Raw genomic sequence first — 72,089 nt, forward strand, 5'->3', positions numbered from 1 at the left:
TTTCTCAATACCCTTAATAACTACTTAACTTTTCTGTCCTAAGTAGGCTTTAGGAAAAAAAAAAACAAAAAAAAAACAGGAAAGACTAGCCTATTTTCTCATGAGACTCCATTTATCTCTCCTGATATCCAAGTTCCAGAACACAGCTACTCTAAACTTTGGTTTTGACTGCCTCCTCCCCAGTCCAGAGAACTCTGAAGGAGGCCCAGAAGTAACCAATGGAATTTCTCTACCTCCTGAGGTGGGGTTCTGTGGCACTTCAGGGGGAGAAAGACACAGGAAATAGGCCAGTAATTCATCTCACATATCACTTAGTTGTTGTTTTTTAATGTCCCCAGAGATGCTGAACGTATTTTCTAAATCTAATATCCAACTCATATTTTAACATCAACTCCTATTTAGGTTGGTTCTCATTTGGCATTATTTTGTTAAAGAAGTCTCTCAATCGAGTCTGTCAGTGGATTAATTTATTGGGATCATAATTAGTGCTAAGTCAAGGAATGAGAACATCAGAAATATAATATATAGCTTCCTCCTCCCCTGTTAACCCTAGCCTCATTAAAAGCTGTGTTTCTACAATACAAGACACTGCTTTGGATTTTTCTTTTAGAAATTATGCAAACTAAACAATCTGAGGGCCAATGAAACTTCTTAGGGAGAACAAAAAGACACAGAATCCTAGTGGTGCCGGAAAGACTCAAGGCCACATAAACCTTGAGGTCAATACTGCCTAAAAGCTAAAAGAAATCATAATAAGACTTAGTTTCTTTTCATCTTCAAAGTCCTTCATAAGCTCTAAATCATTCATCCTACCACACTACTGTAATCATGCGATTTGGCAGAAACAGGAGACCTTTCATCTCTGGATCACAAAGCGCTCTATAAATGCCAATTAATCCTTACAACTGCCCTGGGAGGTGATGGAATATCAACTAACCTACTTTGTGTATAGAGAGGTTAGGTGATTTGGTCCAACTCACACAGCAAATTGGCAGCAGAGCAAAACTGGAAACTTGGTCTTGAAGTTCTGTGTCTAGGCTGAAAATCTATATCTCTACTTAAAACACCCACATGGTGGCTAGCTCATCGTAGGTGCTTAAGTAACAATTTGTCCACAAATGAATAAATGAGATATCTATGTTTCTAATTGCCTGCTGAATGCATTTGAGTTGTGCCAATGTTCTCAATTCAGGTTCCAATTTACTCTCCAAACTGGCTTGAATTCTTAGACTTTCACCCATTTGTTCTCTACCCAGAGCCCACAGGAGAGCAGGCCTGTAGACACACTGGTGAGTAACATGGGCAGCAGCCTTCTCCTGTGTATAGAGAAAACAAGGCAGAGGATAATCAAGACCAGAAATAATGTCAGAGAATCAGAAGGTAACATAATGTAACAGTTAAAAAAATTAAAAAAGAACCAGTTGCTATAAGCCAAAGGGTCATCCAGTTGACACTAGCAGATACAAAAGAGCAATATATGCTAGAGCCTCAAGCACTAAAAACTGTTTAATATTCCAGGAACTTGAAGCACAAAATTCTCATTTGTTTCTGCCCCATACAATAGACAGAAAACTCCTTTGGTCCAAAAAGGCTTGGTCAATTGCCTTCAGAGATAATAAGAAAGAGGCAAGGTGGCAGATGGTGTTGTAAAGAGTCCACCAGTATGGTGATAGCGGCTTTCTCTCTGCGCATGGGCTGATCTGCAGATGCAGCCTGCAACTGAGCACTGCCCCAAGGCATGGACTTGGGTCCCAACAAAGACTGCTTACCTTCTTTGCTCATTGATCTGTGTAGCCATTCATTATAGACTTACTGAGTATCTATTCTGTATCAGGCTCTCAGTTCATTTCTGCTCACAGTGGGGCATCAGCAGCCACACCAACAATGACCCATCATTCTACTCTTTTTTTTCTTTTTAATACAACTTGTTCTTCTGCTTCTGAAGTGATTTTTGGACCAGTATTAATTAAAAGGCATAAAAAATTTGTTTTGTTTTTTCTTTTTGGTTTTGGTTTCACTGTTAGCTTTTTTTTTTTTTAATGGTGGCTGTTTTTGTTTTCTTTTAAAACCAAGAGTCACCATGTAGTTCAGGTTGGCCTGCAACTTGCTGTGGGATCCAGCTAGCCTCAGACTCACAATCCTTCTAACTCAGCCTCCCAAATGCGGGGATTATAAATGTGCACCACCACATCTGGCTTTTAGAGTGAACTATTATTATAAATTATATTTTTCACCATTATTTTAAGGAAGTTTTAGGATTGCAGAAACATTATTCAGAAAGTACATACTTCCTTGCCTCCTACAACTCTCCATCCTTGATTACTCCTAGAAAGAATGTATTTGCTTCCATAAAGAAGCTAAAAAGACCACTGAATACAGTAACCTTATAGTTTAGGGGTTTTCAAACTTCACCAAAATACTGAATAGAAGAATCAGGGATACAGAAATTCTGGCCTGTCTGTGAACCAGCTGTGCCCTTGTGCATGCTTCCTGAAGGTGGCATTACCATAGGAGCAATCTCCTGTAATCTCTCCAGGGCTCATTTCTCTCCTATCCTGAGTTGAATTCAGTGAGGTTGAAGGAGGACTGGAGAAGTTGGGCCTTCTGGCAATGACATCAACAATATCTGGAGATTCACATTGCTAGTAGATGAGAGTGTGAAAATGTGTTCACTTTTCTCAGGGCACCTGGGATGATTTCAAGGCTCCTGAGCACTGGTTTGGGGAGGATCTGCCTCTGTAAAGATGAATTCTTCAGTCATGTGTTCTCTCTTCTTACTGCTTTTTCAGGTTGTTGTCATCTCCTCTCTGAATATAACTGAGTTCAAATTCCATAAATTGCATCATGCATCATGGATGAGCTCAACTTTTGTTACTATGAGAATAAATGTCAAACAAGGTAGCAATATACAGAAAAAAATGCATGTATTTGGCTGCTGAAAGTTTGGAAGCTGAAAGTCCAAAGTTGGTTAACATCATTGGATTGGCCTCTGATGAGGGTCTAGAGCTAATGTCAGAGGGTATCATGGTGGAGCAAATGCATGAGCAAGAGATTATATCATAAGTAGGATGTCAGAGAGGGATTCAGGGGTCAATTTTGCTCTTAACTTGCTCTCTCACAAGGACAAATTTAGCAACCCATGATAACTGTCTGAATATGTTCTTAAGGGCATGTCCTCAATGACCCAAACAACTTCCACTACATCCCACCCCCTAATCATCCCACCACCTCCCATACCACCACCCTGGAGACCAAACTTCCAGCATAGAAATCTTTAGGGGTAAACAACATCCAAACCACAGCCCATCCTAACTGTCATTTAGCCCATGATGGCAGAGATTTTCCTCCCAGGTGTCCATACCCTATTTCCATTTTATCAAGAAAATATCAACAAAAAGACATGAGAAGATGCTGAGCTGATCCTCAAATTAGAAATTTGTTCCCTAGAAATGACAATTCACAGAACAGATTTCTACTGAACCCATCTTTCCAAGGATATAGTGATTACATTCAAGATGTTAAAAAAAAATCAAAAGCACCCAGCGCATTGGAAATCTATTCAAAGAAAATGATAGGCGCAAGCTGGACTCTGATGGCTCGTACCTATAATCCTAGCTATCAGGAGGCTGAGATATGAGGATCATGGTGCAAAGCTAGCTGGGATAGAAAGTTCATGAGATTCTTATCCCAATTAACCACCAGAAAACTGGAAGTGGAGCTGTGGCACCAAGTGGTAGAGTGGTAGCCTTAAGCAAAAGAGCTCAAGGGCAGCACATAGGCCCTGAGTTCAAGCCCTATGTCTGACGGAAAAAGAGGAAGGAAAGAAGGAAAAGGAAGGAAGGAAGGAAGGAAGGAAGGAAGGAAGGAAGGAAGGAAGGAAGGAAGGAAGGAGGAAGGAAGGAAGGAAATGCTGGATATGTTCTTCCTTGAAGCACGTGCACTTAATCCCATCTCCTAAGGAATTTTTTGAAGAAAATGAGGCTCCAAACAGTGAAAAGGTCAGCCCTACATCAAAGAGTCAGGATAAGCTAGAAAGTAAATGTCCTGGCTCTTCTTGCATTCATTATACACACCTGGTGTAGGTGATTTTCTTTTGACCTCACAATTATCCCTGTTTTCCCAATGAGAAAACTCAGACTCAATTAGGTTAATCCATTGGTCTCCCTCCAAAACCTGCTGCTGCCCTCTGGCCATGTTTCAGTCAACTAGGAGTCTGCTCTTCTCTGTGTTCTCTCCAAGAGTGGAGGAGCATTAGGACTCCTGAGAAGAGCAGGAACAGAAGCTGAGCCAAATGTATCTCCTGTGGTTTCTGCTCCAAGGGTTAGCGATGTGACTAAGCTCAAGGAATCAAGGCTCACATTATTGTACACCAGGCTGGGAAGGCACAGCAGAAACTTTAAAACTAGTTATCCCCAAATCACAAAGCCTCAGCTCCAATACATACATACATACATACATACATACATACAATTGATTGTATTGTATGTTTTATGCAATCAATTCCATTCTTTTCTATGAGTTTCAGATAGGGCATTGTGTCACTCCTTCCACCCCCCAAAAAATATCTACCACTTCTGGGGCTGGGGATATAGCCTAGTGGCAAGAGTGCCTGCCTCGGATACACGAGGCCCTAGGTTCGATTCCCCAGCACCACATATACGGAAAACGGCCAGAAGCGGCGCTGTGGCTCAAGTGGCAGAGTGCTAGCCTTGAGCGGGAAGAAGCCAGGGACAGTACTCAGGCCCTGAGTCCAAGGCCCAGGACTGGCCAAAAAAAAAAAATATATATATATATATATATATCTACCACTTCTAAACCCAGATAAGTAACTAGTTCTAGTTGATTCTGTGTTCATGTTAGAAGTCTTTGCTTCACAATAGCAATTAGGGTGATGGCATCATGACTATAGCCATCTAAGTCCAGAGTACCACTGCTACCATAAACTTTGGCTCAATTAAACCAAGTGTTGAAAATCCACTCAGTTTGCCCATATGTTGGGCTCTCTTCAAGAAGGGATGTGTGTATTTAGAGTAGACAAGTCCATGCCTGCAAAGCAGACAGGGTGAGGATTTCACAGGAATGCATCTCTACCCACATGCCTGTGGTGGCAGGTGGCTCAAAGATCACAGCTCAGTGGTCTCTGAGCCCAACTTAGTCTGACTCACACATCTCATCACTACCTGATACTGCCTTCTATTTTTCACACATTCTCTTTCAGGTTTTCCTTTTATTTCCCAGCATGCGCCTTCACATATCCCCACCATCTCTACTTCGGTAGTATTTATTATAGCTCTGTCTTTCTCAAATTTAAGAAACATATGGGGGACAGGCAGGGATCTTACCCCAGTTTGAGGGAAAGCTTAAAGCTATCACTGTCTGTGATCACATAGTATCAACAGGGTTATCAACCTAAAAGCCTAAAATAAACCTAAAATAACTCATTAAAGGCAGTCATAAATGATCCCATGTTGGATTAAAATTAGATCGATTTTTGTTTTTTTCTATGCTGAAGATGGAACCTAAGACTCGGAGCAGGCATCAAGTGATCTACTACTGACAAACATCATTAACGTTAGGTCTTTTTTTTTTCTATATTCAATCTTTTTTCTATATTCAATATTTTATATTTTAAAATTAGTAAAATATCAAAAATGTTAAAGTTTATCACTGAATTCATGGATCTCTTTTTAAAAATCACAGCCATGAGTTCCTTGAAAATATCTATAGAAATAGGCACTGGTGGCTCACACCTATAACCTGAGCTACACAAGAGGCTAAGATCTTAAGATCAAGGTTCAAAGCCAGCACAGACAAGAAAGCCCATGCAACTCTGATCTCCACTTGACTATTTAAAAAAAAAAAAAAAGCCAGAAATGGAGCTGTGGCTCAAATGGTAGAACAGTAATCTTTAGCAACATTTTTTTTTAAAAGCTCAAGGACAGTGCCCAGGTCTGAGTTCAAGCCCAGGACCAGCACACACACACACACACACACACACACACACACACACACACACATACACACACACGTGTATCTGGAGAGGTGAAGATGTCTTTGTGTCTTTCACAGATAGTCACAGGAGGCCCCAAGTATCTTTGAGATAGAAGTTACTCTTTACTGTCTGTGTGTCTGTGTGTGTATATGTATGTATGTGCCTGCAGCTCAAGCACACACACACACACACACACACGAAGAGGAAGAAATATTACAGTTAAGATTTATTGTGTGCTTTGTATATAGCTTGTTAAGCACATAGTACATTTTATTATCCCTCCAGCAGCCCTATAAGCTAGGGTCTGTTTTATCTGTGCTTTTATTGATGAAGAAATTAAGCCTTAGAGAAATTAATTTGTTCAGGCTCACTACAGTCAGAAAGCCGAGAAGGCCTTGTGTATGGCCAAAGTCCACGCTCCTAACTGAGCATTCCTATGAGCTGTGTGCATGTCTCATATACACACTTAATGTGGGATGTCCATGCAGTCAGCCTTGCGTCTCCCCACTTCTTTCTTACCACAGCTAGTCACCCAGCATACACACAAAGAGAATCACACAGAGACCTGCTCGGGCATTCCTCACAGTACCAAACCAGTATCAGGCCCATGATAACTCCTAATTAAACTCGGTTTCCTGGTTCTGAAGGCGCAAAAGGCTTTAAACAATAGATCCATGTGTGTTGTTATTTGTTTCAATTATCCTTGTTGTTCTGTTCTCCATTTTATGGATAATTGAATACCGGCTGGAGCCAATCCAAGCAAATTAAATTTCTGTTACTGACAGTAGACTGAGGAGATGAAAATCAGGACCATATTCCCAAATGGCTCAAATAGGCTCTCAAATGCCTTCTCCTGGGACCTACTACCTGGATGAATTGGAGGGGTGGGGGAACCAAAGCTCCCATATTTTGTGATGGGGTTAAATCTGAGAACCTTTCCTTGGGGAAGGTGGATCTATGCCTGACCATTTGGCTTTTTTTTTTAACTGTCCTTCTTCATGACTTCAACAGGGACTAAAGGGCACCAGGGCTACCTCCATCGTCTACCTTAACAAAAGCACTGGTCCCCAACCTCTGTTGTTATGACCACCTGGAAGAGACCTGATTGGAAAAGCATATGTTGCAACCTGATTAAACTTGCTCACTTACAGAGGTCTTAAAGTCAGGAAATGAAAAAGAGATGAGTCATATTACTTTACATTGGGGATCCTAGATAGTATATTTGTATGGTCACCCATGAGGTAAAAACATGGAAGGGTTCCAAAGTTTGGCATGATCTAACCTGTGAGTCTATTTTCTTGTTTTCCGGTCTGTAATCCTCTCCTTGGGGGGATGAGGGTGGGGGTGCGTGGAAGTGCTGTCTGATTCTAAATGTTTCCAGTCAGAAAATTTGTTGTAACTTCTCTCCAAAAATTCTCCCAGGTAAATTAGTAAGTCTGATTTTTCCTTTTGTTTCTCTTTGTTTTTTGTTTGTTTGTTGCTTTCATTTCTCCTCCTTCTATTGCTATGTTTTTGGTACTAAACTAAATAAAATTTTTGATTTGGTGGTTTACACCTCTCAAATACTTGCTGTTTGTTATCATATTCCCTGAAGTCATTACTGGGTGCTGGCTCTGTGCTTTCAGTTACTTTCATCTCTCCTCATAAATCAATTCCCTCCATTCCTATCCTCATTTTTATTGCCTTTCTCTAAACTCTGTCCAATTTGTCTACATAGCTCTAGTGCTGAGTGTCTAAATATAAGTTGCTGGACCAAACTCCATATTTGAAAGGACCTCATCAATTAATCCACTGCCTGAATATTTTCAAAGAGCCTTTGGTATGGTTCTAAATCTGACTTCTTTCCTCCATTACTGCATCATAAACATCCCCAGGAGAACCAGTGACCTCATGAGACCACATGTCACAAGACTCCCTTAAAAAGGAGACGACTTTTTCTTCCCAATGGTCCAACTTGCAGGACTCCATCTCATGACTTAGCATATTTTCTAATGAATGATGTTAAAGAAAGATTTCCAGGCATTTTTCATAGGCAACTGCATATTTAATGGAGGAAGGCTACTTCTAAGTTGACTTTAGATAGAATATACTTTTCAAGTAAAACTACTTCACGAATTATACTGTGACACCAGGCTGTAAAATACTCTCAATCAAGTTTGAAAATATTAGCAAACCCTAAATTGTCTAAGAGTAAGATTAAAGAGAAATCCTCACATGTTGGCAACAGCTTTACAAATTTGCCCAACCTTTCTGTAAAGTAGTTTGCAGATCTGTGTCTAAGATCTGCAAGCCTTCTGACCACCATAACTGGTGGAATTACTTCTAGGAAACTCTTCTAAGAAAATAATTGGAAAGGAGGCAAAAATATATGCACAATGATGTTTATCCAAGGACTATTTGGTCATGGAAAATATTGGGGGAAAAAACTTTAAAATCTTTTGAGATTGATGGAGTAAATATAACTTTAAAAAGCACACAAATGGTACAGACACTATTTTGTCCAGTATTCTTTATAGTTATGGGAAACATGAAAATAAATCCAACATAGGAAGATTGGTTAAATAAACAATGATCTTTCTCTATATTGCTCACAGAAACATATCTGTTGCTTGTTAATATACTTGAAAAAGAATTTTATGAGGAAGAAATGATAGCATGATCTTAGTTGTACTTAGAAAAATCTCTACCTCTATGTTTGTATGTACTTAGGAAAGAACTCGAGATAAATATCCCAAAACACTCACAGTGTTTATAAGTGGTGGGATAAGACAGGATTTCACTTTTGACTGTATTATCTGGCTGCATACCAGTAAGTCTGGCTACTTACAAAATTAAAATTAGCAAAAAACCAAAAAAAAAAAAAAGCTTCATTTTCCTTTACTCTGACTTAAATTATAACCTAATCCAAATTTGTTGTATTTCTGTCATCAGGGCACAAAAATAAACCAAGGTTGTTCTCCTTGCCATGTGCAGTGCCCTGGGACACATACACATCTGTGGCTTTAGAAGGGAGCTGACACCTCATTCAGACTTGAAGCATGACCAACCAAAGGGAAGGAAAATCTAAGTTCACCACATTGCCTGTTGAGCATCAAATGTACTTCTTACTTTAAAAATGATGAGTGGGGCACAGGAATTCAGGGAGGAAGGATGAGCAAAGGTAGTAATTATATTCAATGTACACTATGTAAAAAATGAACTATGTTACTTGAGCGTATGGACAGAAAGGAAAATGGAGAAGAACAAAAAAAGCAGGTGACATTAACCAAGAAACTTTGTACTCATAACCTGGCTGATAGAATTGTAACCCCTTTATACAAACTACTTAATAATAATAAAAAAATAATAAACCCTGAGATCTGGTGATTGAAGTTTGAAGCCAGCCAAGGGAGAAAAGTCCATGAGACATTTATTTCCAACTGCCAGCAGAAAGCCAGATGTAGAAGCATGTCTCAAGTGGTAGAGTTACAGCCATGAGCAAAAAAAAAAAAAAAAAAGGCAAGTGAAAGGGCCTGAGTTCACATAGCAGTACCAGCACCAAAAAACAAGGCCAAGAACAAAAACTTCCTTTACAACTTATTTCTATTCCTGTGCTATACCTCTAGCATAAAATATTATCTCTATAGCATGTAGTACTTAACACTTGTTTTCATGACCAATGAAACAGTGACCCAATGTATATGACAAGCATTTGATTGACTTTGCTAATAACCCACTACCAGTAAGGAAATTACAAGATCTAATACAATTAACAGTTCATTGAAAACTAGGCCTAGTCAGACTCCCAATAAAGAAATATCCAACCAGGGGCTGGAAATATGGCCTAGTGGCAAGAGTGCTTGCCTCGCATACATGAAGCCCTAGGTTCAATTCTTCAGCACCACATATATAAAAAATGGCCAGAAGTGTCACTGTGGCTCAAGTGATAGAGTGCTAGCCTTGAGCAAAAAGAAGCCAGGGACAGTGCTCAGGCCCTGAGTCCAAGCCCCAGGATTGGCAAAAAAGAAAAAAAGAAATATCCACCTAAGTTACAAGTTGTGTACAAGGTACACAACTAGGAATTAAAATATCTTCCTAAAATTCTCCAGCATTCACTGTCATCCTCACACCTACCAGAAATGCCACCTTCATCCTCACCAACTAAGCAGGTGCCCATTAAACTGAGTGTTGATAAATTCTCTTTGGTGCCATTGTGAAACACTGAATCATGTCTGTTGTTTCCACCCACTTTCCAAATCCATGGATCTCAGGCAGAGAATAGTGCCTTGATTCCAGATGCCAGGATCACTTGTCATCAAACAGAGGAATAGTTCTGTGAGAGATAGTTTGTCTTTTTCTGCCAGTGGTGTGTGGAGATTCACTCACACCAAGTCTTCTCTAGTATGGCCCAGACCAACAGATCTGCCTCTGGTCCAGGAAGCCAATACCTCAAAATATCCCTGGGCCTTTGCCTCACTGTTGACCTGTTCCCTAAATCATTTCAAATGAATCATGTCAAGGGCCTTGATCTTGATCTGGGGCCCAACATGACAGATAATTTCACTTCTTGCTCAAAACTGTTCAGTCTCTGTAGTAGACAGATTTTTGTCCTTATGACAAAACACCTGGTAGAAAGAAAAAGAAAACATTTAAAGAACGAAGGATTGATGTCAGATTAGTTTCAGAGGTTCAAGCCCCAGCCTCACTGCTGTAGACTTGTGGTAATGCCAAACTTCATGGTAGTGAAAGGACATTATAGCAGAACTGATCACCTCATAGTGGCCAGGAAACAGTGAAAGAGAGAAAGACAGAGGGAGACATTGGGAGATACAGAGACCTACAACAAAATATGCCTCCAATTACCTGCTTCTTCTAACTAGGCCCTGCCAAAAGTTTCCATCGCCTCCCAATGACACCATCAAATTAGGAATCCACTGGTGCATTCATTCATAAATGTAGTCAGAGCCCTCACCGAAGAATCACCTCCCCAAAGCCTCACTTCTAAACACACTGCATTGGAAACCCAACCTTCAACACCTTTGCCTTTCAGACACTTCTTATCCAAACTATAATAATGTCTTCTTCCTACTTAAAGGAAACTCTAAGTCCATACAAGAACCTAAAAGTCCCTACATGAGCTTCCTCCTGTTACTTTTCCAACCTTATAAACTGCTACTATCAGTCCTCATCCACTGAGATGAGAAAGCTAAGGGCCATAGGTTTGGAAGGGAAGTCAAGAATTCTTGTTTGGATGTTCTTATATATCCCCTGGAAACATTGTCACACCTTCAATCAGCAAATCTGCAACTCAATTGTTTCCAGGAAGCAAACACTTAGAGGAATGAACATAAATGCAGTGTTTGAAACACAAGCTTGGAACTGATCAATGAAGTAGATACAGATAAGGGTTTAAGCACATAATAGAATAAACTGTGGGGTACCCAATATTAGGTGATAGAACTAGCAACAAAGACTGAAAATAGTGGTTAACAATGGGAGTAAAACCAACAAAATATCATAGCAAGGAAAAATATCCTGTCAGTGAATCAAGATCCATGAATCTAAAGTTTTTCTCTAACATAGGTTCATTTTAGGGACCTCTCCAGGAAATGGGTGATAAGAACAATTGCATCCCAAAGTACAATATAAGCATTCCTTTCATCACTGTGCTCTTCATTTATCCTGTATTGTTTTTGTAGTTCACATTATCACTATCTAATATCTATTTTCTTTTTCATGATATTCCACAGTTTAATTACATAACCTAGAAGCTTAGGTAGTAAATGAATAGATGTAGAAATATCAAAGCAACACTCATGACTGAAATTTTAAATGTTAACTGCAATATTATATTATTACTAAACTTGTCATTTAGCAAGATGAATAGCTAAGAACAAAAACTTGGGAGGAAGCTAAGATTACAGATGTGAACCACAATACCCAGCCATTTGAAGTTTTGTTAAGGACTATTTTGACAAAATGATAAGTAGAATCTCAAACCCAAGCAAAGATTCACTCAAATTCCTTGATATTAAATCAGATCCTGTAAAAAAAAAAAAATTAGTTCAGGGGCTGAGAATATGGCCTAGTGGCAAGAGTGCTTGCCTGGTATACATGAAGCCCTGGGTTCGAATCCTCAGCACCACATATATAGAAAAGGCTGGAAGTGGCACTGTGGCTCAAGTGGTAGAGTGCTGACCTTGAGCAAAAAGGAAGCCAGGGACAGTGCTCAGGCCCTGAGTCCAAGCCCCAGGACTGGCAAAAAAAAAAAAAAAGGAAAAAAATTAATTCAATCCATCTAAAATTTCTATAAAACAAACAAACAGAAGCAGATTTAACAATCTGCAAATGATACAACCCTGGGAGAAGTTAAACACTAAAGGTGTTAAGGACACTCAATGAGCAAAAGGTAAACTCTTTGCCCTATCTCCTAAGTGGCACACACTACTGTGACTTAATCAATAGCCACTAATGGATGGGTACATGGATGGAGGAATGAATAAAGACTTTGGTTTATGGTAACGTTTTTCCATTAAAAAAAATACAAGGTGAGGAAAACAAATGTACTTGGTAGTAGTAATCAGGAGAAAAAAGATCTCAAACTCAAATGAATAAACAATTTACTACTGTCTTATTTGATGGAAGTTTCCAGTTGCCCTATTGTTGGGGTAACAATAGGACCATCCCTGTTCCCTTCACACACAGCACAGTGCAGTAAACTTTCGCCTTAGCACTATAATAGCAGGCAGCATCTGACAATGTTTGATATGAAACAACAGTGGCATCTAGCGGTCACATAAACCAATCACAGTACACTAAGAACAAGTGAGAAAACAAAACAAAACTCAGGCTTTCTTGTCCTTCTGTTGTACCTCTTATTCAGCCTTACTTGATGGGAAAGTGGTTGGAAAATCAAAAAAATAACTAAGACAGAAAACCATTCGAATCCTCTACAGAACTCACTAAACAATTTATCCCAGAACGTATATCTAGCTCCACATTTGATATCCATCTAGGATCCTGGATACAGATGCAATAAGTGCTTGCTAGTTTCTGTTGCATAAATCAAACAGCTATATAACAACTACAGTCTTTGGGAGAGGGAAGGGTTATGGGGTTTTTGTTTGGTTTGGGGGCAGTTTCTTACTAAGTGGGAAAGTATCTTAAGACATTTTTGAGACAAAATTCCCTCCCTGAATGTTTTTTCTCTTACATTTGTCTATCACCTTTTATTCAAAAGCATTTTTAGTAATTCAGTTTTATTGCATCTTTCCAAAGCTTTCATCTTAAACTCTATAGAAACTAAATTCTCTTTATACTCACATTTCATCTATCTCTGAGGTATCTGATCAAACAGAAATGCTCTCAATATAAACTGGAAGTGAGCAGAGAGACAGTTACTGAAATAAAGCCCACCTCTGCTCAAGTTCTTCACAACTGGATTGGGTGGGAATGTCTCCATTTAAATTTTATTTATTATGTATGTTTGCTAGGAAAATGGAGAATGGAAAAGGAATAGGCCAGACTCGTTAAAACAGGACTACTTAATGAGGAACAGGGAGAGGCACAAAGTCTGTGTTATTATTTATTTGTTACATTTTAACTTTATTTTCTACATCTCACAGCATTCATTTTCTTTCACCAGTCATTCTCCTCTAAATCATCTTTCTGTCACTTCCCTCCCTTCCAACACAGGCTGATTTACCTGGAGATAAGATCCCTTCACACCCTCCCTTCTCTCAACATGTCTATTTCCTCATCCTTTCCCAGGCAAGTTTTACCATATTGGGTGAGTCTCCTGCTTGTCATCTCTAGGTCCCTGATACACCTTAAGCTCCTTAAGAGAAGGAATCTAGCTTAACTGATGCTTGTGAAGATCCAGCCTGCCTGCCTGGCTTCAGGATGTCCAGAGAGCCTTATCCCAGGATCTCCTCTGTTCCATGATGAGGCCCTTGCTCACATCTGAGAAACCTTGTTAATCTTGTGTTATCTACCCTCCACAGGAGTGGGAGCTGCTGAATCCAACCCCTCTTGCTTTAACTCTGCTGTAACTAAGATTTCAGGTTCCCACAGATCTCCATTCCACCACCTCTAACAAGTAGCAGAGACCACATCCACAGGAGAAAACCTTGAGGGCCTCTTACTCTTTCTCTGAAGGTCCTGGTATTCAACTGACTATCTGCACATCTGATCAGTTCACACAGCCTAACAGCTTTAAAGAACTTAAGCTAATGAATTTTGCTTTCACTTAGGGGAATCAAGTGCCTTTCAGAGGGCCATCAAGAGCTGCTGGCAAGAAAGATAAGGCAATTAAAGATAAAGCAATTAGTTAAAACAACAGAAGAAATGCAAAGGGTGGAGGTGACTTTATGCAAATTGAGGATCCTTCAAGATAATCTGCCTTATCAGATAAAGTCTGCAACCCATTTGAGACAGAAGGGAACATTTGAAACTTCCTTACCACGAACTAAAAACCTAATATGTATGAATACTGTTTCTCTGTCACCCACTTATTAATGTTCATCAACATGAAATCACTTTTTTCTTCATATTAAAACATTTTTTCCTCTTTGGACTAAGAGATGTCATTATTCCTTTCAGCTTTACTCAAGAGTGGAAGTCGGGGCAGGTGACCGTCAGCCCTTTCCTATTCCAGGTATGTGACTCCAGTTAGCTATGTCCAGGTTTTAGGATTTCTTCATTTTCGTTTTCTGCAGAACTAAGGTTTCCAAAAATGGGAAAACCTTGACATTGAATAGTGGGGGTAGGGAGAAGGGTTCTCTTCCATCCAGTTTTGCCAAATGCTAGTAACCCTCCATAATGACCAACCTCCCAGTGACTAAAAGACTGGTATAAAATATCTTATCACCTATTGTAATCACAGCTGAGGCTTCGTGATATTTATATAAATGCATATGATGTACTCCATCTGTATTACTCTCTTATCCTTCCTCCTCTATGCCAGTTCTAATGGGCTTCATTATGCTATTTTCATACATATGTAATACACTGGCATTCTGTCATACTACTTCCCTTACCCACTCTTTTACCTTCCTCCCCGCTTTTTTTTTGGGGGGGGGGGTCCTGCATCTTGAATTTAGTGCCTGGGTGCCATCCCTAAGCTTTTTTTGAGCCAGTCTAATGCTCTACCACTTGAGCCACAGCTCTGCTTCTGGCTTTTTGTGTGTGTGTGGTTAATTAGAGGTAAGACTCAAGCACATTCCTGCACAGGCTAGCTTTGAACCATAATCCTCATATTTCAGCCTCCTGAGTAGCTGGATTACAAGTTTGAGTCACCAGGACTGGGCCCCAACTGCTTTTACAAATTTTCTTTTTTTTTTAATCACTCTTATCTGCATAGGAGTGTAAATACCCAGTATTTGTCTCTCTGAGCTTAAGCTTATCTCACTTAACAAGATGATCCCTGGTTACATCCATTTTCGTGTGTGTGTGTGTGTGTGTGTGTGTGTGTGTGTGCGTGTGTGGTGTATGTGTATGCCAGTCCTGGGGCTTGAACTCAGGTTCTGAGGGCTATCCCTGAGCTTTGTTTGCTCAAGGTTAGTGGCTACCACTTAAGCCACAGCCCCACTTCCAGCTGTTTTTGGTGCTTAATTGGAGAAGAACTTTCCCATGAACTTTCTTGCCCAGTCTGCCTTTCAACCACAATCCTCAGATCTCAGCCTCCTGAGTAGCTAGAATTACAGGCCTGAGCCACCAGCACCTAGTTCCAGCTATATTTTTTTAATCCCCTCTAGTTCGAATTGGACAGTTTGTAGGACAGCCAGGAGCACTCTTGTCTTCTGAGTGCAGGTGACTTAAGGTCATAAAACTTATACACAAACCTTAGTCTTTTAAATGATCCCAAGATACATACATACATGAGAAACCACTGTTGCATTTTAACAAAACAAAGAAATGAACTAGTTAGTTCTGAGATGGCTCCACAATGTAGGGAAGATAGTCACCTACACAGTGTCAACCTCATCAGGGAGGACATAACTTGTTCAGCCCAACTCTGACTCAGAGATGGAGAGACTCTAGAAGTGTCTGTGAAGTACACAATGTAATAGTGCCTTCTGCATTGTTCCTGCCCCCTTTTGTTACACTGTTACTCATTGCTAGACAATGTGCTTCCATTTCCATATTGAACTTCCAAATTTCCACTAGTAAATTTAACATATTCATAATGAATGTTCTACACTAAACATTTTTACTAATATCATTTGCAGCTCTAAAATACTTAGCTTTTTTTGTGTGTGTGATGTGGTGGTCATAAAGCTTGAACTCAGAGCCTGGGCACTGTCCCAGAGCTCTTTTCACTTTGAGCCACAGTTTCACTTTTGGTTTTCTAGTGGTTAATTGGAGATGAGTCTCAAGGACTTTCCTTCCCAGGCTGGCTTTGAATCACGATCCTCAAATCTCAAGCTGAGTCCTGATGAGTTAAGCTAGGACTGCACAGGCATGAGCCACCAGCGTCTGGCTAACATTTTTAATATTTTTCCAGTGAAACCTGGTAATGATCATTTTCTTGATTACAAAAAAAAAACAGGTCTTAAAAGATGAAATCAGAATTCATTTGATAAAACTCAACACCTGCTTTTGAGGAAACACTTTTAGCAAACAAAAAAATAAAAGGTGATTTCCTTAACCTGATAACAGACACTCAGGAGAAACCTCAGCAAACATCTTACTCAACAATTACCTGAAACATCAGGAATTAGATATGACTCATGAATTTTCCTTCTCCAGTGTTACCCACCAGCAGCAAGGGCTTGTGAGGGCTAAGCAGATGTTCAACTACTGACCTACATCACCAGAGAAAATGAGGTCTCAAAGATAGCAATGTTTCTATCAAAGCTTCAACACTAGGGCTGGGGATATAGCCTAGTGGCAAGAGTGCCTGCCTCGGATACACGAGGCCCTAGGTTCGATTCCCCAGCACCACATATACAGAAAACGGCCAGAAGCGGCGCTGTGGCTCAAGTGGCAGAGTGCTAGCCTTGAGCGGGAAGAAGCCAGGGACAGTGCTCCCTGAGTCCAAGGCCCGGACTGGCCAAAAAAAAGCTTCAACACTAGAAGTCAAGAAAGAAATGTAAAAGGAGATAAAGGAAGGAGGGAGGGAAGGACAATCGCTGATTGGTTGTGGGAACTCTGACAAGTGATAGGATTCTAAAGGGAATGAGGTTGCAGAAGAATGTTCACTGGAAAGAATCTACACTTTGTATTGAGCACACCTTGTAGGTAATTGTTGCATGCCATGTGTGCATGTGCACACACACAATCTAGGCCAGAATACTGACATCTAAATTTTCTAAAGCATGTATTAGTTTTCTAATTAGGAAAAACAGTTTAAATATTGCCTCAAATAACTACTCTGGGCAGCAAAGAAAATCATTTTGCAGAGAGATTTTATGAGGAGGATGATAGCAACTGTTCACTTGACTGCAGCTCTTGATTCATGAAGACTTCTTGAGACATTATTTTTCTTTTGGTGATATTGTGGTTTGAACTCAGAGCCTCTAACTTGCTAGACAGGGGCTTTATCATTTGCGCCACTTCCCCAGTCCTTGATTTTTTTTTTGTTTTGATTTTAATTGTGGTGGAGGTTTGTTTGGGTATCATTTTTCTTTTATTTTTTTCTTTTATTTTATTTTTCTATTATTTTCTATTATTTTATTTTATTTATTTTTCTATTATTTTATCATTCAGGTAGGGTCTCCCATTTTTGTCCAGGACTAACTTCAGGCCCAATTCCTCCATCTATGGTCTCCTGCATTGCTATAATAAAAGACTTGTGCTGCCACACTTGGCTTACTGGTTGAGAGAGTATTTCTACCTTCTCTCCCTAGGCTGTCTTTGAACCATGATCCTCCTGATAGCAGCCATCTCCTGATAGGAGATGAAACTGGGATTTTAGGCATGAGTCACAGTACCCAGCTATATTTTTACTCTATTTTATTAAAACAAAAGAAAATGTTAGAAAGTCCACATACACACCTACATTCTCATCCTCTCTCCCCCTCCCTTCCTCCCTCTCATCCTCCTTCCCTCACATTCAAGAACCTGGTATTCTGCTTGTCAGAGGGACATGAGACCAGGGATCAGGGAAATGAAGATTAATGGGTTGGTTCCTTAGTTCACATGAACAAGTGTGGTAAGAGGAGGAAGAGAAGCGAGAAGGGTGTGTCATGACAGTAATTTCACACATGCACTCAGAAAAGAGCACAAATACTACAACAATGAGAATCTTTATGCATGTATCTTTGTAATCAGTACAATTCTTAAGAACAAGAAAGAAAAAAAATCCAGGAATACAATATTCCAAACAGTAACAAGCCCATTGGTCCACATTACAAACTAGATTTAAATCGTCTAGAGGCTTTTTAAAGAGGAGTGAGGTGCAGAGTTGGTGCTGAGAAAAAGTGCTGAGAATGTAGACACACCTAGACAGACACGGCTACCGGCTACCGTAAGTACTTCTGGCGTTTGCATATGTAGGGGAATGAGCAGGTCCATACTGGCCTTTGCACATGCTGTGAAAGAGGCTACTGTGGATTTCTTTATTTTCTAAAGTAGGCAAGGCTCATAAATTGATTCACATTGTGATTACTTAGTACAATGCATGCACATATTACTGGTACAGAATGCTTTGACAGAAATCTGTCTGACCTTTAAAATTCTGACAAGGTCATTTTTACCTCAGAAGACGGTTGGCCTTTTGATGATTCATTCAGCCAGTCTTTACCACCCCATGCCACTTTATCCACCTGCTTCTCAGAAAAGGAATGGCTGAGAAGGGATGCCGATAAAGCACAGCATGTGCTGCTCACACTAAGACAGCCAGCTGGACTCCAGCTTCCCCTTGCTCACCCACCTCCCCAGCCCCAGGCCCTCAAGGAGCCAGGGAGCTAAATCCACAGAGGAGAGAACAATTCTCTCTTGGAGTCGGTCATCCCTAGAGGAGCATGACCATTCTGACTCATTTGAGGTGCGAGAGAGCAAAGATTCTGAGTGGAATCATTCTTATCTGTAAAGGTTAGCAGATGGAGGGGGAATAATCATGTCGTTTTGCTTAACTTTGGGAAAGGCAAGTATGCCTGTCTCCTGGGGGTGGTATGCAAAGTAAATCCAACTCTCCACCCCCATCCTTCCCCAAAACAGGCTGTGGGGTGTGCCTGCTTGTAAAGAAGCTGCTGCTAGGCTTCAGATGGCTCAGAACTAAAGACCAGAACTGCACCGATTTATGCGTCACCCTTTCCATCTTCCACTTCTTTGGAGATAAAAATACCACAAAGGGAATAACATGGCTTTTCTCACTGCCTATGTCATTCGTATGTGTTCTAAGAAACCCACACAACCAGATTTTTATTTGATTATACAAAACAGTGCCTCTCATCGTAAAAACTTTTGCAACAACTATTGCTATAGCAAAGTTGCTTAAATTTATATTGATTGCTCCAAAACTATTTATACAAGCACTGCTTAGATCTTGAAGAGAAAGATGTGCATCTGTTCTTCTAACGATGGTGGGATGGTGCAGTGTGCCTGCGTTTAGCCAAACCAAATGTACATCACACATGTGGTAAATGAACTAAATGTGCAGGATAAGGAGGTCAGAGCTAATATGGGGAATATGCTATGACAGGTTGCTGTACTATCTGGAGAAGAGTCACTTGAGTCAGGAAGGGATGTTCTGCATAGCTTCCCAATCTTGGATGGTAAAAGCCCTGTAGCCAATCATCAGTTGCACAGAGAGCAGTGAGCCAATGAACCAGCTTACTGCATTGGAGGAACTATGGCCAAGTCCCATGGGACACCAGGAGGATTTGCCTCAAATAACTGAATAAGTAGGGGGCATTCCTACAACACTCTGGGTGACTCAGAGTTCTCAACTGCATAGTGAAGACAAGAAGTACTACCTCTGACCCACTGGGACAAGGGCAGAAGAAATAAAGAGTGGGTGAAAGGGAACTAGAAAGCACTAAGGCCTTCTTCATAGAAAGGCAATATTCAAGTAACCAAGTACTCCAATTCCCCCCACACACACACCCAAGAAAAAAGCACAAAATTCAAGTAACAGTCCTAAGTACTGTGTTCTGGCTTTTGAGCAGAGGCCATGTGCATCTGGTACAGAGAGCTGGTGGGTAAGTGAGCTGCAATGAGGACTCCAAACAAGCTCCAGACTGAGCCCAGCAAGTCCTCAGTACCACTGAGTACCAGTGCTCTCCTCAAGAGAAGAAAAGGAACCTGGGAACATCTTAGTGGAATTAGCAGACAGTTCAGAGCAATTGCTTAATGTATACCCCAACAGTGCTCTCTGCAGACCATCTTCAATTTGGTTTTCCACCTTTACTTCCAACAGATTAAAAGTTTTCTTCATTTCATAGGTAGAAATAGAACATTAAAGAAAGTCTCTTTGATTTTTTTTTCTGCTACGTTTTAGCATGAGAATAAAAAACAATTTAGACACAAGTACTGAGGGACAACTCACAAATATAAAAAATCCCCCAAAAAGAACAAGAAAAGGAAAATCAAGAAGTTGGAGGGGGTGCAACTAAGAAACTTTTCCTTTTTTCCTTCTTTCTTTCTTTTTTCACAGTTTCTATTCTAAAAAGCTGGTGTGTGCATGCTTGAGTATTAGTAACACCCAGAGAACTGGAAGGTTTGGAGGGTACTGCCACAGGGATCCTCAAAGGGCCCTCAGAACAGAAACACAGAAGAGGGCTTAGTAGCCAAAGTACAGTCTTTTCTAAACAGTTCACAAGGAAAGTTGGGGGAAACTTCACACTTCCACAAGATTTATTTTGCCACAAGAATCCACTTTACCCATGACCCAGGGTATGGAGAAACTTCCCAACTCCAGCTCCCATCACAGAACTTCCGGCTCCCATTTTGAGGGGCTGCTGTCACTCACTGCTGAAATTCTTTTGGTCTTCACTGGAGGATAAGAGTGGAAGGGCGCAGCTGGGACACGAATGGCACCACGCCAAGGGGAGTCCAGATGCGAATCACTGGGAGACATCCCTGGGAGACATCACCGTTTCTTTGTGCCACTGTTCCCGCGGCTGGATTTGCTGAAGCTCCTACTCATCTGAGGGAAGTGCACCGTTGGGGTTCTTTCTGTAGGGCCATATAACCCCAAATTCCTGGCGGTGGCAGATTTCCGCAGTGGCTTGACACTAGGAAAAGGACTAAAGATGGGGGTTTTGGAGTGACTGCCTTGGGGAGATTTGCTGGTGGCTTTGTTCTCTCCTGGCATAGTATCAGGTGGCTCTTGGATATGCCTCACCTTGGGCTCGGTTTCAGCCATGTTCTCTTGGTTCAGTTCCAAGGTTTCTAGCTTCACCTGAACTGTATCTACATCCACATCACCATCCCCAAGCCCTGGCTCTGGACAATGCCCTTCCATTGTCCGCATGGTGGCTCCTTCAGCACTGCTGTCTTCTCTGAGAGTTGTTGCTGTACAACGGGTGGAAAGCTCTTCCACTGCGCCCAGGCTGTTGGTCTTACAGCCCTCGTTTTGTTCTTCTATCAGCCCTATGGTGTCCCCACAGCCCAGGTGACTCTTGGTTCTCGGCAGGTTCTTTTTGTGGACTCGGATGTGAGTCCGCCAGGGAGAGTTGAGCTTGGTTTTCAGGTCTTCATAAGGGACAGGAGATAGTTTGCCTCCAGCATGGCCAGGAATGTGGATGACTGCATTCTTGGCAGCTCTATTTGTCATTTTCATTTTCTTCCCTAAAAGAAGGTGGTTTATAACTGGAGAATTGTTTACCTGAGATGGAAGAATGCTGGTCACTGGCCCTTTGTCTGGAAGAAATGTTGAAAGGTTACATGGAACACCACAGAGAAACATCCATCTGAACAACCTATTCTCCCTCCTCACTCTCCCCAAACCCTCCCCCAACTGGCTTCCCAGTACTGGCAGAACCATGTGACTGAGGACAACAGAAACTGAAATCAACCCTAGCCCCTGGGGTCCCAAATCCCTCCTCTTCTAAGAGAAGAAGACCACAGGCTTGGTTATATGATGGTTTTTAAGTGCTCTTAGGTTGAAGGCTCAGTTCCCAGCTAGTTAATCCAGTCATTGATATTATATCATGAGTCCTCTGGCCTAATGAATGGATTCATCAACCAATAACTGACCAGACTATTTATTGGGAGGGGGTGGAAACTGCAGAAGTGGGTCTCTGAGGACATGCCTTTGAAGAGTCTGTCTTATCACTGGCCTCTTTTGTTCTGTCTTGTTTCTTGGATACCATGAGGTAGGCAACCACCTCCCCTGCCACCATGACACTCTGTCTCACCACCTTAACCATGATGCTCTGTCTCACTACCTTAACCATGATGCTCTGTCTCACCACCTTAGCCTCTTAGGAATGGAGCCAGTCCAGGGCTGAAAGCTTTGAGACCATGAAGGAAAATAAATCCTTCCTCCTTGAAGCCACTTCTCTCATGGATTTGTCCCAGCAATGAAAACCTAGATACAAAAATAAATAGGAACTCTACTGACCTCTTAGTTCTAATGACAGCTCAATCTCTGCTTTTTTTTTTTAATTTAGCAATTTTTCTCTCTGTATAGCAACCTCAGGTCTTACATCTAGAAATCTTTGAATAACTATTTAAATAGTATGACAAACACTTTGACCATATGGATTCTCAGCTGTCAGCTACTGAAAGGTAAGAGAAGAACAGATTGCACATTACAAAATGAGAGAAAGCAGAGTGAGAAAAGTACTAACAGGATAATAAAAATGTGATGGAATCATCCTGTCCAGTGCCTGGTTTTAAGAATGAAAAACCACTCCTGTGTCCTCAATGGGCTTTGAAAGCCAAGTGACAACTGGAAAGCAACAACATTTGTTGTCCTGGAGTGTCCTGTGGATAGCATGATTGTCCACCTTCAGAGTCCTGGACCTTGTTTCTGATGCAGCCTTAAATACACTGGGTCCTGGGGATATCAGAAACAGCTGAAGCAATAGGAAGTAGGTCCTTCTATCTCTGTGTGAACATCTCCTTGATGTCCACATCATCCACCCTTCTTGACTCATAGTTCCAGTCCTACCCTAAACCTGCTGAAACAGACTGCATTTTAGCAGATCCTCAAGAGACTTATATGTATGTACACTACAATTTCAATTGCAAGGCTTTAGAACTTTATCTTTGAGCAACTATCTATTCTCAACCCTGATTGAGAAAACCCAAATAAAACATGAGCTAAAGCAGGGACAAGTACACTTTTGTCCCTAAGACACTAGGTTGTAAATATCTTAGCCATTGTGGTATGGAAACAGCCTTCAACAACATGTAAACTGAGTGTGCCTGTGTTCTAATAAAGCTTTCCTTACAAAAACAAACAGTGGGCAGCATTGGCTATAGATTACAGGTTTGTGAGAACTGGCTATAGTACAAGCCACCGGGCCAATTTAATACCTAATGGAATTAGTTCACCAACCTACTCAAGGACTTCTTGAATGTAGTTAAAAAACAACTACATAAAGAATTAGAACACTTGGGCTCTAATCCTGGCCAAATCCATCACTAGAGCTTTATATAAACCTTGGACAATTGTTAAGCCTTCCTCATAGACTTAAGAAATCAGGAAATGAATATACCAGTATTTTGAAAATTAAAGTGTTATCATGGTTAGTTTCTTTTGTGATTTCTTTCTTAATAATTCAGACAAACATAAAAAACTTTCAAAAGTTACCTATTTGCTTGTTACTAGTGGCTTATGCTTTATAATCCTAGCTACTCAGGAGGCTGAGATCTAAAGACTACAGTTCAAGGCCAGCCAGAGTACCAATGTTTGTGAGATTCTCATCTCCAATTAGCCTCCAAAAAGCAGGAAGTGGAGCTATGGCTCAACCGGCAGAGTGCTAGCCTTGAGCACAAAAGCTCAAGTATACCACTTAGACCCTGAGTCCAAGACCTAGGACTAGCATACAAAAAAAGTTACCTATTCCTTCTGTCTAAGGGGAAGGTGAATTCAGTTTCTGTACAAGAACAGTCACATGCTTATAAGCCACTTAAACACACGTCAAATTCCTATCATGATCAATTGTGGACAGGCATCATTTTCACTATAGTGTTCACTTAGAACAAGAAAAAATTCATCAAATCAGCATAAATTAACAATAAAGCAGATTGTTCATTAAAAACATTAGGGTTAAAAGAAAAGCTGTACAATCTTTGGAAAAGAGTATTTCTAACTGCATTATAATTTGTTCTTAGCATTCCCCAGATACTGCTCACCCAGCAGTGAGACACAGGCTTAATAATTTTGTTTCTTTTTCCTCATCACAACATCTGTTCTATTATTGTCTAAAGAAGTAAAGAATGGCTTAATTTATGAATGCACAGATGACTAACAATTCTCACGTGAAATTTCCTGACATTTTTACAGTTTCTCAAATCCAAGGATTGCATGACATGGTAATATTCTAATCATTTGGGAACCCCTCTCCACAAGCCCACATAGTAAAGACGTGTTTACTACCATCGACTACCTGTGCCTTTGGGCATAAAAAGAACCCATCATCTTTTTCTTCTTTAGAGCTTAATAAGATGCAAAAGAAAATGAGATGCTAAGTACACTACTATCTCATGTCATCTGACTTCTACAGGCTGAGCTACCACTGGCAATTCTGAAATCATTTGTCCATTGTACAAGTTGAGGTTAAGTTGAACTTGATTCAAAGGAAGAACCACATTACCTGCTCTGATGGACACTTGATGGATCTGCTGCTGTTGCTTCTTTTTAATTCGAGAGTACTGCCGCTTCAGAGCGTTGATATCTGTGGTCATGCGTTCCATCATCATACTGTTGAATGCAGCGTGGTAATCACTACGACACGAATTGATCGCCCCTGGACTCAGTTCTGCAATGTTGTTAGATCTCAGATTCTGCTCCTCATTGGGCTCTAAATCAGGGAGAAGACACAGATTGCTGGTCAGTAGAGAACAAGAGCAAGTGGGAATTCATCACCCTACAGCTACATGTAGTATCATAGCCTCCGGGAAATCCTAAACCACAGAAACATGCCCTAAGATAAATCTTATGGTTGTTTCTCCCATTTTTTTTCTTTTTCTTTCCCCCCAACCCCTCTCTCTCTCTTTTTCTCTTCCTCCCTTCCCTTCCTTTCCCTCTCTTTTCCTTTCCTTTCTTTCTTTAGTGTTGGTACTGGGGCCTGAACTTAAGGCCTGGTGTTTTTGCTTGATCTTTTTGCTCATGACTGGCACTCTACCAGTGGAGCTGCACCTCCACTTCCTGCATTTTGCTGGATAATTGGAGAAGAGTCTCAAGAACTTTTTCTTCCCAGGCTGGGTTTGAACCTCAATCCTCATTCCTCTGTTTCCTCAGTAGCCAGGATTACAGGCGTGAGCCTCCAGCTTCTCTTACATTTTCTTATCAGCCTAACTGCATCTAAAATGAGCTGTGTAGGCTCATTCATTTTGCTACCACTTTGTTTACTATATAGACATAAGATCAACTGCTTCTACATCAATGCGTAAAGTCTGTGCCATTACGCCTAAAGATCAGTGTCTAAAGTTCTCTTAGAAAAATATAACACCAGATGTCTAAAACCGTTGTGGGACTGTATATACAACCACATAAGAATTTATAAGGGATTAACAGTTTGCAAAGTTTAGATCACCATTATAAAGTCATTTCTCTTAAGTTGAAGAAGTAATGTATTTTACAGATTCATAAAGATTTAGGGACCACTGTTCCATCAGAAATGAAAATTTTGTCATTTAACAAACACTTCCTTTCTACTATGTAGTATGTCTGATAGGTTTTGCTCCTGTGACATTTAAAAGAGGCAGAATTGTCTCTTAAGTAACATTGCTACTATATTCAAGAAAGAGAAACATGCTATTATAAGAGTGCGCTCACACTCTACACAGAACCAAGACAAGAGAACCTGGTTTCTCTATGGCAATGCATAAAGCTGACCTGGGTACCAGATAAAGAAAGATGGAGGGGTTTCAACTATCCTGGCACCTGTGGGGAGCATCTCCCATATAAGAGCTTAACCTTTCATAAATACACTTTATTTGTTACTGAAATTATTTCCCTAAGGAAAAAAATTAAGAGGAACTGCCAATTTGAACAAAATTAATAAGCAAAATTAGACATGGATAGCAAGTGATGGTATCATCCTGGAGACCACAGAATTACACAGAAAGAAAGACAGAGACAGAGTCCCAGGCTGCAGAATACACATTCAAAGACATTAGCACCAACATACATATTCATTCTATGTCTAGAAACCAAAAGCTGACAAGGAATCAAGAGAACTCTTGTTGGAATCAAGCTTGTAAAAGCCATTTTAAAAGCTAAAAGAAGAACCATACCCCCATTAAGCATGTTAAAAATCAGAACAATAATCCTAGTTACTCAGAAGACTGAGACCTGAGAACTGTGATTCAAAGCCAGCCTAGGCATAAGTCTGTAAGCAATTAAATAGCAAAATGCTAGACTAGAGGTTCAAGTGGTAGAGTGCCAACCTTGAGCAAAGCCAAGCGAGAACATGGGGCTGAGTTCAAGCCCCAGAACTAGCACATGCACACACACACACACACACACACACACACACACACACACACACACCAAAGCAATCTGGCTTCTTTTTGCTCAAGGCTAGCACTCTGCCACTTGAGCTACAGCGCCACTTCTGGCCATTTTCTATATATGTGGTGCTGGGGAATCGAACCCAGGGCTTCATGTATACAAGGCAAGCACTCTTGCCACTAGGCCATATTCCCAGTCCCCAAAGCAATCTGAAAGTTGGGGAAAATATCCCAAATGATCACAGTCAAAAAGGCAATGGTACCAGTTGCTGCCACCGTCGGGGTTTTTTTCTTTGTTTTTTTGCCAGTCCTGGGGCTTGAACTTAAGGCCTAGGCACTGTCCCTGAGCTTCTTTTTTGCTCAAGGCTAGCATTCTACCACTTGAGCACCACTTCTGGTCTTTTCTGTTTATGTGATACTGAGGCATTGAACCCAGGGCTTCATGCAAGCTAGGCAAACACTCTACCACTAAGCCACATTCCCAGTCCCCATCTTCTAAATGAAAAGGGAAAAAAAACAATGAAGACAACAGCTCCACTTCTTCAAGACAGTAATACGAGGTTAGGAGGCAGCAAAGACAAGGCAAGTTTTGGCTTGCCTCCACCCTCTTTGAACAAGGAGAAAGACCTTTCACTAGACAAAAGAGCTGCCACCCAAGATCAAAAAAGACATGGTGCTGAACCACACACCATTTCCAAAGAGTCTGCTAGATTGGTAATGCCCAGCCCACAGGATCTCTATTCTGTGCAAGAAATAAACAAAACAAGGCAATTGATTTAGAGTACCTCATTTAAGGGGATATTACCAAATTATAGAACATCTAGGGTAAGTTAATAGAATATTTTAAATTCTGGAAGCTTAAAGAGACTCTGAGCTTGGGGGGATATAATAGCAGTCCTCAAAACATTTGAAGATGTCAAGCAGATGAGAAAGTAGACTTATTCTATTTATTTCAGGAACAAGAACTGTTAGAGGGGCTGGGGATATGGCCTAGTGGTAAGAGAGCTTGCCTCATATACATGAGGCCCTGGGTTTGATTCCCCAGCACCACATATACAGAAAACGGCCAGAAGTGGCGCTGTGGCTCAAGTGGCAGAGTGCTAGCCTTGAGCAAAAGGAAGCCAGGGACAGTGCTCAGGCCCTGAGTCCAAGCCCCAGGACTGGACAAAAAAAAAAAAAAAAAAAAGAATTGTTAGAACCAGTAGGTAGAGGTTTGTCTCTTTCCAACTAGGAATCCTAAAGATCTAGCAAAGCCTTTGTTATATGAAATGAACTGATACATTTCTTGTCACTCAAGAAATCCAAGTAGAAACTAACATCATGTTTAAAGACTTAGTCCTTAGCCAGGCACCCATGGCTTGAGACTATAATCCTTGCTGCTTACAAGGCTAAGATCTGGAAAGTTACAACTCAAAGCCAGCCTGGATAGAAAAGTCCATGAGATTCCATCTCCAACTAACTAGCAAAAAGCTGGGCTGGAGGCATGGCTCAAGTGGTAACATGCCAGTGGTGAGCAATAAAGCCAAGAGACAGTGTGAGGTCCAGAGTTCAAAGTTCTAATACAAGAAAAAAAAAACTAACAATGAAGATTAAGTCCAACTGCAGAAGAGAAGACTAGTGTAGGATGAATTCAATAAAACTAAGACAAAATATAATAAATATTTACTACATGCCAGTTCTAAGGAACTGAGTGTGCAAAACTGACTCAGATTAATGGGAAGCAAAAGCCACCATAATGTGTATTATGTACGACACATAACACAGAAAGATTCTAACATATGATAAATAAGCAGAAAAAAATTTTTAAATTTTATTTATATAATAAGTATAGTGGGACTTGAAAATGCAAATGGAACGTAACCCATTAAAATTTCCACTTCTGGAAACATTTATTTTAGATTGCCATCATTCCAAATGTTCTTGAAATTCCTTGTAAGGCCCAGAGTAGCCATCTCATAGTATGCAAGAAAATTCCTTGCATTACCAAACATTCTTAATGAAGACTTTTACTAGTAGTAACCAGCTCAGGGAATTAGTAAGGCATCTATAAAACAATAAGACAATAACCAATATATGATCATTTAAATCCAGAGCTATTCCTTTACCTTTTATCTGCTTTTGATACTTCTGCAGCTCTGGTGCCAGGAGCCCACTGAAAGGCCCAAGACATCCCACAGCATTGGTGACGGCATCCTCATCGTCTAGGTCATTCTCCTCATCACTGTCTCTTCCCTTGCCATGTCGTCTGGGAAAACATAAAAGAAGACAAAGAAATAGTCAAAGGAAATGACAGTAAACAATTTGCAACTCATTCCTGTGGTTTGAATGAAATGTTTATTTTTTATTTATTTATTTTTGCCAATCCTGCTCAAAGCTAGCACTCTTCCACTTGAGCCACAGCGCCACTTCTGGCCATTTTCTATATATGTGGTGCTGGGGAATTGAACCCAGGGCTTCATGTATACGAGGCAAACACTCTTTGCCACTAGGCCATTTTCCCAGCCCTGAATGACTTATTTATATAATTATAAAATTGATTTTTAAAAAAGTTTCCCTCCCAACGCTGTCAACTTCTGCCCCATTTGGACCCATCTAATTCCTACAGGTAACCATTGTTATCAAGTTTACAGTCATCAGTTTATCTACAGACAGATAAACAAATAGAACTGTATAATTTCTGTCTGTGCCTATACAGTAATATAGTATACTGTCTTCTGTATGTTGTTTTTATTCATGTTAGAAATCTTTCCAGAGCTGCACTGGAGGCTCATGCCTGTAATCCTAGCTACTCAGGAAACTGAGATCTGAGAGGCTCATGGTTCAAAGCCAGCCTGAGCAGGAAACTTTGTGAGACTCTTATCTCCAATAAACTACTCAAAAAAGCTGGAAGTGACACTGTGGCTCAAGTGGTAGAATGCTTGCCTTGAGCAAAAGTGTTCAGGCCCAGAGTTCAAGCCCCAGGAAAGGAAGGAAGGAAGGAAAGGAGGAAGGGAGGAAGGGAAGAAGGAAGGAAGAAGGAAGGAAGGGAGGAAGGGAAAGAAAGAGGGAGGAAGAGGAGGAAGGGGAGGAAGGGGAAGAAAGGGAGGAAGGGAAGGAAGGGAAGGGGAGAAGGGAAGGAAGAGGAGAAGGGGAGGAAGGGGAGGGAGGGAGATCTTTCCAGTCACATATCCTTTTGGACTATCTTACAACTCGGTGGCTTTTCTTGAAGTTTCTTTGTTCAAGAATTGAGCACTTTGCCTAGCAACTTATTGGTAGTTAGACACAAAGAAGGGCCCTGCACATAGATCTGTTTACTGGGAAACTGTGGTTTTATTTACTTGTTTGTTTCATTTTGGGTGCTAGGGTTGACCCTAGGGCCTCATGAATGCTAAGCAAGTGCTATGACACTGAACAGCTCCCCGGCTTTCCTCTTCCTTTCTGTACAGGGTGTACTATACCCATAAAGCCCATGTTAGAAAGAGAAAGAGGAGAGAAAAACCTCAGTTTCTATCTTGAGATTACTTTAGTATTAATAATAGTTTTTTGTATAAACATATTCATCTTTCACGATCTTCTTAAACTGAGTGACCAATTTCTTATTAACTTTCAAAAACTGCATATATTAGAGATATCAGCCCTATCTTGTATAGAATTTGATTTTTGTATAAATATTTTTGGGTCTTCTTATTTAGATTATATTTTTTTCTGTTTGGGGCTTGTTCATGCAGAAAAATCGATTTTTGTGCTGGTCCTGTGGTTTGAACTCAGGGCCTGGGTGCTGTTTTGAGGTTTTATTTTATGTTCAAGGCTAATGTTCTTCCATTAGAGCCATATATCCACTTCCAGCTTTTTGGGTGGTTAATTGAAGATAAGAGTCTCACAGAGTTTCTTGCCTGAGCTGGCTTTGAATTGCAATCATCAGATCTCAGCCTCTTGATTACAGGAAGAGCCACAGGCACCTGGCTAGAATTACTTTTAAAGTAGTTTTTCCTTTATTATTTAAAATTAAACATTAACGTTTTTCAGTAGTAATGCATTTACTAAGATCCCCTCAGTTTCAAAGAACTAGTGGAATTCTGCTTCATTACTTCTACTAATTATTTCATTATTTCCTGACATACTTTCAGCCATATGGAACTCACTTTGATGTGTGAGGCAAGATGCTAACTTTCCTTCCAAATTACCATTTACTTAATAGCATATCTTTTCACCACTAACTTAATTTGGCAATTTTTCATATGCCAGATGTCATATATGTATTTGCCAGTTTCTGAACTTTACTATTATCTAAAATTAACTCATATGTCTATTTGTATACTAGTTCCACATTATTTTCATTCTTGAAATGTGTGCCACACTTCTTTAGAAACTATGCTGTTAAAATTTTCTCACAAACTTAAATCAAAACCTTTGGGAAAGAGGCATTCAGATTTTAAATACCAAATTACTTTGCACATAATTTCAAGACCTAATAAATACTAAGCCACCATGAAAAAGTAATGTATTAAGCCTTTGATCATTTTTTTAAAACCCATGAAAACAAACAATAAACAGCCTTACCCAGGAAGGGAGGTGGGTTTAACCGTGGCTGGGAATGGTGTGATGTTGTACGTGTATTTTTCCCTCAACTCTGCCAGTTGTGGGAAAGGAAAGGGAGCCATGGTATAAACAGTCTGAAACACAAGAGCAAAATTTCCCAGTCTGAAAGGGCGGCCTTACACAATTCTTCAATTTCAGAAAGACATTATATGGCAAGTCATATTTCACTTCAACATTTACCTTCAAGAAAGACAAAAAGAACACTGTACACTGAGCATCCCTAAGCAAAATCTAAAATACTCCAAAAATCCCAAACTTTTTAAGTACTACCATGATATTATAGGTGGGGAAAAAATCCACATGTGACCTTGTAGAATGGATCACAGACAAAACCCACAGGTTACACTCAAAATACAGCATCAGATTATAGTCTAAAATGTGTGTGTGATGTATATGAAACAAATGGATTTGATGTCTAGTCTGGGGCCCATTCTCAAGATTTCTTATTATATATTTATATGAAAGAGTCCCAATATGATAAAAAAAAATTCCAAAATCTGAATCATTTCTGGTCCCAAGAATTTTGGATAAGGAATAACTCAAACTGTATTGACGAACATAACGAGTCCCCACATCAGCCCAGCTGCAAATAAGCATTATAACTGGTGAGCGCAGGTGGGTGAGTGAGCAGGAGTAGAGAGCAAGTTCCTCTTGTCCTTGGATAGATAGGTTAGCTCAGACATCCACAGTGCCTATCACCTCTGTAACAAAGAACCCAAAAATATCCTACAAAGGTAGGACTTTCAGGGTATGATGCTTTCTTATGGACATGAATGTCAGCCTTCTGGACAAAATTAAGTCTGGTAGATGATCTTGTGACCAACTGCAAGTTTTCTCCATAGATTATCACTTTTTCAAATGTCTGTGGCAAAGTTCTAGGTGCAAATTGCTAGCTGTTACCTGTTATTTTTAAAAGAAGAAAAAAATGCTCTGTAAAAAGTGACAAAGTAAGGGGCTGGAAATATGGCCTAGTGGCAAGAATGCTTGCCTCATATACAGGAAGCCCTGGGTTCAATTCCCCAGCACCACATATATAGAAAAGGCCAGAGGTGGCGCTGTGGCTCAAGTGGCAGAGTGCTAGCCTTGAGCAAAAAGAAGCCAGGAACAGTGCTCAGGCCCTGAGTCCATGGCCTGGGACTGGCAAAAAAACAAAACAAACAAACAAACAAAAGTTTAAAAAGTGACAAAGTATAAACCTAAACTGTCAAAAAATATCTGCACTTACACCAGAATTTCAAAGTTATATATCATCCCATCACTAAGAAGACAGTAATCTTGCTTGGCTCGTTTGCTTTTTATTAAAAATTAATTGTTCCATGCCTATTTCTTCAATCCTTCTGATTTTTTTTTACTCACCAGCACAATATTAATTAGATTTTTCATTTGTCCCAGGAAGCAAATCAAGCATCCTGATGACACTTTTCTAGGAAAAATATCTTCTAGTGATATTTTTCATTTTAGCAGGACTATTTCTCTGAGAGGCTTTGATGTCTACTTATGAGCATGGGAAGAAAAAGGGTACTCTAAAGAGAGTTTGGTTTATTTTGTAGCTCAGTGTCATTGCTGTGAAAATCCATTGTACATCTGACTATCCCCAAACTTCTCAGCATACATGTGTGTGCTTCTTTTACCAAGCCAACATTCCAAGCAAGTACATCTTAGCTAAAGTCCCCTCCCTTTACAGTTTGGGCTGTGGCCCAAGTGGTGAGCACCACCTAGCAAGCATGATGCCCTGAGCTCAAACCCCAATATAACCCTCCCTCCAAAACCTAAGTTTTAATATTTCTTCCCTTCAATTTTCCATGCTCATTATACAAAGCTACACAGCCCCTAGGGACCAGAAAAGTCATTTCTAAGCTGTCTTACTACATATGCTATATTCCTGATTAGACTCAAAGGGTTGAGAAACTATACAAATGTACTAACACAATAGAGTGCAACCTCAACACACAAAACAACAACAGAAGGCAACTAGTCATGGTGGCAAATGGCTATAATCATAGCTACTCCAGAGTGGAAATAGGAAGATGGAGCATTAAAGCAAGTTCAAGGCAAGTTAATGAGACCCCTTCTCAAAAACAAAATAGAAACAAAAGGGCAGAGGACAGGGCTCAAATGACAGTGTGCTTATGTAGCTTGTGGGAGGCTGAACAAGGCCAGTAGCAGCCAGTAGAATGGTGCATTGACATGAGATTACATCAGTCCCAGCCTTCCTCTCTTCTTTTCTTCTTTCTCTTTTTCTTCCTTCCTTCCTTTTTTCCTTCCTTCCTTTCGTGTGTGTGTGTGTGTGTGTGTGTGTTTGAAATGGAATTCAAACTCTTGGTCTGGCACTTTCACTCATTGGCTGAAGCTCTACCACCTGAGCCATGTCTCCAACCCCAGCCTTTTCTGTTTTCTGAACTTCCCTTCCTTTATCTGAAAAACAACCATAAAACAAATGAAGAGTGTGAGCAGGGCCCAGTGACTACAATAGAAGAACAAATTCTCTATAACTTCTCTCTACCTGAAGAAATAAAACACTAACAACACGTATGCATATCCTCATCCACTTCTCCCTGACCTCACTGCCCCCTCTCCTCTCAAAGGAGATTTGTGATACTGGGATTTGATGATATACTAATCCTAGCTACCTGGAAGGCAGGGGTTGGGGAATCAAGATTTGAGGGGATAAAACCAGACTCCATCTCAATCCATGGCCTGGGTATAACATTCCCAGGCTGACATAGCTCAAAAATAACCAATGCAAAAGGGACATGGCTCAAGGGGTAGAGCAAGTGCCTAGCAAGTACAAGGCCCTAAGTTAAAATCCCAGTACCAGTCAAAAAATACATATACACACATATACATATATGTGTATATATGATATATACATGTGTATATATGTGTATGTGTATATATGTGACATATATGATGTGAAACAGAACTACAGTCCCATCTAAGAAAAGAGAGGGTAAGAGAATGTATGTGTGTACATGTATTACTAGTAATTTATTTCTTAAGGTGGGTAGTAATTATATAGGTTTTGCTTTACTATTTTTAATATATTCTGGGTGCCTCAAATGCTTCATATAATTTTATTAATAATATGGTCAGGGTGAATGCTCTTTGTTATTCACCATGTGCCCAACAGCTGTGGCCAGGACCACTGCAGAATTCTCCCCTCCTTGCTTTTCATATCGTGCCCTGGCTCCATCTACCCTTTGGAGGGAACAAGAGATAGACTAAGCATGGTACCTTTTCCTGGGCCTTACTCATAGGCACAAAATGAGGCCCATTTATCTGACCATCACACACCAAATGTAATTGCACAGTTGGACCAAGAGTTGCCCTACCCCACAACTCATGTAATATTTTTCCTTAATAATTGAGAAATTTGGCTTACCTTTACAATTTAAAAACAAACACCATGTGGATTACTCACCTCACCAGAATGAGATTACTGAAGCTAAGATGTCTCTCTGAACACAGGAAGTGGGGTGTGGAGCTGAAGATTCACTTGCTTTATGTTTACCAGTCTTATAACAAGGTATTAGAACATTCTTAACCCAGGGAAGGGAATTTGTCAGGGAGAAACAAGGAGACCCTCTAACTCCACCTCATCCCCACCCTTGCCCAGGCCTGAGCAACTTCCTACTGTCCATTCAGTAGAAGACACAGGATCAAAGAGAAAACTGGCTCCACTGAGATTGCATGTCATGATGAAACAAGGAAGGTCTCCTCCCTCCATGACTTCCCTCTAGGTATTCCTTCAAAGTCACCACTGTTCTCCCAACACCAGTCTTCCCAACATATCACCACCTCGATCAGGATACATGGAAAACGTATCTCTAGGCTTCTAACTTACAAATTGAAGACTTGCAACTGAGTCTAAAAAAAGAGATTTTACTGATCTTTTACTGCCAAAGTTCAGTACAGAAACAGGATGTTAGAGTTTGAAGGGGATGTAAGCCTAATTTAGCTCAACCCCGCTGCCTGGCGCAGGAGCCCCTTGTAGAGCAGATGGCCTCAAAGACGCTGCCTAAATTCTACCACCACGCTGCAGGGCAGACGCTTTCAATTTTTGACAGAAGTGATGAATCAAACACTGACATACACAGTCTTAATATTTCCAACTCATCGCCGATGGAAAGAAGTGAACAGTCCTCAGACAGAGAGATCCTGCCTAGTGGCCCATGAGAGCTGCCTCTGCCTAACAGTAAACCATCCCCAAGCATCTAACCAACTTTTCTCTCTATTGCCCTCAGGGAACTTACCAGAGACATCATCAAAAATCCTGCTGAAATTGAGAAATGTTTGTTCCTTCAGCCACATTCCTACAATTTCCCTATTTAATGATATTGATTTGCCACTGCTAACTTGAAACAAGTGATAAAATCCACAGAGAAAGACATTTACTCTATTTTCTCACTTAGAGAGGAATAAGAAAGACCAAGAGAGGAGAATCCTTTCACCTCTATAGCTCAAAAACATAGACCTTGCCAGGTGCCAGTGGCTTGTGCCTGTAATCCTAGATACTCAGGAGGCTGAGATCTAAGGATCATGTTTCAAAGCCATCCCAGACAGGAAAGTCCATGAAACTATTATCTCCAATTAACCACCAGAAAACCGGAAGTGGCACTGTGGCTCAAGTAAGAGCACTAGCCTTGAGCTGAAGAGCTCAGGAATAGCGCCCAAGCCCAGAGTTGAAGCCCCGCGAGCAACATTAAAAAAAGAAAAGCAAGAAATGTACTCACTGCCTTACATATGAAACTCTGTAACCCCTCTGTACATCACTTTGACAATAAATAAGTAAATATTTTTTTAAAAAGAAAAGATCTTATATTCATCTCACATTTTTTTTTCATTTGAAGTTGTGTGACAGAATGACCATCCATCATAGCCATATTGCAGTCAATGAAAGTTTTTTTTTAGAGTGACTACAGAAAAGAGAGTGTCTTGGGCTGGTAATATGGCCTAGTGGCAAGAGTGCTTGCCTCGTATACGTGAAGCCCTAGGTTCAATTCCTCAGCACCACATATATAGAAAAGGCCAGAAGTGGTGATGTGGCTCATGTGGTAGAGTGCTAGCCTTGAGCAAAAAGAAGCCAGGGACAGTGCTCAGGCCTTGAGTTCAAGCCCTGGGACGAGAGAGAGAGAGAGAGAGAGAGAGAGAGAGTCTTGAAATGGCATTTCACCATTTCTTTCCCTAGCATTTTTTGATGGAAAGGAAACACTAACAAGTCTATTTACTATCTGAACTACCCACATACACTTAAATAGACATTTATATTTAGGAACTGTTGAAAAGAAATATTTCCTTTTTCATTATTGACATGTTTTACAAGAAACAGGCAAACAGCTTGGACAAAATTAGGCTTGCTTCGGCTCTTCCCAGATGTTTCCCTTGACAAGAGAAATGCTTCTAAAGTGGAGCCAGTCATCCCTCAGCCTACGATTCTCCCTCTAGGATTCTCTCATAACATTTCCTTTTTTTAATAGTTCTTTCTCCTAGTACTTAATTAGAAACTCCTGGGGTGGGGGAGGGGGGGGAAGATGCTGTCCAACATCTCTCACGTTCCTTCGGGAAATGTTTAAACTCTATGAGAATTTTGATGTTGCTTTATTCTCCTAAAGAAGATTTCAGCTTTTATTTTAGAAAAGCGTCATTTGAATGAGGTGGCCTGCCATGCGTTTGATGCTGGGGAAAAGCATCAAGCCAAGAGGCAGAACGTGGATCTCAGGCCTGAATCTGAATCAAGACAACCAGGAAACTAGCAAGATGCTCACTCTCCAAGACTCTGTTTCCTCTCTGTAAAGTGACAGGATTAGATGAATTTATAATTAACCTTCTTTCAAGCCAATTTTCTTCTAAGTGGTCTAAAAGCTACCTGTAGCAGAATTACCTGTAGGCCAAACATCTGCATTTTAATACACTCTTGAAATGTTTCTTACATATAATCAAATGTTAAAACCACTGCCTCAAGATCAAATGTATACTCACTTTGCAAAAGTTATGTTCTTAGTCTTCTGCCTGGTGTTAGGGAAAGAGTCATAGGAAGCTCCTTCCAATAAGAAAGCTGTATCTTCTTTACAGAAAGGAAAGATTAAGATGCACACAAAAATACCAAATAACATCAAATATCTGCAATTAGCATTAAATCAATTGCCAAAATCTTTAGTGCTTTAGAAGTTCCAGAAGATCATGGATGAAAGCTAGGATATCAGAGTCTTGAGCAGGGCCCACATGAACAAACAGGAAATTCACAGATGGAGCCAGAGAAGAAAACATACCCTATGGAATCTATCACACTCCTCCTTTACCCTCATACCCATAATCAATTTTACTTCCTAAGTCTGCCTCTGTTCCATTCTTGTCTTTACCCTTCACTGCTGAGCCTTCCTGGTGTGAGACTTGACCTTTTCAAATTCCTGCTTCATGGAGCCTCTCACATACTTGACCGAAAACACAACTCAAACCATTTTCCTTCCATAGCTCCTTGCTATGGGTGGAGTGACACAGTCCTTAAATACCAGCTTTCCTTTGCTTTCTGGCACAAACCATCTACTCTCTCACCCATGACCTGCCTACCTGTTCTGCACCTGTGACAGACACAAACACACACACACACACACACACACACACACACACACACACACCATTCCTATTTATCTTTAAAGGTAAACCTAGACATTAATTCTCTCAAAGAAGCATCTCCTGACTTCCTCTCTTCTCTGCTCTCCTCCTGCTCCCTGGGGCCCTGAGGACTTAGGTCCTCTTTCTTCCTTACCTCTCTCAAGCCCTTGCACACCTCTTGCAGTACACATTTATACAGTGTCTTAGGAGACTATGAACTCCCTGAGAACAGATCTCATACTTATTCCTATACGTGTTCCCAACATTCGACACAACAGTTGACATTTACAGATGTCCAGTAAATATTTGAAGAAGTTAACACAGAGCCTAGAAAATGTAGGTGGAGCATCTGATTTACTAGGATTAGTGACAAGAACTCATGGGAGGTTTTATTCTATAGAATAGAGAAAGTGATCAGATGGTACGTGTGGACAAGGACTCTGGCAGCAAAATGCTGATTAGACTACAACAGAAAGAATGTGGAAGTAGGGGCCATCATCTAGAAGTTTCTTTAACCAAGTAAATATTGATTGAAAAAAGAATAAAGGCAGAAAACTAACCACAGACTCTCAATAAATGCTCACTTTTTTAGTTAATAAGCCTATAGAGAGGCTCTGGTTGAAGGCAAATGCTAACTAAGCAAGCAAGCTCCTGCCCTCTAGGAACTTGTACTATTCATCAGGAAATGAGATGCAAGCTTAAGTTGGGGTAGAATGTGGGGGAAGTTCTCAAGAGGAGTGTAAATAAAATACTCAGTGAAACAGGAGCTGATTTTAGTTGGGCTGACAAGAGAAGTTTCATGAAGGAGATGAGATCTGAACTGCAACTTTCCAAAGGAAAGTGTGTGGAAACACAAGAGCAAGGCAAGGCAAGAGAAAGCAGAGGAAACATGGGAGACAGTGTGGCCCGATGGGAAGTGGGAGAGGGTGAAAAAGGAGGAACAGATGCCATGGCTGAGAAGGTAGATTAATGCCAGCTAGTCAAAAGCATGGGATGGTAGGCTGAGATAGTCATATTGTTTTGTAGGCAGTGAGGGACCATGGGAGTTTCGTGAATGAGAATAAAGGGATACCTCTGAGTCCTGCTTTGGTCACATGATTCTGACAGATCAAATTCATGGAAAGGCCAGACACAGAACTATCTGAATAAAAGACACTTCTCTCCAAGGAGGAATGAGCAATGGCCTCCATATGTAAGAAGAGCTGGAATCAGAGCACGAATGTCAGGAAAAGATAGCAGACTTCCTCCTTCCAGACAAACAGCCACATCCTACCAGGCAATCAGTGTTCTCTGTAGATGGGACAAGGGTCTACTAAGAACAAGAGACTCAGAAGAAGCGAAGAGTGCAAGGAAGTGAGAAAAATAATAAAAAAAAATAGATAGATAGACAGACAGACAGACAGACAGACAGACAGACAGACAGATAGATAGATAGATAGATAGATAGATAGATAGATAGATAGATAGATAGATAGATAGATAAGGCTAGCTCACTTCTCAAGCCCTAAATCAGTGTCCACATCTTAGTATTATACTCTACTGACTGGACTTCAACTCCTGCAAATAACCCCAGGCATGGAACACAACTCAAAAGCCAAAGTTGAGACCAACTAAAAAGGGAGAGATTTTAGAGAAAGAAAGAAGCAAGGCCCAAGGCCAGAGTTGGATACAACCCACAGTGGGTCAGGAGAAACAGGAAGAGGCAGAAAGAGTAGAATTGGTTCAGAGCACTAAAGGAGAATAAGGATGAAATTATGTTATAGAACCCAATAGAGAAAGAGTGCTAATAACTCCCTTAGCTCTACAGCTGCCCATTTTCCATTTCAATAACTTGTTGAATATGATCTTGATAAACTAACATGCCAGAAACCTGCCAACTCCTTCAACTCTCTCCCACTAAAATTCTGAGTGATACAGAATAACCAATGTGGAAAATAAATAAAATGAAGATTAGAATAATCTTTTTTTTACCTCAATAACTCACTAACCCCAAATAATTCACCCTATTAGTCTCCATTTAAAACATCCTTAGAGTTAAGATTCAGATTAGGAACCTAATGATTTTGTCATTTTATTCTCTGTGTGTGTGTGTGTGTGTGTGTGTGTGTGTGTGTGTGTGTGTGTGTGTGTATGTACTGGAGCTTCTCACTCTCACTTGGTTTTTGGCTCAAGACTGGCAATCAACCACTTGAGCCGTGCCTCCAGTGCCTGTTTTTATCTTGTACCTAATGATTTTAGGTAACACCGTTGGAATGAAAATACAACAAAGAGCCTTCAGTTCTTGCTTCCTCTTGTGACACTGATTCTTATCCAATTATACAGACTCTTGGTCAGTTGCAAAACTAAATCTCAGAGCTGGCTATATACATTTCCTGGAACTCCCCCCAATACCTCCCATTGCCTGTTGCCCCTGGGTCCCTGGAGCTCCCACACCCAGGCTGGCCCAGCCACCCACTCACCTGCATGAGTTCGTGGCTCTGCAGAAGGTCGTCCTCCAGCATCTCCTGGGTAAGGCGTCCCATGGTGCTGTAGAACTCATCTGCCGTTTCACAACATTCTATCTGCCTAGATGAGGAAAGGAAACCTTTCAGGCCTTCGTGCTGAACATCTAACAGGTACACACCATGGATGCAAGACAGGCTGCCTCTTGCCATCAGAGGAATCTAATTAGCAACCAATAAAAACCAAAATCTCTGACACGGCCTGCCACAAGTGGAGAAAAGATAAAATAAAAAAAAATACCAAGGTGAGAAGGGCCCCTTGGCAGATCCATTCCTGTCATACCAACTACACTGGAGGCTGACGTAGGACAATTACTTGAGTCCAGGAGTTCAACACCAGCCTAGACCACATAGCAAGACCTTATCTTTTAAAAGAAAATTTAGAAAGAGAAAAGGAAAAAAAACAAAGAAATTAATTTTGAAGTACTTGTTACAGAGTTGGTTTCCATCTCCCATACATGCCCTCCCCCAATATGGTGTCTTTATTGTGCCCACATGAAACCATCTACCTATCAGCAAACCCAGCACTGATCTGAAATCATAACTACAAGCCAGGCACCTCTCAAGAGGTTGAGTCCTGAGTATCTATGTTTGAAACCAGCTTGTTCAGACAAAACTATGACACTCCTATATCCAATTAAGTGTGGCTCAAGTGGTAAAACACTAGCTTCACACAAAAAAGCTAAAAGCAAGACAATGAGGCCCTGAATTCAAACCCCAGTAGCAGCACACAAGAAAGAGAGAGAGAGAGAGAGAAGAAGTTGAAAACAAGTTGAACTACAAAACTGGGCACTGAAACTCACACTTGTAATCCTAGTTATTCAGGGCTGAGATCTGGGGATTGCAGTTAAAAGCCAGTCAAGGCAGGGAAGTCTGTGAGACTATAATCTCCAACAAACTATTCAGACAAGGCCACTGTGGTGCTGTGGCTCAAATGGTAAAGTATTAGCCTACCATTTGGGACAGGGCCTAGGCCTTGAGTTCAAGCCCCAAGACCGGCAAAAAAAAAAGGTACTGAAGGGCAGTTACCCCTGGGAGGATTCATCTGGTTGAAGTCTTTAGAGATATCATTAATAGACTGAAACCAAATCACAGTAGAGATGCAAGACCAAAAATATGAGAATTTTTATCAGCATATTTCATTAGTCCACAGAATGTTTCACAGGCAGAAGTTTCTGAGTTCAGGGAAGATGTTGTCACCTAGCAACCTAGGAGACAAGGTAGAATTTAATCTTCCTTCTCAAAGGGGAAAAAAGGAATAGTCCAAATCAGAGAATGCTGGGTATTTCTAGTTTATCTAGTACAATGTTTTTGTATAATCAGCTAATATGTTGGCCCAGCAACAAGTCATGTGCTTGACATGCACTAACAATGGGATATTTTCAGTCATTAAAAAGTCTGTGTGCATATATATATAATATTGCATATATACACACATATATGCACATACAAGGAGGAAAAAAAAAAGACAGGTGATGGTGGCTCATGCCTATAATCCCAGCTACTCAGGAGGTTGCGATCAAGGATCATGGTCCAAAGCCCACCCAGCCAGTCCAGGTTAATCTCCAATTAACCAGCAAAAAAGCCAAAAATGGAGCAGTTGCTCAAGCAGTAGAGTATTGCCTTGAGCAAAAAAAGCTCAGTGATAGTGCCCAGGCCCTAACTTCAAGTCCCAGGACCAGCACCAAAAAAAAAAAAAAAAAAAAAGTATCCATCACATTTATAATAATAATAAAGTAAATGTTTTTAAGTGTGTGTGTGTGTGTGTGTATATATATATCTAAAACCCTCAGTCTCCACAGTGCTATTCAAGTACCATTGCCACAAAATAATTAAGTGTGAAAGTATTATTACAAAAATTCAGCAGATGGACTTAAATGAAAGGTGGTTAGGTTTACCCCAGGGGATAAAGAAGAAATGTGATGAAAATGTGATGAGTTTTGGGAAAATGTTCTGTGGGCTTCCAGGGTGGAGGACGGGGTTTGGGGGGTGGGGGAGTATTCCACAGACCTACAGAACTGATGCAGGAAACAGCAGACTTAACAAACTGCAAGACCAGAATGAGAGGAATCATTGCACCGCCAGAGGGAGCCAGTGAGAGCTGAGGCTGGAGAGCTCCCAACAACAGCTTGCAAAGGCCTCAGACCAGCTGAGCCTCTTCGGGACAGAAGTAGCTGCAAGGCTTTTAATAGGGAGGGAGAGAACAGATGTGCCCTTGGCAAAGTCAGCTTGTAGGCGGAATGGCAAATGTGGGTACAATCAAGAGACCCAAGGACACTAATCCAAAAGGGTACAGGAATGAGGTAATGACAGCGTGACAGTAATTGTGGACCAGAAGACAAAGAACTTGTAAAGAGATGCCTGAGAAGGTACTGATGGCCTGCAACTTACAGACTACATAGGAGTGCCAAATTGCTGAAGCAAGTGAAAGGAGCAGCCCGACTGACACGAGTATTACTCAGGAACACAGAAGCTGTAGGTTATCCACACACCATTTAGGGTTTTCTGATGGAATGTGCAGAAGAGTCATCCAGAATCACAAAGATCCAGACATACTCATTTGCTGCGTGACTATGAGCAAGTTAATTAACCTCACTAGCTTGGGAAGCTTTCTCGCTTGAACAGACAGGAAGGAATACTGCTGCTTCACAGGGTTATGAGCTTAAGTGCTCTGAATGCCTAACACAATGACACTTAGCTCTGGACAGGTGTTGATTGCCTGTCTTTGCATCTAACAGTTGCAGGCTCACAATGTATATAATTATAATGAGCAAAAATAACCAGTGCTGGGGCTGGGAAGGTGGCTTAGTGGTAAAGTGCTTGCCTAGAATGCATGGAGCCCTGGGTTCGATTCCTCAGTGCCACATACACAGAAAAGACCACAAGGGGTGCTGTGGCTCAAAAGAAGCCAGGGACAGCACCCAGGCCATGGGGATCAAGCCCCAGAACTGGCAAAAAAAAAAAAATTTTAATAAATATTTAAATAAAAAAATAACCAGTGCTAAAAAGAGCTGAAGTGTGGCTCAGTAAGACCAAAGATCACTACTAGAAAAATTAAATTTAAAACTCCAACAACAATAAAAACAAGAAAATGTCTCCAACTCTTAACTATAACAGTTTTATCCTAATTTGCTCCTAATTCTTCCATTACCCAAAGGAACAAAGTTAATGTAGTTGCCACGATGTATTAGAAACAAGTGAAAACATCCTACCTTTTTCAGTTCTCGGGCCTGCTATTAGTAAGGAATGTAAGTAAAAATCCATTTGAGTAGATGTCAACACAGTAAAGAAATTCTTGGTGAAAAGAAAGGAGTTTCATGTGTTCTGCTACTGACAGAACAGAACAAGGCCATGCAAGCCCCCTGTGCAAGTAATCTAATTTCATTTTATCCCAGCCTGGAAAGGCAGAGTATTTTACAAATAATCCAAATTGTGATATGAGCCAACACATCGATCTAGTCCCCTCTCTATCTTCCAGTTTCTCTATGCACACACACACATACACACACACACACACACCCCTCTGACAAGAAGATTCATAGACCTGAAGTGGCGTGACACTTCCCTAAAATAGACTCCCTCCAGCCCAGAGAAATCGAGGTTTGAGCTGAGATTTCAGCAGCCTAAAGCATATGAACAAAGTTGACAACATTCTCTTCCCCCCCCCCCGCCCAAATATCAATGTTTTATACTTGAAGCACAAAAAACACTTGATGCCAAAACCAGAGAACTGCAAGGAAAACACTTACTCTGCCAATTTTGCCCAAATAGCCAGGGACACCCTTAGGATGATTTCTGAACCTTCAAAGAAGACAGAATCCCAGATCTTTAAAACAGTGTGGTTAGGGAGGCACGTGGCAAAGAGGGTGAGAAACCACTGCATGGTGAAGACATTGGTGAGTGGGGGCTCATATCCTCCTGAAACAAAACAAACACAAGAAATACCTTCAGAGCTCATAACCAACAAGATGGCCTTGTTCTTTCAATCGCCTGTGACCACCCAAACATCTTACTATCTCATGACTGATTCCTTCCTGTCTCTAAGTCCTGGGTCATTGTCCCATTTTTCACTTCCAGAAGCACAGGGGAAATCCATGAGCCCATTTTTTACTCAAATGTAGCTGATGAAGACTAAAGTTCTTTGTTATAAATTACCTATTTCTTAAATGTTATACATAATTCTCAGACCACAATGGGATGATAGCTGGAAAAAAATCTCAACATATTTGGAGATTAAGCAACATTAAATTTTAAAATATTTTATATTTTAAGACATATCTTATTATATGTTTATATGATATATAAAATAATATTTTCTAATATCTAGAGTAGATGTATATTTCTACATTATACACAGTTTTAAAAGAAAGATTCAGGGACAAACCCATTCTGAAATTTCTGAATTCACTTTAAAGAGTCTCTTCCCACTTCCTATTGCTAATGTGTGTGTTTATTAATGAGTTATAAAAGCATAGACACTTAGATCGACCCTCTCTTCCAGTTCAGTCAGAATAAACAATGGTCTAGCTGTGACCAAAAAGATCTGGAAAAACCAGTCGGTACAAAATTGTAACTATAGCCTAGCTTTAAAGAACTCCTATGGATTTGGTGCCAGCTCAGAGCAGTTGAACTCCACAGGAAAATGGGTACACCAGGTACATCTAGAATTCAGTATATCCTATTAGTTATTGATATGGTAGCAGGGTAGTTTTAGGCTTTTAATCAACTTTCTACCCAAGGCCAGTTAGAAGTTCAACAGATGGCCCTATATGTTTTCAGTCCTGTTTCTATTCTCTGGGTATCTGAACTGTTTGGTTGCATCAAACTCATAAAACACAGACACCTAGCAACTTGTATTTCCATTCCAGGTTTAAGCTCATTTACAGAATAGAATCAGAGAAGCCAAACATTTTCAAAGGCAATGAATCATCCCTACCCCCACTTTCTTTGTTTGCAGTTCTCTGCAGAGTATCAAGGTGCTGAGATAATTCAGGGAGCTTCAATCTCAAGAGGTCCCTGAAGACAGCCATATCCACAGACAACGCCCGGAGATTATTTACAAAATAGCTTTCAGGAAGAACCTTATCAATCAGGTAAATCATAATCTGTAGGAGAAGAAGAAGTGTAAAAAAAAAGTTGCTTCATAACAACCAGTATTTCAACATGTCCTAAATTAAAAGGACACATTCAAATAGGTAAAAAGCAGCTAGCTTAGGTATACCACCCTTTCAATGTGTCAGAATCAAACATTTTGGCTTTTCAAGGCTCACCATCCCCTGTGGAGGGAGCAGGCAGCAAATAATTATCTCTGTCTGCTGTTATCTGAGATCCTGGGAAGGGCTGCCAGGTCTGAGCTCACTCTGTATGTAGTTGCAATTATACAACATTCAGCCTCAAGGAGGAATGAGAAAGTTCAAGTTTCATCAACAGCCACCTCAGGATTTGCTTCTTGGTGTCCAAGCTTTACTACCTGCACATGAAATCCAAGATCCAGCCTGTCATAAAACACCCCCATAGAAGCAGCCATAGAGTTCCCAACCTGGGTCATTACAGCAACTTGCTGCTGGCTTTTTATACTCTTTCCTTTCCTGAGAGATGCAGCCAGGCTTTATGTGAATAAACCAAACTTTTTAAATCTACATTTCTTCGATCACATTGTCACACAAGTTCTTCACATTGTAATTTCGTTCTGATTTTTCTACTTGTCTTACCACCTTTCTAGAATGTTAAAAAAAAAAAAAAAGTGATTCAGCAAAATACACATGAGTTCTGTCTGTAGGTCCTTAGTCCTTTTCAGGTCAGCCTAGGTGCTGGGTGACTGCTCCCTGAAAGATGAGCTCACCACCCCCTCCCAAGTATTGGCAAATCTAAGTGGAATTTCATAGCTGCGTCTATGTGTTGCTGGACAAGCTGCTGTTATACATTTGTTTTTGTTTTTAATTTTCAGGACCCCACAAAATTTGAATATATGTATATATATAAGTATATATTATATTATATTATGTATAAATATATATATATATATATAATCCAGGTACTGATGGTTCATGTCTATAATCCTAGCTGCTTAGGAGGCTGAGAGCTGAAGATCATGGTTTGAAACCAGCCTGTACAGATAATTCATGAGACTTATCTCCAATTCACCACCAAAAAGCAGAAAGTTGAGCTATGGCTCAAGTAATAGAGCACTCACCTTGAGCAGAAAAAGAGACAGTGCCCAGGCCCTAAGTTCAAGCCCCACTTCCTTGCACTATACACATACACACACACACACACACACACACACACACACACACACACACACACACATTCTAGCTCTGCCACAAGCACACTTTCTCCTCATTTGTGGTTTATAAGTTCTCTAGGTTTGTTTATGAGAACTGACTCTTAAAGACCTTTGGTACAGGTGAGCGAGCCCAGTGAGTCAGCCTTGTTATGTGGGGACTGGATTTACCAGGTAAACACATCATCACCTGGGAAGCAGGCGCTTAGCACTGGGAGTCCACTCAGTCCTCAGGACAGAGGGGATCCCAGGGGAAAGGGCAGGTTCCTAGCAGAGCAGCATACCCTGGGTAGGCATCCACACTCCACTCACTAGAAGAAAATTAATGTATAGGATCACAATGGCAAATTTCAAGGTAACTAGCTGTGAATTATCACACTTTTTACCTAAGGATGAATTGTATAGTACCAAGAGAAATATACACTTTTTTTTTCTCCTTTTGGTAGTGTGGTGCTGGGGATCCAATCCAGGGCCACAGGCTAGCCAAGCAGCACCCTACCACTGAGCTACATAAAGCCCGAACCTTTTATTAAAATATCCTGATCACCCCCCTCCTCCAAAAAAAAACCTACATGAAAATTAAAAAATTAAATATTTCTTCAATTATCCTAGTAATTATTGGGATAGTAAAATTTTCATTCTAAAATCCTCTCCAGGGATTGGGGATTTAGCTCAATAGAGAAGCACTTGCTTGGAAAGTGCAAGGTCCAGAGTTTGATCCTCAACTCTGCCAAGAAAAAAAAAAATCTAAAAAAGACAAAAATAACCCCACAAAGCAACCAAAATAATCTAGTGTGAAGATTACTCATATCCACGAGGTCAAATTTTGTATTTGGGGGTGGGGAGGGAGGCACTAGGGCTTGAACTCGGGACTATGAGCTCTCCTTTAGCTTTTTGCTCAAGGCTGGACAGATCCATGTCTGATTTTTTTGCTGGTTAATTAGAGATAGGATTCTCTCAAATCTGTCTGCCCAGGCTGGCTTCAAACCACAATCCTCACATCCCAGTCTCCTGAGTAGCTAAGATTACAGGCCCTGAGCCACTGGAGCCAAGCTTATATCTTAAAATAGAATAATAAACATGGATAAGTAGCAAATGAGCTTCCAACTTTTAACCAATACTTACAAATAAAATAGCTACTAAGGAAAAAAGAAAACCCTGTAGCTTAAAAGCAGGAAAGGGGGCTGGAGATTTAGCTTGATGGAATGGCACTTGTTGGGCAAGTGCAAGATCCTATGTTCAGTCCTCTGCTTTGGAAAGGAACGTTTAAAAAAAAAAAAGAAGGAAAAATGTTTCCATCATTTTTATTTCCATATATTTCCCTGGTAATTCCAACTTGCAGAAACCAAAATGGCTGTGGGGAAATATAGACATTGTATAATTTCCTTGGCATCAGAAAGCCTTCTTCAGGACCCCAGTCATCTCCTGCATGTTAAATGTCTAACAAGATGACCTATCTGCTCCTAAATGATCATGACATACAGCATGTCCTTACATAGAGCTCATTTACTTGGGGGCAGAAATTCAAACACTCCAGTTCACAGCTCTATCCAACCCCACCTTTTATGGGAGTGTTCAATTTCTCAACCGTGAGCCTTTTCATGACTCCAAAGCTTATTTCCCTAAACTTCTCCATCCCATCCTCTAACCTGAATCCTCCCTTCCAACCTTTCAACAGAATTCTGCTCATTTGAGTCATACACCTGACATTAAACAAACAAACAAACAAAAAGACCCTGAGTAAAACTGATTGACTAAGTAGTCAAAATAGCTTTTTAATTTAAAATACCTTAAAGTCATTAAAGTATTTAATTTGTGACTGCCTTCTTCCCCTATCCCTGCCCCTGCCTATTTGATGAACAGGTGGCTTCAATATTGTTTCCATAAGTACATGAATGATAGGCTAGATTTATAATTAAATCTCAATCGAGATGGATAAAACACTTATTTTTCCATGCCACATTAGTGACTGAAAACATCACACAGAAGTATAAAGGGGTGAGTCTTGCAAGCAAAGATTAAACATCCATCTTGTACATCACAAGCCCTGCAATCAACAGAAGTTTAAAGGTTCAAACATAAATTGGCAGCCTACATTGCCCTGAGCAAATAAGGCAGTGGCCATCCTCCGCATTTGAAAGGCCTTTTTTTTTCCATACAGAATATATTTCTGGTAACTCACTGACTCACACTCAAACTTACAAGCTGGCAGTTAGTGCTCCAGAATTATTTTTAACTAGTGAAAGCACCGTAGGCATCAAAGACTAAGGGATAATTATATAATTCACTCCCATAACTTTCCTCCATGCAAACCCTTCCATAAACACCATCAGCCCACTTCCTCCATACCATGCCCCAAAGATGAAAGAGGAAAGCAACCAAATATAACAGTCAACCAGAATTAAGCCCAGTGCAATGATAGGGAGCTTCTAATAGGAGCCCCAGTGAGCCCCAACTCCTGTGAACCCCTCATCTTGAGTAAGAGTTGGCCCTGGTAACCACTTGGAATAACTAGGACATGGAAAAATGATATTTGGCTAAAAATTCTGTAACACATTCTGATGGATTCTAGCCCATTAGTCTGGGAGACGGAGGGGTTTATGTGACAAGAATTAGCAAAGGCTTCTAGCCAACAACATTAAGAAACTGAGACCTCTCACCTCAACGGTCTATGAGGAATTGAAATCTTGTCAACAACTACACAAACGAACTTGACAAATGTTCCCCCCCCACCACTGAATCTTCAGATGAGACTATAACATTCAACAGTATGAACACCACAGTGATGTGTCCTTGAACTGGCTAAGCCATGATCAGATTTCTGACTCAAAGAAACTGTGAGGTGATACATGCTTGCTATTTTGAGCAGCTAATTTGTGACACACACACAAAAGTGGATGCTTAATATAATTAATATTTAACTTGCTTAAACAGTTATGATGCCATTCATTTTCTTCACAGTTGGCAGCTACACACGTCTGTCACTTGACCTGGCTTCAATCTGGGGGAAATGCTATCATAGGTAATTACAAAGGATAGGAAAATTACACAATTGCACAATTCACATGTGAATTAGAAAGTTATTGGAAAGAGGAGAAGCATCAGAGAAAACTACAGTTTCACTTTTTCACTCTTTATAAAAGAATTCCAGTTCCCTTCATCAAAGCCTAACACTCACTTTCAGCGCATCCCCTTCATTGCCTTCCATCACTTCCAAAATGAGTGCAGCTAGAATGTTGAAGCCTTGACAGTACCCAACATTCTTGTTCCACCGGGCATAGGCCAGCAGCACCCGCTTCAAAACGACCCTGTCTTGCTCAGCCTCTTGGCCACAGTAGGAGCTACAGCCCGTACGGTGAAGATCCTAAAAAGGAAGGGAAGAAATATTTTAAAAAATAACTCCTAGCCTGTGGCTAATGGCTTATACCTATAACTCTACTTGCTCAAGAGGCTCAAGTCTAAGGATCACAGTTTGAAGCCAGCAAATCTGATTGTCTTCTTGCTTGTTAAGTGGAGATAAGAGTCTAAGTGGAGGTGTGGCTCCACAAGTAAAGCCTTGAGAGGAAAAGCCTAGCAAGAATGTGAGGCCATGAGTTCAAGCCCCAGTACTATCACACACACACACTCACACACACACACACACACACACACACACACACACACACACGCCTCCTAATACTCTCTTCAAATTAAAGTCTCTATTCTGCCTCTCATTAGGCAGAATCAAATGATCAACTATCAACATGGGTTTTAGTTTTTTAAAAACATATATGCAATTTATTCATATCAGGCAAAATATTTAAATTTTCCTTTTCCTAGTGTTTTTCTACTACTGCTGTCTAAGAGAAATTTGCAATGGGAATTCAGTCAGACAGATTTTCTTCATTTCCAAAATTAACACAAAAAGTAGCTCAACAAAAAATATATTATGGTTTTATATAGATTAACACTTCTTAAATTTTACATCTGTCATCTATAAAAAATAGATCATTTCAACACATGTATGATAGTTGATATTATTCCTTTGTACAAAACATGCTATAATATTTAGCTAGCAAAATTCTAATATTCCATGAAATCAAAATAGCAAAATATACAATCTTCTGGGCACTGGTATCTCCCACCTGTAATCCTAACTATTCAGGATGCTGAGATCTGAGGATCAAGGTATGAAGTAAGCCTAAACAGACAAATCAGAGACACTCTTTTCTCCAATTAAAGCAGCAAAAATCCAGAAGCAGAGCTATTGCTTAAATGGTAGAACTCTAGACTTGAGCAGAAATAGCCAAGCAGGAGTATCATATCCTGAGTTCGAGCCCCAGTACAAGAAGAAAGAAGAAAGAAGAGGGGGAGGAGGAAGAAGAGGAAGAGGAAGAGGAAGAGGAAGAAGAAGAAGAAGAAGAAGAAGAAGAAGAAGAAGAAGAAGAAGAAGAAGAAGAAGAAGAAGAAGAAGAAGAAATCTGTATTATGAAGAGAAAACTCATCCTATCAAAACTGCTTTATCAATTTGTATAAGAAGGACAGAAACATTTGTTGTGCTATAATATGTAATAAGGCCACCATCTATATCTTAAAGCAGTAATCACCAAATGTCGTTTTCAGGAGCTAAAGTCATTTCTCTTCCAACATTTCTCCAACATAGCATTTATTTCAATGAGAAAGTAAAAGATCCTCTTAATAACATGACTGTTATTGAGCATTGTCTTAATTCACAAGGTAAACATAGGAAAATATTTCAAATATGAAATACTTGTGTCTTTGAAATGTATTCTGAAATTACAAATTAACACTTGAAATGTGGATAATGCATAGGTTTGGGGTATACAAAGTAGAATGCCACTTTTTTGTAGCTCTTGTCTGAAATAGACCAAGTTAGATCAATCAGGCTACAGCTCTTTTTAGTACCTCCTTCTTTAAAAAAAAAAATAACAAAAAAGTATATTCAACTATGCAAATCACCAGACACCTTGTGAAGTCAAATAAAATTCAGATGAAACAACCTTCCTTTTAAAAATCGCAGCTTAGCATCACACTGTAAGACATGCCTATGAAATCAAAACCCATGTGCCAGCGCTTATATAAGAGGATTATTTTGGTATCAAATGGAATCAGCATCCTTGGCTTTTAGCACCAGGCTCTAGTCAACTGAAATAATCCATGTATGCAAACCACAGCTGCCTCCACAGCTGGCTTGAGCCAGAACCATCTGGTCTAAAGTAGATTCCCTCAGTCTACCAGCTACCTCTGTCAATTAACAGTAATATTATCAAAGACTTTGATATGAGCCAAATAATTCTAGTATGAAATAGACTTAACTTCACATCTTTCACACTTTTATGTAAGACTCCAGTTAGCAACACTGACCCATACTAACAAGAAAAAAAGGAATCCAGTCTCCTATCATGTAAGGAAGATAGACTGAATCTGAAAAGGAGCTTATTTACGAGCATTTTCTTTTTACTGACAACATTTAAATGTATGAAGACAGGTAATCCTGTTGATTAATGAAACGAGAAGGCAGAACATGTACAGACATGGAGAATGTAATACGGAAGAAATCATCTGATCTCCTCTATCTAGGAAACATTTGGCTCTGAGTCTTTTTCTAACATTAGAATAATAGGCCAAGTTTAGGGGCATTACCTTGACAATCTGAATTCCCATACAATCATCATCAGGATTACTCCTTTCATTGAAAGTGAAACGCATTGTTTTGTCCCAGTCAATGGCAATACTGTGCAAATAATGATCTGCCAGGGTCAACCAAACCTAAAATATTAGATGGGAATTAGAAAAGTAGAATAAGTCATTTCAAAATCAGCTCTTGTATTCAGCAAGAGAATAGGAACTGTCCCTAGACACAGCTTGTTACATAGGATCTACCCACAAAAAAAAAATTTGCTGTACTAAACTTCACCCATTAGAGCTCTTCATTTATTCATTTAATAAACATTTGTTATGGTCCTACTAGGTGCTGAGTAATAATCCAAGCACTGGAGAGTCCATTCAGAAAACAAACCACTTTTAATTCAAATTTCTAATTTTTTAATTCAAATTCAATTTTTTAATTAAAAAAAATTGTTTCAGTTCACCAACCTGTATAGTCCTATATGCTTGTTTTCCTTGACCCTGGATTCTTCTCTACACTTAAGTGAGAGCCACATGGACATTTGTGGTGAATGGGGTTTGTTTTTGTTACCATGTACCTCTCTGTCTTTAAATCATCCCTTCCCACATACAGAACTCTAACAGATGGGCTCCCATAATGAATAACTTTCTTTTTAAGAGTCACTGGATATTTTTACTCATTTATTTTACCCCAAGGGGAAAAAATCTGTTTCTGAAAAATGTATTTCATTATGCTATTTTAATATTTATTTTGAGAAACCTACAATGTTCCAATTCTAGGAGTATTAAGACTACATTTATAAATGTATCTCCTAAGAATGCATTTCAACTTGAACATGGTTGTACCAGGAAAAGCATCGATTACTATCTCTAACCAGACTACTAAGCACTAGAATTTTATGTCCAAATGCCCAATAGCACCCCAATTATACATACACAATAGATACACTGCCCCCATCTATGTTAGCAGTAATTATACCTTTCTAGTCACTCCCACCAAAACCTTAAAGTCATCCTTAAGATGACGCTTACAGAATCTTCTCATATCTATATCCATTAGGAATTCATGTCAAGCTCAGCTTTTACAGTATACCTAGACTCTGATCCTTCTCTCCATCTCCACTACCAAAACCTGAGCAGTCTCTTGCTTCAATTATTTTAAGGCTCTTACTGTTTCCTTCCTTCTGTCCTTGCCTCTCACATTTTTAAGCAGTAGCCAGAATAGCAGGCCACTCTCATTCTCAAAACCTTCCTGTGCTTCCCATCCCACATTGAGCAAAAAGCTCTAGTCCTCGTATAGCCAAGAAGGACCTTCATGATCTAATCTCCCATTGCTTTCTCTGCCCTCTGTTCTAGTCCCCCAGCCTCCTCTTTTGTTTGAACATTCCTGAATGGATAAATTGGGGTATATTAGCTTTGGCAAGTCACTCTGCCTGGCATGATTCCCCCCAGGTAGATATATGGCTGACTTTCTCACCTTCTTTGAGGTCCTCCTCAATTGTTACATTCTATTTAAACCACTGACTTCTCAAAAGAAGATGTAAGAATTGCCAGTAAACACATGAGGAAATGCTCAACATCCATGGCCATAAAGGAAATGCAAATCAAAACAACACTGAGATTCTCTCTCACCCCAGTAGATGGATCAGCATCAAGAATTCAAACAATAACAAATGCTGGTGGGGAAGGGAGAAAGAAACCCTATTACACTGATGCTGGGAATGTAAACTATTATGTCCACACTGGAAGGCGATTTCGGGAATCCTCAAAAAACTAAACACAGGGGGCTGGGAATATGGCCTAGTGGCAAGAGTGCTTGCCTCATATACATAAAGCCCTAAGTTCGATTCCTCAGCACCACATATATAGAAAAAGCCAGAAGTGGTGCTGTGGCTCAAGATGGCAGAGTGCTAGTCTTGAGCAAAAAGAAGCCAGGGACAGTGCTCAGGCCCTGAGTTCAAGCCTCAGGACTGGCAAAAAATAAACCACCACAACAACAAAAAACCAACCTAAACATAGAAGTACTCTATGATCTGGCCCCACCACTCTTGGGCATCTATTGAGAGCATTGCAAAGTCAATATTTCTTAGACATTTGCATATACATGTTCATTGCTGAACTATTCACAATAGCCAAGTAATGGCAATAGTCCAGATGCCCTACAACAGATGAGTGGATTCATAAAATGTGGTACTCATATACAATAGAATTGCACTCATCCATTAGAAATAATAACATTATGTCACTCACACAGAAATGGACAAACCTAGAACAAATCATGTTAAATGAAACACACCATGCTCAAAAAGGCAAATGTTGTATTTTTCTCTCTCCTATGTGGAAGCTAGATGTAAAATACACCAAGGCATGGTAACATACACAGGGCCTGTTGCATTTACACACAAATGAAATGATTACAGGAGGGTATACTTAGGGGAAGAATCCAGAGGCATAACTCCTCTGAACAGCTAAAGTACTGCTTATCAAAACAAATACCAGGAAAAGGAAACAGGTTTTGGCTTTTGGGGGGAGGGGCAAAGTAGGAGCACAGAAATGGAGGAAGGTGAACAAATGAAGTGATTATATTCCATATATGCCATGTAAAAAATAAACAATGTCACCTGTGGGTAGGGATGAAAGAAAGAAATTGGAGAGCATGAAGGAAAGGGTGACATTGTCAAGAAGCATTGTACTCATAACCTTATTTACAGAATTTCAATCCTTTTGTACAACTACTTAATAATAACAACAGAAAGTTAGGACCTTACTCCTGATTCCCTCACACTTTTATTTTCATACTCTGCTTTATTTTTATGCATGGTAATGACTATTATCTGACATGTTTTACACATCTTATTTATAAGCTCCATGAGGACAAAAACTGTATCTGTTACCTCTGCTGCATCCCTGGTGTATGTATAGAAGAGTACCTGGCATAGAACAGATAATCAATAAGTACTGACTGTGTGCATGAATAATGAAGAGATGAGTACCAAATTACTAATCAACAATATAATTTTTATCACTGCAGATGTCTTAAAGGCCAGTGGTGATCTTTCTGTATTGTAGCGCTATGAATCCATCTTACCTTTCGCCTCCATTCCTTTGGTATCCCTGTTGATAGTCTGGCAACTGCCTTGAGAGCATCATACCACTAGAAACAAAGAAGAAATACCAGGAAAGTAATAATATTGACTGAGTGAGCACTTTTCAACCTTTGTTTCATCCTGACATCTGTGGAGCATGATTAAAAAACAAACAAACACAACAAACTAGTAGAACTACACTAAGCTGTGTTCAATAGAAGTAATCACCAGGGAGCTATGACTGCCCCTCTCTTAGATACCCTAAAAACATCTGTCACCTGATTGCAGGATATACCTATTAGTTGAGCAGCCGGTTCAAGAACTAAAACATGGACTATCATGACGCTATTCAGGTACTTTATAAATTTTTTCACACTGATATTTATAAGGAGTGAAAAGCTGGGTACTGGTGGCTTATGCCTGTAAACCTGCTACTCAGGAGGCTGAGATCTGAAGATCAAGGCTCAAAGCCAGCTGTGGCAGGAAAAGTCTGTGAAACTCTTATCTCCAATTAACCACCAGAAAACCAGAAGTGGTGCTGTGGCTCAGAATGGTAGAGCACTAGCCTTGAATGAAAATGCTCAGGGATAACACCTAGGCCCTGAGTTCAAATCCCGTGACTGACAAAAAAGTGAAAAATTTTCATTGCAAGTATAAACCCAGATGACCTATAGCTTCAAAAGTTATTTTATTTGATGGCTGGGGATATGGCCTAGTGGCAAGAGTGCCTGCCTCGGATACATGAGGCCCTGGGTTTGATTCCCCAGCACCCACATATACAGAAAACAGCCAGAAGCAGCGCTGTGGCTCAAGTGGCAGAGTACTAGCCTTGAGCAAAAAGAAGCCAGGGACAGTGCTCAGGCCCTGAGTCCAAGGCCCAGGACTGGCCAAAAAAAAAAAAAGTTATTTTATTTGAAACTGAAAAACAAAAATTCTGACCTTATGCATATCAAAGTTTGTATTAATATTCTCATTTTGAGAATATATGCCAGTGTCAATATTCCAAAACAGGGGTATACTCAAAGTCAAAAATAATTACCTGCTGAAACCCATTTTGACCTAAGGATGGCTCAAGAGTGAACTTCAATTTTGTATCAACTCCTAAAAGAAAAATACATAAAGCTACTGTTATTTTTAGAAACTATAATGAGTTATATCAAAAATAAAAACAAAAACTTGTTTCTACTGAGTTGCCATAAGAATATTAACCATATATTTTGTCCATCTTATTAAAAGTATATCAATTAGTAAAATGAGACAATGCCCCATTGAATAGAATGGAGCTTATCATATAGAACGGTGATGCCCACAGCTGCCTAGAGTAGCACAAAAACAGAAACAAGAGATGTGAGCACTTTTCGGGGTGGAAGGCACACAGACCTCACGTCTGGCTTTGGTTCCAAGGCTCAGGTGACCCATCTTGGCCTCAATTCCCTTGTCTATAAGATGAGGATAACAATGACTATATCAAAGGATTGCTGTGATGACTAAGTCTCCTCACATGAGTAATATTTATAAAATATAGAAACAGGAATCTCTAACAAAAATATTGTTTTTCTAGGACACTTCCACTAGATCTAGACTATTAAGTAAACTTCGATGAAATGTCTGTCAAAAAAAAAAACAACCCGGGCTGGGGAGATAGCCTAGTGGCAAGAGTACCTGCCTCAGATACAGGAGGCCCTACGTTCGATTCCCCAGCACCACATATACAGAAAAATGGCCAGAAGCGGCGCTGTGGCTCAAGTGGCAGAGTGATAGCCTTGAGCGGGAAGAAGCCAGGGACAGTGCTCAGGCCCTGAGTCCAAGGCCCAGGACTGGCCAAAAAAAAAAAAAAAAAAAAACAAACAACCCCACAAAATGAAATCAGGCACCAGTGGATCATGCCTGTAATCCTAGCTACACAGGAGGATGATATCTGAGGGTTATAATTCAGCCCAGGCAGAAAAGTCTGTGAGACTCTTATCTCCAATAAACTACTCAGAAAAAGCCAGAAGTTGTGGCACTATGGTTCAAGTAGTTGAGCCCCAGCCTTGAGCACAAAGGGGGAGGCTCAGTGACAGTGTCCAGGGCACAAAGAGGCTCAATGATAGTGTCCAGGCCCAGAGTTCAAGCCCCAGGACTAGCAAAAAAAAAAAAAAAAAAAAAAAAAAAAAAAAAGAACAACAACAAAAACAAACAAAAAACACAAAATGTCATGGTGCTATGACTCTAACACAAAGGTAGATGCCTGCTTGGCATGAACAAGGCCTAAGTTAGAGCTTTAGCACTGAAAAATTAAACTGTGTGTGGGTTTTTATTTTAAATTCTGTCTTGACAGACTTACTCATTAATGATAAAAATGTGCATTTTTTACAAGTATGCCTATTAAATTCTATGCTACAACTTAAAATAGAACTGAACTCAGTCCTGAGCAACTACCACTTTAGACTTCTTAAACTCAAACCTGGAGTCTATAGAAGAGAAGTAAATAAACAGAAAACAATACAAAGACTATATAGCTCAATACTTATTCTGGGCCCTTCCTCAGAATTCCATACTAGAATTATGTGTTGTTATTGAGGTGAAAACACAAAAATTCTTACTCCTGTTTCAATTCTATAAAAATATAGTCAAATCTGAAAATGCTATATGTTCTTTTTTCTATAATTTCAAAATCAATGAGATGACATTTAAGTTGCCTTTTGAAATGACATTACAAGTTCAACGATCAAGAAATAACATTATCAGCAATTGTCAATTTTACAAATTGCAAACATCAAATAATGATAGTATTGCCTCTAAGATGTTAATTGCAGAGTAGGCATATTGGAAACCTCTATACACCTTCCCCTGCTTAGGGAATGATATAGACAGGAACAATCCCATAAAATAACAATAATAGTAATACACTGGAAGGGAGCAATAAAGGAGGGAGGGAAGGAAGGAGGGAGGGAGGGAGGAGGAGGGAGGGCAGAGGGAGGGAGGAAGGAAGGAAAGGAGGAAAGAAAGGAGAAATAGGAAAAAAAGGAGGAATAGGAAAAGAAGGAGAGAGGGAGGGAGAGAGGGAGGGAGGGAGGGAGGGAGGGAGGGAGGGAGGGAGGGAGGGAGGGAGGGAGGGAGGGAAAGATGTGTCAATTTTGCCCAAGCCTTTGACAGTATTCAAATGCTCCTCTTAATGCTCTGAAGAGTGCTGCAGGATATGCATATCCTAGATTTCTAAAGTCAAGATATGGAGAAAATCTCAGGCTTGCAATCAGTGCCTTGATATTTATTTTGGAAGCCTCAGGGTTAAAACCATACTATGTCTAGACAGATTATTTTGTTCTCCCAAGGAATATTAAGTCCCCCACTGGTTCTCATCTCTGTTGACATGATCTGAATGAAGTCCTGCCCCAGTGGTTATACAACGGCGCCTCCAGCCCTGGAGAATGATTTAAGGCACTCAGAAACAGATTTTGTTGTGCGGGTGCTGTCCAGGCTCTGGGTGCTGAACGGATTCGCCCATAATCATGACGTCTGCTTTATTGCTTACAACAAAGACCAGGAAAGTCGGTCTGGCTCTGACTTTTTCCTGCCACCCGGCCACCACCGAGTTCCCACTATGTTTGACCAAATGAACTCCAATGACTTTTTCAGAGAACCGGCTGGGAGTCACGGGATTGTCACCCCTTGCTGAAACCCAGCTGGGGCTCAGTTAACTAAAACCACAACTATTCTCTCTGGATCAAAACCGAATTAGAGGTTTTAAGGTGGAACCGGATCATTCGCTGCCTGCACACAGACGCTCAAATCCGGTCATTTTCACCCCCTTTTCTTCTAACTGAATAAGAGAGAAGGTTTATGTTTCATCTGATAATCGCAGCTGTTCCGGATTCAGAAATACGAAACACTTTTTAACGTGGGAAGGAGATTAAAAAGAAAAAGGGGGGGGGGGAGAGAAGGTAAAAGACGACGGTGAACAATACTACAATCTCTGCAACGAGACACTTCCGTGGGGAGAAAAACAAAGAAACCACGAGGCTCGGAAAGGCAGCGGTGCATTCCACTCCGTGGGGACCCAGTGCCTGGGCAGTTTCCATAGCCAGGTGACAGCAGCTCCCCAAAGACGCAGGGGGGGGGGGCGCAAGGGCAGGGGGAGGGGGCTGGCAGTGGAGATGACCCCACAGCCTGGAGCCCAGCGGGAGTCACCTGCACGAAGAGTGCGGGCTCCCTCAGCGCTCGCTCTGGGCCAGCAATCTCTGCGCCCAGGCGCACCCTCCGAGCTCTCCCGGGGGAGGATGGGGAGGGTGCCGGGTGGTAGAGCTGGAGTTCTGCAGCCGGGAGAAGCTGGGATGTGTAAACACCGGGGCGATGGCAGGAAGGGCCTATTTTAGCACGACCAGGCACACTCCAGGATTTACCCATGGAAAGGATCGCGAGCCTGCTCCCCACCCCATACACAAATTAGAGACTCCGGGACAGCTGACCTGGGCATTCAAGCCACGGGGACTCAATCTGTCCTTCCTGGGCGCTGCCTACACACCTACACACACACACACACACATATACACACACACACACACACTCCCCATCTGTGGTTCAGCCCGGTGCCTTTCACCCATCCACACACCTCTTTCAAGGTCTGGCTTCCTTAGGAGCCCAGGATACAATCGGTGGCATGGCTTCTGTTTGTGCAGGCAGCCGCCCGCACTTCCCCACCAGGCACCCCAGGCTGAGCGCTGTTTAGGCCGCGGGTTGGGGGGGTCCTCAGGCGGGCGCCAGGCGCGGCGGCCGGTTCTCCGTGCCACTGGAGGCCGCTGCGCCCCCCCATCCAGGCCCTGATCTGCGCGATGACCTCCCAGGCCGACCCAGCCCAGAGGGCACACGGAGCGAAGAGGTGCAGAGACCTTGAGGTACCTAGGCGGAGCCCAGCAGCCCGGGCTCCCGGCGCCACGCGCCTCTCCAGCACCCCATCCACACCGCCCCAGCGCTCACCCGGTTCCAGGGTGCAGAGCAGCCGGGGCGCCGTCCTGGAAATGCAGCTCCGTTTCTTGAGCACATTGCTCAGGATGGTGCCCACACCGCCGCCGCCACCGCCGCCGCCCTGCCGTTTCAGGCATCGTCCCCCGCGCCTCAGCGAGCCGCTCAGCTTGTCCTGCCGCATCCGACAGCACCCGGGCTCCGGCGCGGGCCCCGGCCACCTCGGTCCCCGGCTGCCCCGCGGGCGTTATGGCTTCGCAGGCTGGGATCGCTACGTCCCAGGGGTTGATGGTCCCTCCTGAGCAGCGAGAGTGCGAGGGGACGCTCGAGGGTCCAGGGGACATGCGAGGCACCAGGGGAGCCGCCAAGCACGGGGAGGCGGGCGGGCATCTGCAGTGCGGAGCCCGCACGGCTGGGGCTAGAGAGGGCTTGGGGCGGGGAGGAGGGCGGGGAGGAGCGCGCTGGAGACCAAGGCGGCGCCTCCACCCCCAATCTCAGCATCACTGTGCGCAGGCCAGCGGCCAGGGCCTTGAAGCCAGGAACTGGGGAGCAGAGGGAGCCTGACATTCAGCAGAAATCAAATACATAGGCGGAGATTTCTGTGCTTCTTCTAGGAGGAGAAAGGACTGAAGAGGTCTCCAAAGGGATCAAGCCTCAGCAAACTGCAAGAGCTCACCTCAGCTGAGCAGCCTGGGAAAAGGTCAGCCCGCTGCAGGATCGGCCTAGCAGGGCAGCCCAAACTAGCAGATGGTGAAGCACAGCTTCATCCCAAATTGAGTTGATTTCTTTCCTGGCAGCTTAGAGGGATAGAATGCACATCTAAAAGAACAATCTGTGGCTGTTTCTCGGGGCGGGGTGCGGGGGGGAATGGACTTCTATTAAAGTGTTACTGTTTTTACCCTTTAAAATGTTTTACCCTTCTTATGTTTAAGGGTTTACTCATCTCTCAGGAACATCTCCAGAGCTGAACTATTATTAAGCTTGTAATGCTAGATCTCAAGAGGCTGAGATTTGAGGATCGTGGTTCGAATGCAGTCCAAGCAGGAAACTCTGTGAAACTTGTCTCAAATTATCCACCAGAAAAGTCAGAAGTGGAGCTTTGGCTACAGTGCTAACCTTGAACAAAAAAAGCAGTGCCCAGGCTCTGAGTTCAAGTCCCAGCACTAGCACAAAGAGGGGAAGGGATGAGGGGAGGGGATGAGGAAGAGGGAGAAGGAGAGGGGAAAAGTCAGGAATTCCATACACTCTTGGTGGGAATATGAATATAGTGTAACCACTATGGAAATCCGTATGGAGAATCTTTTCAAAAGAACTTGTGATCCTGCCATAACACCCCATAGATTGAAAGCCCATGAAGATACTTGCACACCCATGCTTACTGCAGCACTATTCACAACAGCAGAGCAATAACAATGAATAAAGAAAATGTCTGGCCAGATGCCCTGTGGCTCAAGCCTGTAATTCTAGCTACTCAGGAGGCTGAGATCTGAGGATCACAATTCAAAGCCAGCCCCAGAAGAAAAATCAATGAGACTCTTATCTCTAATTACAACCACAGACTTGAAAGTGGAGCTGTGGCTCAAAGTAGTAGAGCACTAGCCTTGAGCAAAAGGAGCTCAAAGACAGTGCCCAGGCCCTGAGTCCAAGTCTCAGGACTGGCAAAAAAAAAAAAAAAAAGGAAATGTGGTCTAGCTGGGGTTATGGCTCAAATAGTAGAGGGCCAGACTAGCAAATTCCAGACCCTCAGTTGAATGGGGAGAGGAAGAATAGAAAGAACATGGCCTATACAGTGTAAACACTCATGAAGAATGAGATTATGGCATTGGCAGGAAAATGGATGGAACTGGTGATCATCATGTTGAATGAAATAAGCCAGACTCAGATAGATGGTATTGCATTTTCTCTCACATATGAAATCTAGATTGAAATTTCATGGGGAAAAACAAAAACAAGAAAGTAGAAGGAACTTTTGAGAAAAGGAAGGGACCCCTGGGAGGAAAAGGGGGGACAAGGAGAATGACAGGGTGATATACCCAAAGTGCTTTATATACAAGGCATATATATATGAAAATGTCACAGTTGAGCCCATTATTTTGTACAATAATAATGGAAGTGAAGCCAGGCATAGATGGCTCATGCCTGTAATCCCAGCTACTTAGAAGGCTGAGAATGGGAGGGTCAAGGCTTATGGCCAATTTGGGCAGAAGTTTTCAAGATTCCTTCTGAAGGCAGAGATGGTGTCTTCTCTATGTCTATCACCCCATGCTATATGAGAGGTTGACACTGAAGGCTCTTGCTTCCAGACCAGCCCAGGCAGAAACGTGCACAAGATTCCATCTCAAGGGAAAGAAGCTGGACACAATGGCATGAGCCTATCATTCCAGCAACAACAGAAAGCATAACGTAGCTCTATCCTGGTGGAAGCAAGCCCCTGTGCAGAAAGCAAAATTCTATCTCCAAAATAACCAGTGAAATACAGAAGTTGAGGCATGGTAGCATGCCTGCCTAGCAAGCTCAAGGCTCTAAGTGCAAACCTCACTATTGCCAGAAAAAAAAGGTTATTTAAAGAAAGTGAATTAAATACATTTATCTATCAACTAGGAAAAAAATGAAAAAGTCCTTCTTAAGATATAATTGAATATTTACCATAACAATAAGTCGGGGCCAAGTGTAGTGGTACATTTTTGCCATTGGAGCTTCCTGGGAGGAAGACATGTAGAGGATGCTGGTTTAGAGGCCAAGCTGAGCAAAAAGCACAAACTCATCAAAAAATAAATAAAACAAAAAGATATGGGGGTGTGACTCAACTGGTAGTACAACCTAGCAAGCATAAAGCCCTGAATTCAAACCCTGGAACAGCCAAGTAGGGGAATAAAAGGGAAGAAGGGGGGTGGGTAGGGGATATAAGGGTATTTGTGTTTGCTATGTCAAAAAAAAAAGGAAAAGAAAAAAATGGAAGTTCAATAAGCCAAAATTTAATTTTTAAAATGTATGGGAAGGAAAAAGGGTAGAGACAGAAATGGAAAGCTGGCACTTCTTTGGATTTGCCCTATGTAGTTTTTACTCTGGGATAGCATGTTATATTAACAATATTAATACAATTTTAGAAGCAGACTAAATACTGAAAGTTAATTGAATATCCCATTGATAATATTAGAATACAGAAAATGTAATTCTGTTGATCCAGAATGCAATATTATGTTATACTACATTAACAATAATATATACTCCAAAGAAGCAAAATTGCAAAGAAATCTTAATTTCATTCAACAGGAATATTGTAATTATAATATTTATATTTTAACTCATACACCATAAGGTCAAATAAATACACAGTTACACTTATGTTGTTTGTTTTCAGTGAAACAGAAAATACAAGTGTATCAGCAAAAATTTATTTTCTTTAAAATACAACAATAAGTTTAAAGACCATTATATAAACTTGTAGTTTTGCTTCTCAAAAATAAATATAGGGCTGGGGATATGGCCTAGTGGCAAGAGTGCTTGCCTCATATACATGAGGCCCTGGGTTCGATTCCCCAGCACCACATATACATAAAATGGCCAGAAGTGGCGCGTGGCTCAAGTGGCAGAGTGCTAGCCTTGAGCAAGAAGAAGCCAGGGACAGTGCTCAGGCCCTGAGTCCAAGCCCCAGGACTGGCCAAAAAAAAATATATATATAGCAATAAGTCAATTCATGAGGATGGGCAACTCAGCAACATTGAGCACTTCACAGCACTCCCCACTAACACAAGACAAGCTTTTTTTGAGCAGTGATTGACTGCAGGACTGAGCTAGGAAAAGCACAAGGTGAGACTGAACCATCTGATGAACTCAGAAAGGAAGTGCTCTAAGATCAATGGGGTCATGTGTAAAGGACACAGAGCCACATAAACAGGCTCCTGTTGGTCAAAGATGAATCCATTCAAATATCAAAATCAATAACTGCAGTTTCACTGAAAAAATATTGTTTGGGTTTTATTTTGTTTCATTGGCAGTACTGGGAACTAAATGCAAGGCCTCAGCCAGGTGCTGGTAACTCACGCCTATAATCCTAGCTACTCAGGAGGCTGAGAGCTGAGGATTGCCATTAGAAGCCAGCCCAGGCAGAAAAGTCTATGAGACTCTTATCTCCAATTAACTACCAGAAGACCAGAAGTGGTCCTGTAGCTCAAAGTGGTAGAGCTCAGGGATAGCACCCAGACCCTGTATTCAAATCCCATGACCAACAAATAAATAAATGAGTAAATAAATAAATTTAGAACCTTATGCTAGTGTTTTTGAGTCATGCCCTCAATCTCTTTGCTATTACTTTGTGTTTCAGATAGGGTCCCTCCCTTTCCCCCAGATCAGCTCCAGACCACAATCCTCTTACCTTCACCTTCTGAGTAGCTGGGAACATGAGTGTGTACAAACATGACCAGCTTGTTTGGACCTAGAGTTTCACTAACGTTTTACCAGACAAGGCTGGCCTCAAACACCGACCCTTTGTCTCTACTTCCCTGGATGGCTGGAATGACAGATGTAAGCCACCATGCTTAGCTTGTTTCTCAGACATTTCTACCTCCTGAGTAGCTGTGGCTTTTTTTAAAAAAAATGCTTTCATAATGTTATTCTGAATAAGCCAAGAAAGGTTGTCATTTCTACAAGTCCGCCAAGCTTATCTGGAATCAGTACATTTGGGATCTTATGACTAGCCCCCAGAAATGGAGAATTGTGTCAGAAATGGTAAAACTCTAAGAATGAAATGTACAAAAATATCTGCTGAAATGAGGTCTGTTATCTGCAAGAGAGTGCCAGAATGATATAGGAGATAGGAGCTATTCAGTCATAGCTGCCTGACTGAGGCCTCACAGTAAAAGATGAAGTTGGTGTTCAATCTAGTCATCTACAATAGACTGCCTTAAGAGTCCCCTAAACTTCTAAACTTCTTCACCAAGGCCAGGTCCAGAAATCTATCCCTCATCACCCTGATGCTTTTTGGTATGGGTGCAAATGCATTATTTCTTTAACTTCCTCCACCTCCTCTTCCTTTTCCTCCTTCTCTTCCTTCCTTTCTCCTCTCTCTTTTTGTGCAAGTACTAAGGGCTAGAACTCAGTGCCTGGGACCTGTCTTTTAGCTTTGTCTACTCAAAGCTGGCCCTGTACCCACTTAAGCCACAGCTCTACTTCCAGCTTCTGGATGGTTATTTGGAGATGAGAATCTTAAAGAGTTTCCTGCCTGAACTGACTTCAAACAGTGAATCCTCAGATTCCAGCCCCCTAATCAGCTAGGATATCAGGTGTGAACCACCAGTGCCCAGCTCCCACTATTTCTTTTTTTTTTTTTTTTTTTTTGGCCAGTCCTGGGCCTTGGACTCAGGGCCTGAGCACTGTCCCTGGCTTCTTCCCGCTCAAGGCTAGCACTCCGCCACTTGAGCCACAGCGCCGCTTCTGGCCGTTTTCTGTATATGTGGTGCTGGGGAATCGAACCTAGGGCCTCGTGTATCCGAGGCAGGCACTCTTGCCACTAGGCTATATCCCCAGCCCCCACTATTTCTTAATAGTGTAAATTAATTGCACAAAGGGGTTTCACTGTGATATCTGTGTATATGCACATAATATACGTGGGTCAAAGCCACCCCCTTAATACTAGTCTTTCTTAACCCCTCCTCCTTTCTCCATTGACTGTTTCAGACTGTCTCAGCTCCATCAATGACAACAGGAAGAGGTCTGAGACTTGCCTTTGGCCAGTGTTTTTGAGGCCTGAGGACTGAAGATGCTGGTGAACACCCAAAATCAGAGGGTTGAGGACTGGCAGAAGCTGGAAACTGCAGAACAGCAGTTCCTGCATGTATCATCTTGTTTTTATAGATCTGCTCTGCAAAAATCTTAAGGCACTTTGTGTTCTCTTTGAACAAGAAGGCTATTCACACTCAAGGTCTCGAACTGGGCTAGCAGGAGAGGCAGGTCACCACCCCAGAGATGGAGCCAAGGGCTCTGCCCCACAACACTGCTGTGGAGAGAACAGCCAGCCCCACCCTAGCCCAGGGCTGCATCACACCTGCCACTCAAACCATGCACCCCTTTGCCTTTCACATCTTGCTTCCCCAGCAATCCTCTGTGACCATTGGGTTTCCCACACACTGCCCCAGAGGAGAGAACATACTGAGCAGCTAACAGCAGTCTCTACCCCTGAGTTTTCCAGATGATCTGAGAGCTGAGGAGATCCAATGCCTGGATGGCTGTAGCTGGTCTAGACCATGGGCTGTCATCTGCCAAGTTGCTCAGATCTGTCCTGGCTGACCAGCACCATCTCTGAGATCTAAAACTTTCTTGGCAACTCTTCTTGAGTTCCAATGCTTTCATTTAGTAGCAAAGGAGCTTGTTTACTTTCAAAAGGACCATTCCACTTCATCTCTTTCAGACTTATTGCAAGGAAAAACCAGACTGTTGAAATAATAACGTTTAAAAAAAAACAAAAACACTCCCTTGAAAAACCTTCCCATTCCAAAACTGCATTAAAGTTGAAACAAATTCTTTTAATGATTCTACAATTATGGCAATGAGTAGTGAAGGAATTAAACAATATTTTGTTTACATTGGAGAGGGAAGCCAGAACTGCCAACTTGTACAGCAAACAGATAATTAAACGAATACAAAAATACAATGCTTGCAAAGCAGCCAGGGCATAAGTCTCGGATTATATTTATTATGTGACTCATAGTTTCTTATTTCATGTCTGGGATATTGTTTTTCAAAAGCAAAAGATATCATCTAAAGTCAATGTACAGAGGGCATCTGCCAGGGAGGACTCTGTTGGCGCTTCTCAGAAGGTGGACCATTCACCACTACCCTCTACCCATCAAGTGGTCTTTGCTAACCAGACTACCAATGAATTCATGTGTGAACAACTCAGACACAGGCACCATCGAAGCAGTTCTAATGAAACTGAACAGGGGGAAAGAAAGGCTTGTGGTCCCCTTCACACTAGATAAGACTGTTCCTTGTAGTAAAATGAAGGCTTTGAAAATGTCCAAGTCAGCTGGGCGCCGTGGTTCACACCTGTAATCCTAGCTACTCAGGAGGCTGAGATTTGAGGACAGCAGTTCAAAGCCAGCCGGGGCAGGAGACTGTGGGAGTCTTATCTCCAATGAGCTACTCAGAAAAAGCCAGAAGTGGTGCTGTGTGGCTCAAGTGAGAGAGCTCTGACCTTGAACAAAAGAAGATTAGGTACAGTGTCCAGGCCCTAAGTTCAAGCAAAAAAAAAGAAAGAAAGAAAGAAAGAAAGTCCAAGTCAAAGCTCACAGGACTTCCACAAAGCTGCATGCTCCCCAGCAAAGCAGAGAATTATGGAGTATTCTGTATGCCCTGCATCATCAAGCCTGTGAGCTGAGAACATGGCTTCCTTAAGAGCAAAGTATTTCCTTTCATGGGAATCAGGCAAAGGAGGAAAAGAAAGCTCAACATAAAAAATACTAGCTATGTCCCAAGGGTTTCAAAGATAGAACTCAGATCTGAGACTTTTCTGATTCCCTATTGCTATTTTTGTTTGACAGCAAAGTCTTAAAAAAAAAAAAAAAAAGGCCTACGTGCTTATCTTCAGGGACTGAGCAGAACTGACGTAATAATTACCAAGAGAAAAGCTTGGGGCCTCTGTTGTGAGGAGTGGGAAAGCCCACAAGGAGCCACCTGCTCTGGGGCAGAGGGCCTGGGGCTCAGACAGCTGCCTGCCAAGGGCTGCACACTTCCCAAACACTTGCACCATTCTGAGCACCATCTCTGTGGGTAAGAAGGGACTTTAGGGGCATTCAGAATGCCATCCCCTATCCAGTAAGATAGGAATATGTTTTCCACTACTGCTAACTGGATGGGAGGGCTCTGACAATTCAAAAACTGCTATTTCCTTCTCTTTTCTTCTCATAGCTTTTCAGGGCTGGGGGGGGAGATTGTTTGGGCTTTTTAGCTGTATTTTTTGTCTTTTTTTTTTTTTTACACTGGGGATCAAACTCAGAACACTGTACTTACTAGGCAGTCAGCTACATCCCAGCCTTGTTGTTTGTTTTTGTGCTAGTACTGGGACTTGAATGCAAGGCCTTGCATTCTCACTCAGCTTTTCTGGTCAAGGTTGGCATGCCACCACTTGAGCCACTTCTCTAGTCTGGCATTTGGCTGGTTAAAAGTGACATTTCCATATATCTTATAATACCTGCTATAGATTAGATCTTAGAGCCCCTTATGGGCTCAAATGTTAAAGACCTGGTCTCTAGCTTGGCACTACTGAGTGGGAGCACAACCTTTAAGAAGTGAGGCTGGGTATGGTGGCTTACTCCTACAATCCCAGCTAACTGAAAGAGAGGGAGAGAAGAAAGAGGGGGAAAGGGGGAGAAAGAGGGAGAGAGAGGGAGAGATGAGAGAGACAGAGAGAGAGACAGAGAAAGATCAGAATGATCTGAATTGGAGGCTAGCCTAGGGAAAAAATTAACAAGATCCATCCTTGATAAAATAAGATGGGTGAGGTCCATGCCTGTAATCACAGCTACACCAGAGGCACAGATAGAAGTATTAAGTAAGGTCTGAGGTTGGCCCCAAGTTCTTATCTGTAAAATAATGAAAGTTAAAGGGGCTGGGATATAGCTCAAGTGATAGACCACATGTCTCACGAGCCTAAGACCCTGAGTTCAAACCTTAGTTGTTGTTTTTTAAAAAGTGAGGACTAATGGGAGGTCTTCAGGTCATTGGTCCTTTCCTGTTCCTCTTTTCTCTGTGGCTTGTGATGCATTTATAGGGTGCATGGTTTTTGCTCCACCAATTTCTCCCCCCAGGATGTGTCCCTCAAAGCATTCAGCCAACTGACCAAGGCCTGGAACCTCAAAACTCTAAGCTAAAATAAACATACATGTTAGCTCAGGAACTTTGGTGTGGCAATGGAAAGCTTACTTAGCCAGTATCTGTGGCCAGTTCCCTTGAAAGGTTGACATTTTCCTCAAACCTATGTAATAGTTGAGCTTCAGCTGAATGCCGGGGGCTCATACCTATAATCCTAGCTGCTTAAAGAATAGGAGGATAGAGGTTCAAGGCAAGTCTGGGCAGAAAAGTTCACAAGACTCCTTCTCAACTGACAGCTAGTCACTGAGACCTGTGCCTATTATCCTAGCTGAAGGAGAAGCTAATATCAGAAGGATTTGGGCTCCTGAACAGCCTGAATAGAAAACCCACAGAGACTTCATCTCATTGGGATAAGCTGGGCATGGTGCTGTACACCTGTCATCCCAACTATGATGGACACTTACAGACAGATTATGGTCCATGTGCTTACCTGAGCTGACCTTATTTCAAAGATAGCCAGCCTTAAAAAAAAAAAAAAAAGAGGCACAATTAAATTACACAGTGCCTGCCTCGCAGTCACAAGCCCCTGAACACAAATCCCAGTACCACTGAAAAGCAAAAAATATAAAGTAGTCTTACTAAGTAGCTCCTCCAACTCATTACCCCAAACAGCCCACGCACTGTGAGCTCATAGTGACGAACAACAGGAGCATTTTTCCCTGGTGAAAGAGACACACAGGCAAGGCAGCAGGGAGAAACTGAGGGGGAAGGAAAAGACTTTTCAGTCATCTAACACATCACATTACGTACATGGAACGTTTTACTTTCTTTTTATATGAACTTGTCCTCTCAGTCATAAAAACAATTTCTCTGTGTCAGTGCAAGCATCCTTGAAGACAATCAGATGTGGCTTTCATAGTCTGTGAAATTCAGAGACAGGGCTGTCAATGAAGAGATAAGCCCTGAAATTCCAAGGGTAAACTGATTAAGCCCATTGGTTCTACCTCCTGAGGGCCATCTACTCTATTAGGGTGAATCATTCATTAATGATTTTTACAAACAAAGCCACTCCCAACATCCCACCCCGGCCAACTATGGATGAAGGGTTTTAAGGGGAAAAAAATCAATTACATTCACACATAGAAATTTCAAAATTAAAAAATATATGTAATACATGTATTTAATTCCTAATTGGAAGGATATTTTCCTTTGTGAGTCCCATACTAGAAATGTCCTTAAAATCTCTGCAGCCAGATTTACATAACCACAGATACATCATTAACCAGAGATATTAGACATTATGTTGTTCTTCTCCACCCGTTTTTCTCTGGGATATTTTCATACCTCAAGAAACTGACTGAAGTTGATTCAGGATTTAAAAAATGAGTTTCTTTTATTCAAGGCTTCTGAGGACCAAAACAGTACTTGGATTGGGGATCTGTGTTTAGATTTTTAAATATTTGCATAAATATCACATCCTGTAGAAAAGACCCAAGCCTAAGTATAAAATTCAATTTTGTTTCACGTATACCATATATACCTAACTTTAATTCATTGGATATGAATTTTCACTGTACCTGGGTTTGGACTGGGACCTCGCCCATGAAGCCATATGCTGTCTGCCACCTGTGGCAATGTTGTGTCATTGCTCAAAATGTTTTGAACTTGGGAACACTTCAAGTATGCTCAACACATACTTGAGTGGGAAGCTCAAGGTCAGGGCAAGCTTATGATCAAGTTTAGGCCAGCCATACCAAAACATCTATTTATTTTTATTTATTCATTCACTCATGAAATCAACACTTACTGAGTCATTGCAATGGCAAAGGCTCTGGCAAAGTCCTAAGAGCAGTGCAACTAGGAGCCATCGTGTTGTAAGTGCTGGGACTCACAGAGGCATGGCAGAGAAGAGGGGTCACTGACCACACTGAATACCTCCAGATACCATAATCTGACCTGAGAAGTAATGCATGTTCAATTCTGTCCGGTTAAAAAATTACCTCTGGCCAGGTGCTGGTGGCTCACATCTCTACTCAGGAGGCTGAGATCTGAGGATCTGTTCAAAGCCAGCCCTGGCAGGAAAGTTTGTGAGATTTTTATCCCCAATTAACCAGTCCTGGGGCTTGAACTCAGGGATTGGGCACTGTCCCTGAGCTTCTTTTGCTCAAGGCTAGCGCTCTCCTACTTGAGCCACTTGAGCACCACTTCTGGTTTTTTCTGTGTATGTGGTACTGAGGAATCAAACCCAGGACTTCATGCATGCAAGGTAAGCACTCTACCATGAAGCCACATTCCCAGCCCAGCAAATGTCTTTTTAATTCTATCTGAACTACACAAAAAAGACCAGAATGGCACTCAGAAATCATTTGGTGTAAATCAAATGCACAACTCTTGGGGGAAGAGAGGCAGGGGGATGGGGAGGGGAATGAGGGAGGAGGTAACAAGTAGAACAAGAAATGTACTCACTGCCTTTCATATGAATCTGTAACCCCTCTGAATCACACTTTGACAATAAAGAAAAAAATTAAGCCCCCCCCCCGAAAAAAAAGACCAGAATGGGACTCTCTGCTGGTTTAAAAATGGCGCCTGCCCTAATACCTATGTTCCAGCTGCTCTGCTTCCCACCCCCACACCTCATTCATCAGAGCCCTTACATTATTTATACACACACTTTTTCTTTTCAATAAATCATAGCCTTCTTTGAATACAGAGACCAGTTCTTCATCACTTCATCCTGCCCACCCCCGCCTGCAGCCAGCATGGGACTCTGTACCCAGGTGACTCAAAAGACCAACAAAACCCTAAATCCCTCATGTCAAGAAGAGAGCCATGCCTTCCCACTCATTAAAAAATTGTTTTGTTCAATTACAAGGGAAATAAGCAAATGTGCTGACAGACAGTTATGCTAACATTTGTACCATGTACGAAACTCCACAAACATTATTCTTGACAAGGTTCCAAAAATAGGCACCACTCAGATACCCTGTGTGGGCTCCACTCATGAGGTGAAAATACTTCTGTAATTCTGGGTAGGAGAGAAATCAGTAGCTAAAAAGTAGAGATGCTAAAAATCAGTCACCTCGTTTGAAAGCTGCTACCACTGTTCC

The 72,089-nt window shown here is 41.2% G+C and overlaps 1 protein-coding gene across 2 annotated transcripts; it reads right to left on the minus strand.

Annotated features, from left to right (window-relative positions):
- Positions 1-20,813: 20,813 nt before the first annotated feature.
- On the minus strand, positions 20,814-60,358 carry LOC125361674 (TBC1 domain family member 30). Of its 2 annotated transcripts, none has more exons than XM_048360262.1 (12): positions 60,190-60,358; positions 56,273-56,334; positions 55,236-55,301; positions 52,163-52,288; positions 49,698-49,883; positions 45,173-45,341; positions 43,986-44,154; positions 40,195-40,300; positions 31,085-31,197; positions 28,651-28,790; positions 24,685-24,891; positions 20,814-21,706 (listed from the first exon to the last, which is right to left on the minus strand). In XM_048360262.1, the coding sequence occupies exons 1-12, from the start codon at positions 60,356-60,358 to the stop codon at positions 21,006-21,008; spliced, it is 2,214 nt and encodes a 737-aa protein (XP_048216219.1). In that variant the 3' UTR covers positions 20,814-21,005. The 2 variants fall into 2 exon arrangements, with proteins under 2 accessions (XP_048216219.1, XP_048216211.1); XM_048360254.1 differs by having other exon boundaries at positions 20,814-21,778.
- Positions 60,359-72,089: the final 11,731 nt, after the last annotated feature.

This window comes from Perognathus longimembris, chromosome 1 (genome assembly GCF_023159225.1).
Source record: "Perognathus longimembris pacificus isolate PPM17 chromosome 1, ASM2315922v1, whole genome shotgun sequence".
Taxonomy (NCBI): Eukaryota; Metazoa; Chordata; class Mammalia; order Rodentia; family Heteromyidae; genus Perognathus; species Perognathus longimembris.

Excerpts from the sequence above, each read along its gene's own strand:
- LOC125361674 (XM_048360254.1), bottom strand. The coding sequence starts at position 60,358 with ATGCGGCAGGACAAGCTGAGCGGCTCGCTGAGGCGCGGGGGACGATGC. Across the intron at positions 55,302-56,272 it reads GTCAAAATGGGTTTCAGCAG|TGGTATGATGCTCTCAAGGC; the intron begins GTAATTATTTTT and ends CTTTGTTTCTAG. Across the intron at positions 24,892-28,650 it reads GTATCAAAAGCAGATAAAAG|AGCCCAATGAGGAGCAGAAT; the intron begins GTAAAGGAATAG and ends TCCCTGATTTAG.